Below are 72089 nucleotides of genomic sequence, written 5' to 3' on the forward strand. Positions count from 1 at the left end.
GCACTGACACCTATTGGACATCCAACCCACAGGCTGCCACACAGATGCACATGTAGGGGGATAGGGTAAAAAAAGAAAAAAATGAAAACACTTCCAATGGCTGCCTACATGTTCATCTCTCCAGCTGACCATCATCCATGGTGATGGGGGAAAGACTGAACCAATGTGTTGGGAAGGGGTTGATGATCGGTAGGAAGTGGGGCAAAGACAGTTAAAAATATCATTCTTTTTTCACTGCTCTGTTAATGAGAATACGCTTCTTCAGGTCCGGGTTGAACTGAATCCCCTTCAGTTGAAGGCCATGACCTCTTCTCTCTACCCTGTTCTTTTTATCTACTTCTCTAAGCAAGCATTCTACCATCAACTCCTGGTGAACTCAAAGGATGTCTTGTATTTCTCTCCTTGTGTCCAGGTAGAACATGCTTAATTTGCTAAATCTTTTTAGAATTGGAAAAAACACAAACTAGACTCAAAAAATGAAGAATGGAAGGCAGAAGTCGGCAAATCCACTCGATTATTTTATTAGTGCTTTTGTCTGTCCAAACTAAACAAACTTCTTCAGATAAATTTTTAAGAGGATGTTACATCCATTAAATAGGAAAAGTCATTTGACATCACTTCCTGATTCCTTTAAAAAAATACTTCAAAGTGTTTAAAGTAATAGTTCAAATCTTTGCTTTAAATGTTCAAATAAAAACAATATATAAATATACATATAAATAATTATGAAAGTGTCACTTTGCTTGTCCAGCCTGTTAAAGGATTTAGAAAGATGACACTTTTTTTAAAACAATGTCCTTTATATATATATATATATATATATATATATATATATATATATATATATATATATAATTTGAACATTTAAACATTTATCTGAAGAAGTTTGTTTAATTTGGACAGCCGAAAGCGCTAATAAAATAATCGAGTGGATTTGCTGACTCCTGCCTTCCATTCTTCATTTTTTTAGTCTAATTTGCTAAATCTGTCCCACCTTCCCATCTTCTTAACCCTTTGCTGCTTTTATCTGTAGTCTTCTATAAGTTATGTGTCCTTCTCACTTTAGAGACTCAGTAAAAGGAGGCACAAAGACACACATGCGCACGCGCGTGCGTGCACGCACACACACACACACACACACACACACACACACACACACACACACACACACACACACACACACAAACACATGCATGTGCACACGCAGGCACACACACACACACACAAACACATGCATGTGCACACACAGGCACACACACACACACACACACACACACACACACACACACACACACACACACACACACACACACACACAAACACATGCATGTGCACACGCAGGCACACACACACACACACACACACACACACACACACACACACACACACACACACACACACACACGTGTGTACACATACATACATACACAGATCCTGTCTATGTTGCAGTGTTTTCTATCACAGAACCAGTACCGCATTTCTACTTTTTGTTAATAAAATCCTGCAGCTTAATCATATCCTGCCTACAAGTCACATACTTCCTATCATATAGTCAACACAGCTAATTTTAGCTATCCAGACTACTTTGTTAAGTTTTATACACATAAAGAAAGGGCCAAAAAGAAGAAGACGTACTGATTTTGATGTACTACGTCTGAAAAGATATCAGAAAGTCAATGTGTTCTACTTTTTAAACGTTCTTGAACTCACTGTGTAATATGACTATTTAATTCAATGGTTATGTAAACTATTGACATTTGCAGGAATACTACTGAATGCCTTGGCTACATCCAAATTCATTGCATCAGCAAGGATGCCTTTAGTCAAAGCCAATGGAATCTACTCAAAAGGCAACTAAAATCAGTAAGCATGACTTTTCCCTGACAAAGCCATATGAACCTATAAATATTGACAAGGGATATACCCCAATGTCTTCCTCTCTATCAGTTCAGCCAGTACTCTGTATATAACCTTACAGAGGATACTGATCTAACTGACAGACTTCTAAGGGAAGATGGAACACTCATCTATAAAGATGTGAACAATGGCCATTTTCCATTACTGTTCAGAATGTACATTCTTTAAATTATTAAAGGTGACATGGTTATAGACTAAGAAAGTTATGAAACTAAACTCCAGGAGTTTTATCTAGCCCTATAGATAAGATTTTCAAGGGTATAATTCCTCAGTAAACTGTAAAAGCAGGAAATGTTTCTGAAACATAACATTGGTCAATGCAATAATTTTCTGAAATCATAAATTGTTCACAGAACTGCTTCAGAATAGTCTTGCCATCTAACTTTAAAAGTAACATCTCTACAATTATCTACCAACAGAGAAGAAGTAGAATTATTACCCTAATTCTGTAAACATAATTAAAGAAAAAACACTTTCATCTGATGCCTCATTTTTAAGAGACCTCTCAATCTTTTTACTGTATGACTGGAACATTTAAATGCATTTTCAGATTATAAGAAAAACATTTCTGTTCCTAGTAGAAAGGAATCCCTTACAGGTTTGGTAGTGCATTTCCTTTATGTTATACAGCCTGATTAAAACTGAGTCTTAGCAAACAGGCCTCTTACAGATGTTAGCCTAGACATATTTGTTCCTCCAAGTAATACAATATTAATTTAGTTTAGTTTAAAGGCTGACAAATAAATCTTGAACAGAAAAGTACTCATGCAATGACCCGAACTAATGTCACTAAGAGTTTTCTCCATGCCAGGGAAAATCCTTTTCTTAAAATCCCAGAAATTAGATGCATTAACGCCAGTGGGACAGATTCTTGAAGTCTCAAGAAGAGATCAAATTATTGAGAGTAATATATGAAACTGATGCCGGTATCTGGGTATTTGATAGTATTAAAACCAGAGTGTTTTGGTTCTCGTAGAAATATGAACAATCTGTTTCAGATTGCCAGAGTATATGAAGTATAAGTCATACCAGAGTTTATGAAGTATAACTCATACTGATTCGGTGAACCATGCAAGTCAAAGTCATTGGATCTGTAATTAAAATTATTTTTTTTAATGTTAAATGAACAAAAACTGTTACAGAAAAAAGTAGTGTGGTCATCAGGACTTGAAGTGCATGCTTTTTAAACAACTGTGCACTGTTTTAGATTTATTATGGAATATTACACAAACAGATATATTTTCGTTTCACCATGTATAATCATAAGGCTGGACTCCAAGTAGTAATTTACAAAGATAGAAAGCCCACCACCATTGCCAAAGTTCCAGTTTTTGAAGTAAGCGCAGTGTATAGCTAGTATGGAAGAAGGTATTGCCTAAAATTATGCCTTGTGACCACACAGATACCCAGATTTTCTAGAAACAAAAAGAACATGAATCAGCCATTTTTTTCTTCAGTATTCCAGCACTGAAGTCCTGTTGAATTATTTACGTATTGTTATCATTATTATTTTTTTTTTTTTGAGAGATGTTACCTTTGACCAGCCTTTGTGGTTTGATGGGCCAAAATGGACGAAAATGACCAACTGAGTGTCACAGATGCAAAGCGTCCATCTGTGCAGAAGTTGACCTATGTTCATCAACAATCTGAGATCACCAGTTGGGTCAGCTGGGGGCTCTGCACACATGAAGGTTCTTGGTGCTATGTTCTTTATTTACAAATAGGATCCCTTGATCCTGAGCCGCTACTAATAAGTACTGCAAGGTCGACTCCATGAGAAGTCAGGAAGGCCTGTCTGGCAGTAGGACTGTATTATGGGTAGCCTGTAAAGGAAAAGCTGGGGGCTGCAGAGTGTGCTTAAGCAACAACTGGGAGAACAGAAAAGCGACTAAGTAGGTTGGGTAGAGAGAAGCAATTAGAAATAAAAGACATAGACTGAAAACCATGTTTGTTGATTTACAATTTAACTTCCTGTCTCATAGATGGGCACCATTTTCTTTGAAAATTGAGTAATCTGAGCTCATCACTTCCAAGTAAGGGAGAGTTTCTTGGGCACTAGTGTATAAGATGGTTGTTAAATGACAGAATTGTCTTCAAGCAGAAGGTAGTGTAAAAGATGGCCAGATCTCACTGAAGATTCCCGTAATACATCAAATAAAATAACAAGCTGTACTTTCATTCTGTGTAGCGAATGTTTTCTGACATTAAATAAATACATGTATGAAAAACATAGTGTGAAAAAACTGACAGATGCCTAACTCTTGAAGATACATCACCTACTGTGGATCCAGAAAGGATGTAACACTCAGTCCACAGCAGTCAGCTCTTGTCAGAGCATGAAATAATTTTCAGTCTATGGAAATGCCAACTACCAGCGTGTTAATCTATTACAACAATGTACATAGAGTAGCTGAAATGAACTCCTCTATCTTTGGGGAGTCAAGTATATTCTGGCAGGAATAGTGGAGATGGATCAGGAGGAATACATTTTGCTGTGCTGACAGTCACACTCAAAGAGGGGATGAGCAATAATACACATAAAAAGAAAAATGGGAAGGCTGAACTACTGCTTGCATAGGGAGTGGACTTCAATAACTGATCTATGAGCAACAGGTTGCTGGATCACAGCATCTTAATCAGTAGACAGTAAACCCAGCTTAATTTCTAAAGTCATAATATAAAGCATCTTACACAAAGCTTCTCCTTCATGACAATATGAGTTTGATGGGTATTTTGACTAAAGGGTTTAAGCATAACATTTGTATGAGATATGTAGGTATATTAACACAGCTATATAATATACACTTTGCATTACTAGTACATCTCCATGCTTCACAGCATTTGATGGTGTCAGAAGGGTGTACCATGTATTTTAATTTACGCTGGTTGATGCATTTTGGGTTTAATAAAGTGAAAGAGGCAGTATACAGTACAGTGAAGATGCAAAAATGTAACTGCCTTCAAAACAAGCCTTTATTTGTTTATTTATTTATTTATTGAGCAAGAAAGGCTGACTGATTTCAGAAAGAGACTTCTTTTCAGTGGTGGCCAGGGGAGAAAAGCTTCTCAAATAACAACATTCCAAACATAATAGTGACTGCAGGTACTTGGTATGAAACAATAACAAAGTACTTCTAAGAAAAAGACTGTCACCTCCAACACAACTAAATAAACAAAACTAAGAACTGAATCAGTAAATTATTAAAGAAAAAATAACCATAGGCCAGAAGTGTTGGCCTTAAGGCCTGAGAAATAAATGCCTAACAGGAGAAAGTCCAACACTGAACCCTGTAGTACACCACCGGTAACTTTTTTGCTTTCAGAAGTGGTACCTATGGCCACATGAGTTCTGTCAGACAACCAGTCAGACTTACACCACATAACATAAGGATTTATATTCACATGTAAAAGTCTATTAATAATCCATGCAAGGGGAATAGTGTCAAATGCCTTGGCCAGGTCCAGATATGTTGCATGTACTGCGTAACCACTATCTACTGCTTTGGTTTCTTTATTAAGAAATTAATAAGGTTAAAGGCAGGGCCTTCCTTTGACAAAGCCAAATTAATGAGGGTTCAGTGTTAAGAGCTTTTCAATGTCCGGATTAATGAGGTGTGAGACAATACTCTTTATTGGTCTGTAGTTACTAGTATCCATGGTTGGGCCACCCTTGTATTACAGCATTACACTGGCTATTTTCTCCATCTTTGTAACCAGTGAAGAGACTTAGGTTAAAGAGGTTAAGCAGAGGTTTAGATAAGCCATATTTGGCTCTGATAATCAGGCAACCTGTTATATTATCTGGGCAAGTGGATATAGTCTTAGCTTTTGAGAGGGCTGAAATAATTTGTTTGATAGTAATTAAATGGGGTGGCTGAGACTGATGAATCCATGGGATAGTTATAACTGTAGGTGGGGTAAAATTTCCACTAAATCTGTCAGATGGGATATAAGCTATTTCCTTTGGATCAGAGTGCACAGTGGTATTGTGGAATAGTTCTAGCATTGATGGGTGCTAGTTTTTAAATTGCTGACATAGTTAAAGAAAGATTTGAGATTCCTATTGGTTCTCCTAAGGTCCTTACTAATTTGTTTAAGTGAGCTATTAAGGTTGGTAGCATGAGACCTCTTATAAGCATTAAGCAATTTCTTTATCTTATTATATGATTTATTTATATGGGTATTCCACCACTGGCGTTTGTTTTTAAATGTCTCAATATATTTGATGCAGATAGGGAATACCTTATCAATACAACTATTTAAGAGTGATTAGAAGTCAGAGGCACATTCAGCAGCTTTACCAATGGGATCCATTAGAGGAAAATAACTGAAGAAGGCTTGCTTTTGGCATGGGGGTATTTACAAGAGAAGTACCATCAGTTTTATAGGAAAAGACCCCTAATTCATGGTCTGGTATAACAAGATGGGATGATAGATATGGAAATGTACAAGAAGTAGCCATATTTATGAGGACTAGATCAAGGATAATAGGGCTCTTAGCAGGGTGGTTAACTATTTGTAAAACAGAGTTAGCATTTAGAATGTCAAGGAAGTGCTGGGTATGCTGACAATTGGCAGTGTAGGTCATCCAGTTTATTGATAGATAGTTAAAGTCCCCTAGAGAATGGTGTTGGTTTACTGAGGTTTTCAGTTAATGTGTTAAGATAGCTCGTGTGCTCTGGAGGACACACAGAGAGTGTTCTATAACTAGTTTTAAAGTGGTAATTAGTCTTGTCTTGCTAAGTCTGGGTCACTTATTATATGTGGACATAAACCTGAATTCTAGATTTTGTTAGTGTAAGATGTCAGTCTAAAATGTTTTGTTTTCCACTAGAGTTGCCTGTTTTTGGTTAGCTGTTTCATCAGCTGGGATAGTCAAAGATATTCATACTTGTAGAAATATTATTTGTTGCTGTGTGTTGCTCTGTCTTCTGCAATCTATGTTTGTGTCTCTTAGTATGACTATGTCATTTTTCATATTTAAGGTTAGCCAGGACAGTGCATTCTCTAGAATATTACGTTTTGGACTGCGAAATTTGGAAGGACATACATCATTCCAATTGGCAGAGATGTTGCTTGTTCAGGTGTAATTATGTGAACACAACAATTTTGAATTTGCCAAACCGAGGAATAGTCAAGCAGGGGTGTAGCCAGGATTTTCAAATTTGTGCTCACAGCTCCCAGACTGCTGCCCCCTCTACAAGCCACACCCACATTAACACTGCTGGCCAAGTCATGCCCCCTTCATATTGCTTATCTCTGAACAGATCACTGGCAATTATATGCCAAGGTAGTAATTACTTACATAATGAAGCATCATGAGCATTTAATTCCAAAAGTGCATCTTCCTTAAGTCAAAAAACAAAATACCTTTCCATTTACACTAGGGTAGATCAATTAGTTTGCCCCCCAAAATTACTCTTCTTCCCCTTGCAGCTCCTAACTACTGTAATGGCTCATTAGAGCTCCAGTAGTGCTGCTGATTAAAGGACGTGCAGGCTCTAGGCAGCACATGCTGCACAGTGTTGTGGTCTGTAGGTACAACATATAGAGCTCTCCCCTAGGTAACACCCAAGCTATGAGCCACAACTACCTCTGTTCCACCTGCATGGGTCACCTAGTAATGGCTGTTCACTCCTACGGCCTACACTCACACTAAGCCTTTTGGAATAGTAAACCTTACATTCCTAACAACAAATACATTTTAGCTGAGCTCAGTCATACTGCCACTGACAATAAATGAAGATGTGTACCCATGAGAGTCAATCAAGCAAAACTAAAGCTGTTAAAAGTAACATCCTTACTACCCTACATGTGAATCTCAAGCCTTTGCTGAAAGGAAATTGGGTAAAGCAAGAAAATTACCCTAGGCCCTAGAATCAATGGAACTGTACATGCTCCAAGGCACTTTTTTTGAGTTTTTCTAGTCTTTTGATCCAGTGATAGTCTGAACTACATTACTGGAAAGAAATGAAAATAAATTCAAGAAAGAAATAAAAAGAAATTCAATAAAGAAATAAGTTCAAAGTTGATCCAGTAGAAATGAAAAGAAATTCAAGAAAGAAATAAGTTTTACCCAAAGCTTAATGTTCTAAGCTGACCTGATCCCACCAAATATGCTAAGAAGACAGCAGCTTCTAAAGAAAAAAAATCATATCTGCAAATGCAGACTTCCTCCCTACCCTCCCACAAAATGAAAACATAGTCACTTTATCTATAGCTCTATGCTGTTACATGCTGAAAGAACAAATGAAGACACTCAGGTTTGATTGTGAAAATGTTAAAGAAACAATTACCACGCCATTCTCAGCCCCTTGTAAGCTAGTGTAAGTGATCTGGTATGCACATATCTGAGTAGTGCTTGTTTCTGACTATGCTGGGTACAGGGCATTAGTTGGGAATGGGGTCCCTCTACTAAGCCTGTTTCAAACTTCCACAGTACAGAATAATTTACTGCCAAGCTCTATGCATATTTAAATAGTTGCATAGACACATCTTCCCCCCTCAGAAATAAATACAACACTAAATGCAAAAATAAAGCCCTATGGGCAGCATAACAAAAGAAAAAAAAATACATGCAAAAATAAATGTAACTCTCATAAAGCCAAAAACATTCTTGCTAAACTAAACAAGGAACTCAGAACTGTGATTAAATCAAACAAAGCCTAATATGAGGTAAAATATAAACTCAGGTGAAAGATAACCACAAAGTATTTTTAACTGTGCTAGAAATCTCAAACAGTGACTGGCACTACAGTGAGCTAATAACAAATGATATCACATACTTGGACCAGAGGATATAGCCAATCCACAGGCCAACTAATTCAGATTGAACTTAACCCCCCCCCCCAATATTCTCACATCAAATACCCCCATCTATAACCCCATCAAATCTCTCAACAATTTCTGAAGTTACTACCTAAGGCCAAGAACATAATGTCTATTAGAACTGGATGAAATACTAGGTTGCCTACTGGTTAGTTTGAACCTGATTATGTTGAACCTCCTACAATACCAATCTCAAAATAGGTTTCATGCTGGATGAATGAAACACTGCAACAGATATTCCCTTGCATGAAGGTGGGACTTCAATGGGCCCAGGCAATTATATGTACATAAGCCTAACCAGACTCATCTGGGAACCTATGTCAACAATGGACTGTCCCTTGATCATCACATATTCACTATTGTAAGGAAATCCTTTTTCATTGTACAGCTTATATCTAAAGGTATATCATTCAGATCCAGGTACATAATTGTTCCCCTCTGCTTGGCACTCATTAGGCCAATTACCGAGTATAATGCCTCTTTTGTTATGTACCTGTCCAAACACTTGTCACAACTGGATGCTATCTAACCCTCGAACATTTAGGAATTCTTCCAAAGCAAACCTCCTACTAATGACTTATACCATGGTGAAATTTGTATCCTCCCAAACCATGTGAACTCTGCTACCAGTATGAAATTGTTTACAGAAACCCTACACCATCATGTAAACAGCTGCATTTAGGTAGCTGTACCCACAGGAAATAAGCAGAGAACTAACTCAAATAACAAGCTATCCTGGTGGAATCCCAATATCAACAAGTTGTGCAACAAAAGGATGAAAACCATGACCAAAACTAGAAAGTGCAATACCCAGCAAGGTGAGAAACCCCTCAAACTAAATAAGCAACTCAGAAATCTTATCAAGTCCACCAAAGCCAAATCTGAGGCAAAAATATCCTCAAAGACAAAGGATAACCACAAGAACTTCATCAACTTTGTCTGCAACCTCAAAGGTAACACAACAGTGTGCTGAACAAAATGTAAATGGAATCACCTAAAAGGAATGAGAGGATGTAGCAAACCTGCTGGTTGATAAATTTAATCCCAATTTCACCCCTTCTTCCCCTCAATGCCTCTCAGGAGACACCCCCAACCATAGCTCTTCCGGCTATCACTAGCAAACAAGTCTTCAATGCACTCTTCAAGGCAAAGAATGCTATGTCAGTGGGACCTGATAATGTCCTGGGTTACCTCTTGGATAGCATGAAATATGAGCTATCAAACACGCTAAAATCACTGTTCAACATTAGCCTCCTAACTGGCTTCATGCTTAGTGAATGGAGGACTGCAACAGTTAATCCTCAGCACAAGGTTTGGCTTTTTATTGACCTGGATAACTACAGACCATAAGTTTAACTAATCTTGTATGTAAAGCCATGGAAAGAATTATCATGGATATTTTAAATAAAGACACAAGGAACCTGTTTTCTTATTTACTTCTAAATGATTGCAGCTATTGAAATAAAATAGCACAAACACTGATAGCCATTTGCTAAACAAACAATACAGTCTCACAATGAAAACAGACTTAGCATGAGCAGTAAACTTCTCTGCCTTTGGAACTCACATTCTTAAAAAAGGCATGGAAACCCACATTAAAAGAAAATGCATCTGGCCAGTGGAGGATTAAATTGACCTTTGAGCTGTTTTCAAACCATAGGCTCCTTGCACACATTTATAGGGCCATGCACACGTGTTCTTTGATTCAACTTCCTGATTTATTAAATTATATTCCTTGTATAATACAGCACCATTTGTTAGAATGGTGTTTTAAATCTGTAGTTATGAACATTCTTCTAAGCAATGAAACAAGAAATATGAACCAATAATGACAAAACTACCCATTTCAGAAAATTTCAACCATAAAAGGCCACTCAAACTTCTGCCATTACAATCCACCAATATTACTCGATAAGTACAATCTCTACAAAAGTAAAAATCATCCGCATAATTCCACATTAAAGAGATCTGTAACTAATAAAGATGTTGCTACTGTCAAACAACTTTACATGTCAGTGTTTCATCTACAAATTCAGTGCCCACTGCCCTTTAAGAATTAATTGCTATGTAACATTTAAAAAGAAATTGGTAAGGTGGTAATATTGCAATAGGGAATGACTGATAAATTGACAAGTTCATAGATACTAGCCATCTCATATAAAGGAGGACGCACCCAGGAGTGAAGAACTCCTATCCCCCTTAAAATGCACCAAGTAATCAGCAATCAAAATGGCACTGCAATATCAGCACTCCATCCACATGATGTGGAAGTAGAATCCATAGCCTTCTGCACCAAAGGCAATTAGGCTACTAACATTGCTTTCAAATTCTACAACACAAACAGTGACTGCCATTTGATAAACAACAGTTAGTTGCACATTGATAAACAACAGCTAGTTGTACGTTGAAAACAGACTTAGCATGAACAACAGCAAACTATTCTTCCCTTGAAACTCATAATTCCTTGAAAATGAAATGAAATTCAGTCCCCTGAAAATGCACTGAAACTCATTTCTCTGAAAATGTACTGAAACTCAAACTCACAATTCCATCGGCAGTCTGGTAGTTTGTATAGATGCTTCAGTCTCTTGTCTCCTGTAACCAAGTTACAGGGTCAAGCCTGATCAAGTTAATTGACTAACCTACCCTACTCTTAACTAGAACATTACACACCATACCTCCATACCTCTCACCTCTTAGCATAAGAAATCTGGGCAAACCCTAAAATAATGGGGGGACAAAGCCCCAAAATAGGGATAGATTTTAAATATTGCTCTTACAGAAAGTTGCTAAAATAACAACATTTGTCTTAGCATGCATGTTCTAAAGGAAATGAAGTCTAAAACTCAAATGTATGACATTTAGTTATTTCAATCCTTAGTGATTTGCCAGAAAACCACAAATATTGAGAGACAGGCCAAAAATATGAAGCAAAAATCAGGGTATTCTGGAGAAATCTGGATGGTTGAGACTTGAGAGGTAAGCATATGTCTCAATCTCTCAGTGCAAGAAATCTGGACAAAGCCTGAAATAATGGAGATATAATGGCCCAAAATAGGATCATGCCTCTCAACCACTTCAAGAAAGAAATCTGAACAAATCCAGTAGTAATGGAGAAACAAAGGCCCCAAATTAGGGAAACTTTTTAAATATTGCCCTTACAGACTTAGTAAGTTGATATAATTACAGTTTTTGCATTAGCATGAATTTTCTGAAGGATATGGAATTTGAAACTCAAAAGCCTGCCATTATTTTCTCACTTCAGTCCTCAATGATTAGCCAGTAATTTGCAAAACCACCAATTTTATGAGAAATGGAACAAACATATGAAGCAATATCTGGACATTCTGCAAAAATCTGGACAGCTGAAAGGTATGATAGGGATAGATTTTAAATATTGTTTTTTTTAGCTTAGAAAGTTGCTAGAATAGCAGAATTTGGGCTAGAATATATTTTCTGAAGGATATGAATATATATGTCCAATAGTGACTTAAGTCCTCTTCGTGATTTGCCAAAAAACACACATTTTATGAGAAACAGACCAAAACTATGAGGGTAAATCTGAACAGTTGAAAGTTATGTTAAATACACACACACACACACACACACACACACACACACACACACACACACACACACACACACACACACACACACACACACACACACACACACACACACACACACCCCTTCCTACCTTGTCACACATACAACACACTCACCCTCTACTTCATACATTAACAAATGGCTAGTTTACATTCCATACACACACCTACTCTCTCACATAGCAACACACACACACACACACACACACACACACACACACACACACACACACACACACACACACACACACACACATATGCACTTTATCTCTCATCCAAACAGAACAGCTAGTTCAAATTACATACACATACATACATACACACACACACATTTTGTCTCTCATACTGAAACAAATGCAACCACTAGTGTAAATTATATACATTCACATACACAATTTATTTACTTAGCTTTTCTCTCAATGGAACAGCTATTTTAAATTGCAAGTGAGAGTATGAAATAAGTTTACATCCACATTAGCACGCTTGCCATGCACGCATGGCTTTCCTTAAAGGAGAAAATGCTTCTTTAGCTTTTTCCTCTGGATCCTAGTGCTTGCCTTGTGCTATCCCTACCACACAAACACTGTACTGAAGTGTGCGCAGTGAGTATGCCTCCCAACATCCCTATAATCAGGTTATGAATAGTTAGTTTGAATTGATTATGGTAGAGGAATGCAATACCTCCAGCTCTTTTAGTGATTCAGAACAAATTTTATTATAGTCTAAGCCATCTCAACTATTTTTTTAAATATCTTTATTGAGTTATCACTTGTGCTTTAGGTAAAGTTATATTTCTATAAAAGAAAACAAACCATATTCATGTTCATGGGTACAAACATCATACATAACATATATTCTTCTGTACAATATAATCAATCCAGCATTACATAAGTTGGTTAATTCCTGTCTTTCCATAAGTCTCTTTTCTCCTTCAAAATTATTTTGCATATATTACTCCCAAAATTTCCATTTTTCTCTATGTAATTTGCTCCTACTCTTTAATAAAGATCCTATTTACAGTTCTTTTATCTCTGTTACAGTTTCTACTACTTCATATATGGTTGGTTTAGACTTTGATTTCATAGTAATTGCTTTTTTGGCAGCCACCAAAATTAAACTTAACAAGGCCTTAATATGTCTAGGCAATTCAGATCCTGTATCCTAGCTCAAAAAATCAGTTCCTTAGTTACACCCATTTGCTCACCCAATATTTCTGACAACACTCTGTATGGAATTTTTAGTCTGCCAACTCATCACACTCTAAAACATATGTTTCCAGTTACTTCTTTCTTCCCCATCACACTTACAATATGTGCTATATACCTGAGGAAAAAAATTTTGAAGTCTACCTATACAAACTCTTCCAAGCAAAAATCCTAAAACTTCTAGGCTTTGTTGCATATTTGGGAGACCTTCATATATCATCCCATTGTTTCTTTGTGAATTGTTTATCCAATCTCTCTTCCCAACCTTTTCTTACCTCCTCTGATTGATTCCTGTAGATATCATGCAATATTTTATATACCCTGTTAATTATCCTTTTTTAACAAGAGTTTCTGTTCTAGATTCAACTAAAAACTCTACCAGTGCAGGTCTTTCACTTAGGATTCCCCAATCTTTTTCTCTTTGTCTATACTCTGACATCAATTCCTTAATGGAAAGGTAGTCTCTAGCCTGCAATCCAAATGTCTTTTTGGCATCTTCCCATTCTATGACCTTTCCCTGTCTAATTATTTACTCCCAATACCTTGGTTCCTTTGGCAGTTTCTTCCAGTAAATTCTGTAGCCAGATCTCTGTAACTGCTATTATATCAGGTTTATGGTGGACTATGGGGCCATGTAGTTCAGTAACTTTACTGTGCATGTTTCAAGCACTTATAGGAGTTATAAGTAGCTCATGCTTGAGCGTGTTTATAACATGTTGATGAGTCCTAGACAGTGTCTGGATCTTCAGAAGGTTAGCAAGTTGTGGATTTTGTTTTAATTTATCTAGGTATATCAGTAGGTCTATGTTCTTAGAGAGGTTAGGTACTTTACATACTAATATACTGGGCTGGTATTCTCTACAGGGAATAGATCTGAAAACATTTCTGAGTGGATTGGTGAGATATTTGCTGGGTATCAGTGGTTTTATGGTTTTGGTATGGGTGAGGTAGAGGGTGGTGATAATGGTATTAGGATAGTTAGGAATATTATTATTGTTTACTACATATTCAGCAAAAAAATAGAAAAGAACATGCTGTTTGATATTGTGAACGTGTTAGTATGTATGGTGGGTCCAAAATTACTTTGTTTGTTGTTGTGAGCTTGTTAGTATTTAGGGTGCTGTTTTTGCATGTTATAGCAAGCTGTAGTGGCTGAAGTTACAGCTGAGTTTTATACATGTTTTTTATCAGGCTGTTGCTGTTATATCTAGTTGCTATGAGAAAGGTATTTTAGTGTGTATTTTGCTGCTTACTATTTTGGTTTGTTGACTGAAACCATGACTTTTAATTATTTGGATGGCTGTTGTCATTTGTTAAAGTTCTTTTGGTAGTAAGTTAGCTACAGTACATCAGGATAAGATCTGGAAAAGTGTCACTTTTAGGGGAAGGAGAGTATGATGGGTAAATGTTTGTGGAGAAGCATAAGTATAAAACTAGCAAGTCGAGGGGGGTGGAGATAGGGGCAGGCACACATCAGCTTCCCAGATCAATTAAGTGAAGAAGGCAAACAAGAAACTGTGATTAAAACAATTCAAATTATTAAACACTAATGGCAATGAAAGGGATAATTCTCTATTACCTTACAATGAATGGCAGATAACTCGGCAAATACACTTGGAGAAACACTGTTGTACATTTGAGTTTCTTAATGGTGTTAAAAATAAAACATTATCTATTACTACCACTAGGATGACAAGTGACAGGCAGGTTACATTATTAGAGTGAAATAGAGCTTGTATCTGTAGGGGAACCCATAGATCACCTGAGCTAGGCTGATGACAGTCTATGCACTGTATAACAATTCATCTCATTTGTACTGCTACTCACTGATACCTGCTGCAAAGGTAATTGATGTGCTTTAATTGCTTGCAACAACTAGTCCTGCTTAGCTCTTTGTCAACTACCTTGGGGCGTGTTACTGGGGATGGGTTGGCTTGTCACCAAGGGAAGCCATTATGCAAGGCACACTTCTGTAAAAGGAAAATGAAAACAGCAATTACAAAGTGGTGGAAAAGACAGGTGTTAGAAGATAAACACAGATATATAGTATATCACATCAGTCACACGTGAGAGAAAAGCCAATAAGGAGGCATAGGTCTGATACCTCAGTCAATGACTAATAATGGAATGGTCCTGAATCACTTGACATCCAATATGACAATACATCACGTCTTTCATTCATTGTGCTTTTATCAATATACAGCAACACACATTGGTTATATCTAATATACTACATAGCTTCAACACCTGTTGCACTATTTCACCTGTACGCAGTATTTTAACATCATGTACTACATTACTTTTTATTTTAGACCCAACAGGTGCATCAGTTCAGAAACAATTAACAGACTAATCATGTATATAATTTTAACTGCATGATCTACAGCACTGGACTACATCTGCTTAATGCAGAGTCCATAGAATGCTCTACATAAACTTATGAAAATTAGAAGCAAGTGACAATAAACCACTGATTGACTAGACATAAGGTAGTACGTATTGCAATGATGTAACACATTTTGAACAGACTGTGGAGATACTAAAAGAAAATGATTTTGTATGGAGCAATACAGTGTCTACCCTGAAAATGAAACATTGAATCATAATGGAACAGAAATCAGTTGATATCACTTGCTTTGCAGGGTCTACACTAAGCACCATACCATTTTCAGTGTCCGATGAGTGTAATTTTACATGTCATTTTCAGCATAACATATATGAGTAACAAGGATAAGCATTCCTCATCATTGGTACTATATAGCTACCCCACATAGGTCATAGGTTGGTACTAGGCTATCGGCTCTAGGGCATATACAAGCCTAGCCGTAACAATTCCCTGGCTATTTCTTCCCACACTATTTACTTCCCTGGACCCCTGTCTAGCAGGGCAACTGACACGATCCCCAGGGTGAATTTCCTTTTTCCCATCCAATCATCAAGGTTCCTTTTGTGGAGGGCCAAAGAGGCGCTCTGCTTGACATGTATGGGCAGTCTATTCCAGAGTCTGGGGAGTCTCTGGGTCAAGAACCTATCCCTCCAGCATGTTTTGTTTATTGTGATGACAAGATTTAGATCCCTGGAGCATGTGGCTCTGAGGGATTGGGATTTCTTTAAGTGTAGCATGTCCAACAGCTCTGGATTTGACATGGCCTTGTATGTTAAGCAGAGATTGTCTCAGAGTAGACAATATGCGACAGAATATAGCTGGTGTTTTTTAAGGTGGTCAGCATAGGGCATCTGCTTTAGGCCTGTGATTCTTTTAGTGAGGTATTTCTGTGGCCTTTCCAGTTGTTGCAGATGTCTTGAGAGGTACATACCAAATGAGGCGTTGTATTCTATAACGGGTCTAATGAAGGATGAGTACAGTGGGACAATGACCTCCTTTTTTCTGGATGAAAAGCCCTTAGTGATGAGGTGTGCCACATAGAAGGATTTCCTGACTGTTGTGGCAATGTGGTTATTGGAGGTGAGACTACTGTCCACCTGTGTCCCTAAGTCTCTTATCACACTTTTGGTGTTTAGTGTACTGCCACCTATGTGATAATTCATGGGTACATGTTTTTTCCCAAAGGGAATAACTATACATTTCTTGGCATTGAGCTTGAGCCCATGGCTCTGGCACCAAGCATCTGTTTCTGTAAGGCACTTTTGTAGAGTACCCACATAATTTGGGGATTCAATAATGGCTCCCAGTTTGCAGTCATCTTCAAACTTTGTCAGCCAGAGTCCCTTAGTGTTGACCTGTACAGTAATGCTTTACTTCAAATTTTGAAGCAAAATGCACTATTAATTTATGATAAACAAAACTAAGTGTCATAGGAGAACAAGATTTTTTTTTATCAACTTTTGATTCCTCCATAGCCGGCCATCAGCTGCTCCCAGAACCTCTCCATAACCTCCTACCTGTCACAGAATTATTCTGACCACGTTCAGGGTCAGTGAGGAGACTGAGGTATCCTGGGACAGTATAACACTGTTACCAAGGGAGTGTTTTTCTTTTCTTCCCCTCTCCCTTGCAAGCATTCAGTAACACTCTGTGAGTGGGATGTGCAATTGGAGTGAATACTACTTCGCCCCTCACTTTTTCAAAGGACTGACATAAGTAGGACTGTCCAGCCCACACAGAGTCAGCACGACATACTATATCCCTGGACTCCACCAGAGAAAATGAACCACTCAAGTGTGCTCCAAGTGTGTGCACCTCCTTCACAAGAGTATGCTCCAAGTGTGGGCACCTCCTTCACAAGAGTGTGCTCCAAGTGTGTGCACCTCCTTTCTCCCCTCCCAGGACAAACACATCCATCCTCCCTTTCTGTGCAGTCAAGCACCCCAGAAGTGTGCTCCAAGTGTGTGCACCTCCTTCACAAGAGTGTGCTTCAAGTGTGGGCACCTCCTTCACAAGAGTGTGCTCCAAGTGTGGGCACCTCCTTTCTCCCCTCCCAGGACGAACACACCCATCCTCCCTTTCTGTGCAGTCAAGCACCCAAGATCCTATTCAAAGTCAGGTCACTGAGACATAGTCAGGGCTATATTCCTGAGGTTACAAATCAGAACATGAATATTAATGGACAGTGCTACCTATAGGTTATGTGCTGACTGCAGGATGCAAAATCCAGTGATGTATAAGTAGCATTTTGTATTACTGCACTCACAAAAGAATATTCACAACACATGGAATACTGAACAGTAATTGCTTGTTCTCACCTGCTTACAAAATAAATGAAATGAGATAGCCATTCTCTCAGATAGCATGCGCATACTCCAAGAGCAGGTACTGGGGCAGATAAAATGTACCTTACTTTCTGAATGAGTATGTTATCCTGGCCTCAGTGTGGCCCTTTACTTTTCTAATTTTCCTGATTTATTCTGATTTAACAGGCAGTGTTGTCTGTTTTGCTCCTTTTGTTTCTATATATCTTCACTGTTGTGTTTCTAAGTCTGATGCCACCACGTTTGAGAACAGCAGTGTTTTCTCTCCTGTGATGAGCTGATTATTGGTTTCACCCATTTGTTTGTTGCTTCTGCAATAACATTTCTGATGTATCTCCACAGTTCTATACCACCTTCATTTCTATTTGCTGGAGTATTTTTGATGCACTGCCAGCTTTAACAAGTTCTTCCCACTTGACATTTATAACTCTGACTTTTGATTGGATTGATTTTATGATGACTGTGAACCATAATATCAGGTGATTATTCATTCCCAAATGAGTATCTGCACATCCATATCTGAGATGGTCCATTAATTAATACTTGAAAACACCAGTTCTAAAACCTCTGTCTGTCTCACTAGAACATTCCATTGTTGTCTGCAGCTTACCTCATAGAGCGCACAGTGTTCTTGCTCTAGCATATAGGTTATGTATGGCATATTCACATAACCATGACAGCCCTTTTATTTGTCAAACATTCTAAGTCAAGGCAAGAACCAGGGTAAATTAATTGCTAGGGAGGTGTATTAATGCACTTAAATCAAGTCTTTGATAGGTAACTATTTTAAATGTCAGAATCTATTTTAGTGAATCCTGTGATGCTGAGACTGAATGGCCAAAAAAGACTTATATATGTTAAGTCTGAGATGGCCATTTCTTAGACTATTCCCTTTTTTCTGAGGTATGATGATCTCAGGGAGTGGGGGATGAGAGGCTCGCCACCCACATTGGAGGAACGGGGAGGGGGGAATAGAAGTTTAAAGGAGAAGGGCAATGTTCAGTGCATACTCTGCATATTTGGTGTTTGTTTTTTTGGCTCTTGGTATTATGAGTGCCAACATTTCAATAGGGAGCCTTTTGATATTGTAAACCATGCCCTACTCCTTAACATCATTTCCAGTACTGGCTTTGTTGAATGGCCATACATCTGGATGACCATTTATCTCATAATGAGTCACTTCAGGGTGAACGTAGCTGACATTTTATGAATACAAACTGCTATTGTGGATATATAGGACATGCCGTCATGGCATATTGTGTTAAATAGACACTATAGATACAGGGCATGCAGTCATGACATACTGTATCAGATGGAAAGTTAAACTGAAAATAAAAAAACAATCAAATGTACAAAAAAATAATTATAGACAGGAGCTGTGCACATCATGCCCCAGAATTCTCAGGCAACTATACCTTTGGGTAATGAGCCATATCCCATAAAAGCAAATCTGTCCTATTGCATGACTGATTGATCAAATCTCTGAAAGCCACAGTTTCACCAAACATCCATAAGTTGAATTATTTACTGTCGCCTATGCATACTGGTGTGCTATAGGGCTCCCTTCTAGACACCTTCTCTCAGTAATTCTAACATATTCCCAACCATCAAACCTAGCATAAACACCCTGTTTTATGTCAGCAGTTCTGTGTTTTAGAACACTGTATGCTCAGAAGGCAAATCTGAACCTATCCTGGAATATAAGGTGTCTGACTTTCTGATGTTTACACAAGAAACTTAAAATGAATACCAGTAAAACAAAGCATATGCTTTTTGGTGCACAAAATATATTAAGCAAAAGCTCTGTGACAAAAGGAGTGATGTGTCCTGATGGGGGCTGCCTGGGATCTGTCACTTCCTTTAAGTACCCCAGTATTCAGCTCACAGTTGAGCCTCACCAGACTCACTGAAGATGAAAATAAGCAAACAATTGGACATCTTTTCTAAAGTATTCAGTCATATATTCCAAAGCGCACCTGCCTATATGTAAAGCAATCAGAATTCCTCAAAGACAGCACAGCCTAACACTCATCTCAGATACCTCCAGCCCCGACATCAATGATCTGCTGGTACTTCTAAACAAAACATGCCATTTTATGGTGCAGGCACCTGACAGGGAATAGTATAGCCTGATTTTACAAAAAAAACAAGATGACTATCATTCAAAGAAAGGGCAGATTTACTCCTCTGTTTCTTCCTGATCAGGCTATAGTAGTTGTACTACTGTTATCTCAGCTAGTTAAGGATCACATTCAGGAAGACGCTTACAGCCTCAGATTCTTTTAATGTGGATTAAACAAGCTCCTTGCATTTAGGAACAGTGTAAAACTGGGTGACATTACTTTCATTGGCACAGCATCTAGAAAAGGCATCTTGTAATTACAGTTTACACCCATCATGGATGCCTTACTTTCACCTCCTTTTTTTTTTCAAACAGCTTTATTGAATTATCACTTGTGACACAGGGAAATTTGCATTCATATAAAATTAATCAAACTATATTAACATAATAAACATTATACATGTAATTATACATATAAACATATATTGTAAGATATCATATAATCTAAGCACTATTACATAAATTATCCAATTCCTGCATTTTTTTTAAAACAAGAAACATCTTCATTAGACCTTCACTTCAGATCAGAAATAGCCTTCTGTGCCAATTGTACATGTGTATTAACTAAAACTCTTAGAAATAAACACAGATTGCTCAATAGTGAAGTGGAGTGATGCATTGGGTTACACCATGCCAGACCTAAATACTAATGTCGTTTTTGGTGACAGCTCTACATTAGTGATGTGTTTAAGCACACTTTTTATTTTATAAATATCTCTGAAATGTGTAATATGTATCTGTTGAATTTTTGGTTTATGGTAGTTGACCTGTTGGTTATAGGCCTAGTGTACAGACGATCATGTACTGCTGAACTGGTAGTTTTTTTTAACACATGTATTTCTGACATGTCAAGAAATGTAATCTATGGGTATTTAATGAAATATCTTGTCTTCCTTAGTTAACTCATAAAGCATCAAAACATAATAGTACTTTTATCACAAGATGTAAACAAAACTGCTTTATTTTTAGCACTGATAATCATTTACAGTAAAATGTATGTTAAAAAGATGTTGGGTGCAAAACCAACCAAAACCTAGGTGGGATCTAAATAACCAAGCTGTTCTTTCTTGTGGTGCTCAGTTATGTGCTGCTAACAAGTACTTTGTCCATTTACTTCTGGATTCTGTACACCTTCTACACTCTGTGTTGCACCATAAGCCTGAGCTGGTTTATGCAAAGGTAGCTATCTTTGCTGCAGAATATCAATGAAGGATACACTGCTGTTTACTCTAATAGCTTCAAATGGTGGGACTTTACCCAGCAACATTCTCAAATTCAGTTGATATTTGCTCAAAGTCCTATATACTCCACCAGAGTGCAAAAAATGTGTACTTCTGGACAAACGGTACAGATCTCCACATCAATGAATATCATGCATGAGAAATTGTCTGTTAATGCCTGGTCAGTAAGGGCTGTTATTATGTGGTCGGTTCAGGAAGAATAGATATTAGTGTTCGTGAAGGAGGGGATTTGTAATTAGAACTTAAATGATATATATAAGCTTAGGTGAGAATAAATATGGTCAGGTGATGGAAAAATGACAAAGGAGGTGGGATATGGTAGAGGGTGTACTTATATCTGAAGAGGATGGAATGATGTATTGAGAAGGTACAATTAAATTAAAATCTATGCCTGTTATATGGAATCAGTATATGAAATGGCTGCATAGGTGGTTCAGAACTCACCTTCAGCAACAGAGATGTTGAAAGGTGGGGAAGGGGAAATGTTGGACATGTGGAGAGCATCTGCATATGTTTTGGGAGTCCCAGGCAGCTAACCATTTACGGAATATAGAGAGGAATTAAGAAACAGCGAGTCCCAAAATGTTAGACATGTATACTTTTGCGATTAGATGGTGGGAAAGATGGATGGAGAGAGCAGTAGAAAGTGCAGTTGTTGTACCTGAGATGATAGGTAAGGAGTCTCCAGTTAGCTTTCTTTTGCACAGGTACTCCTTAGCCTTTCTTACTGTATGCTATTTAATTATTTACTTATTCATTCATTCATTCATTCATTCATTCATTCATTCATTCATTTCTTTCTATTTAGACAATGGGCTAAATGTATATTGTCCACCCAAATGCTTTACCTGTATATTAACATTCTTTTCTCCACAGGAATTTATATATATATATATATATATATATATATATATATATATATATATATATATATATATATATATATATATATATATATATATATATATATATATATATATATATATATATATATATATATATATATATATATATATATATCAATGCAGGAAGAGAGTAAATAAAATGCAAATAGCCTGTATATTTTATGCTTGCTATGCTGGACAATAATAAAAATAAACAAATGTCTTCAAAACTATCATTCAGTGTGTCTATACATCTGCTCTTGTTTGCTTCTGTAATCAACTATCCATCCATTTCTTACACATTGTGTATTTATTTCATGATATCTGTTCAGGTAAAGAAAAAAAAAAACATTCAGCGATACAAGAACTTGCCGTTTTACTTTCATCTTCTTAAGAGTGGTTTAAAAAAGCAAATGCAAGTGTGTGTGTGTGTGTGTGTGTGTGTGTGTGTGTGTGTGTGTGTGTGTGTGTGTGAGAGAGAGACAGTGAGCAAACAAGGGGGGAGGGGGAGCGCATACCTCTCAACTTCTTTGTTCAAGAATTCAGATCCAAAAAGCTTTTTGTCAACACTAATTATCTGAACAATAAGAAGTATGAGACTGTAATGTCTAGTTTTGTTGACTAATTGTAATCCTCAGAGATTTACTGCAAAATAAAGGAGACAAATCTGAGATGTTCTGCAAAATCTGGGACTAATTACTTTGATGTTCTGGTGAACAAGGTCACAGTTACCTTACTTTTCAATGAAGCCCTTCCCCAGCTAGTTTAAATGCCGAATAATAAAACATTTAAACAAATACAACTAGGATCTTTGTTCCCTTTCTTGGCTATCATACCTTCAACTGGAGACTATTACCTAGGCAAGCAAACTCCTTTGCTCAGACCATTTTAATGCCATGAAGTCACAATCCTTTACTCACTCATCTTATCGGTAGGCAGCATCCAGTCTGAGAGTATTAATGGCATAACTTCACCATTTACCAAAGGTTCCTCCTCAGTTCTTTAAACTCCACCTCAAGCATTCTGATCCTCTTCCAAGCCTGGGCATTTTGTCTTTAAATGGACAAGGTCATGCAACTTCCTAACCTGTGGAACTATCCCCATTAATACTGATAGGTGTCCTCCTACCTGATCCTGTCAGTCACTGTACAATGTAGGTGCCTTACCCCCCTGTCCCCTGTATCCATCCATCCATAACCCCTTTTTCCCATTTTTACACATGAGGCTGGGGTGTCACCTCAACAGTGAAAATAATCTATAGCCAAGGTTCACACCGCAGGGTGGCTACCCCTGCTGTGGTTATTCTTCCATACCACACACTTGCACACACACACTGTCACACCTATGGCTAATTTAGAGTGTCCGGTGTACTTACTGCATGTCTTTAGACTGTGGGAGGAAACAGAAGCACCCAGAAGAAACCCGTACGAACACAGGCAGGACATGCAGACTCTACACAGAAGACACCTCAGACGGGAATTGAACTGGGGAACCTCTTGCTGTGAGTTAACACAGCTATCAACTGTGCCATCTGCCCTCTTAACAATGATGTTATTTTCTTTTAGCACCCATTTGACCATCATGTGTGTCTCCAGTGCAACGGATCCCAGCTATCTTTTTGGCTTCCATTGTCAGTGATTTTATACACTTGCAAAACTGATTCAAAACAGCAAAGGAACTATGGGAAGGCACTGCTGGAGGAATGCATCACTTTTCCGCCACTCTTACCTTCCTAAAGCCTACTGTGAGAAAAGTGTGCTAATAATCCTTGTGCCTTCTAAGAAGAAGCAGAAGTCCCCTGGATCAGCATTATATGTATGCTTCCTGCATATTAATTCCTGTTGAGTTTCTAGGTAAGATGAGTCAATAAATAACTGGTGTAAAATCAGACTGGCAATAATGTCAACATGCCTTTATGTGCAGTATATAGGCTGATGTGAGCCACTACCTGCATATCATCTCCATGAAACAACATGTTTTCAGTTTTTGTCTGAGTTTTTGGAAGTACATATTACGCAACAATGTTAGTATTTATTCATTTTAGGAGAAAACATGGAATCTTGGCAATACAGTCTTGTAACTTTAGTAATGTGTAACATTTTAAACTAGGCTGCTGTTTTCAGCAGTTTGAAAGTATATTTTGCAATCTACATATCGTGTCTATTTTAGCTCAGGAATCTGCACATATGTTTTATCCACTGTAATGAACCATTTCAAAAAGGCACTGGTCAAAAAGAGGTTTCAAAATATAGTATTAAAGAAATATGTGTTGCATTTTATGAACACAGGTCTCTCCTTTTAGTAAAATTTAGTATTTTGCCAAATGTCAACCCATTCAACCCTTTTGGCTTGTCTCAGTGTGTGATTATGTTTGTGAGTCACACAGATGGGAAGAAAAATAAAACAGCTATCTGTGAGCAGATGAGCAAAGACAAAAACACTGTGATCAGGGACCATGGAATAAACAGGTCAGCTTTGCTTCAGTACAAATATCTTGAGACTACTATAATGTGAAGCATAACAGGAAACCAGAGGAAAATTGTATCCATGTGTCAACCAGGTTCTTTGGCTCCATGAAATTGCCACATCTACAGTTTTGTGCATTCCTGCCACAGTCATTTTCATTCAACAAAGAAGTATAGAAGAAAAGCACATCTGATAGTTAAGAGTATTTCATCAACTAATGCTGCTACAGAAGTATATCTAACAAAGTAAAGGTACTGTGAGCAAGAGAAGGTTTTTACTATCATGAAAAAAATGTGTGTTTAGAAAAAAAATAAGCCCACAACAAAAAATGCCTAAAACATATAACCAGTGTGTGAAGCAATGATAATATAAAGCATATAACTAGCACATAATATAAGGAAGCAAGCACATGAACAAGTAAGTCCAACCATATCTATGGCATGTAATACTATGCAAACCAACTATAAAGAAAAATGCTACACATGCACATAACATTAAAGGTTATCTGCTTGGTGTTTATAACACTGCTCTTTACACAGTATGCATGTGTGTGTGTGTGTGTGTGTGTATATGTATATAATGCATCTGCACATATATATATATATATATATATATACGTGTGTGTGTGTGTGTGTGTGTGTGTGTGTATGTGCATGAGCGAGTGTTTTTGTATGCATATGTGTGTGTGTATGTATGCACCTGTGTGGGGGTCATCAACAATTGTAAAACCTAGAGTTCCTTGTTTCAGGATAGGTAAATTAATCTTTATAGTCACCATGTTTAGTGACCTATTTACCTCCAGGACAGAGATGCAACAGACTAGAATGTTACTGCACAATCATGGATTGTGGGAATACACAATATAACCCATGCCAAGTCCTTTTGTCACACCAATCCCATGTTAATTGCATATTCAGTATAATTAAAAGTTTTCAAAACTCTACCCCAAAACTTTAGCCAACAGTAAAATAATAACTGGACATATAGCCAAGCCCTATCAAGTAGAGCAGAGTTATGACAGCTATCTAAAATGGATTTGTACTGTTACCACACCAGGATACCATGCATAGGAGAGTGATGCAAATGTTTGCAGCAAGGTCTCAGCCTTGTTTAACTTGTGTCCTCTGACTATATTTGCGGTTTATTCAGTGAATCAAGGTACAGGAGCATACTAGGAACCAGTGCAGCAAACCTGATTGAGTAGCAGTGGATTTTTTGCTCTTACAGCTTAAGCAGAAGCTGAGAATGCTGCTGGTATCTGCTACACTGACCCACTGGGGCACCCTTGCTGGGTTATCCACATATCCAAAGCATACAATGCACGAGTCCCGCAATGGCACATTTTAATATACCCATTGAGATTATTTCCACTATACAGCTGTATCAAGCAGTTTATGTCCTTGTGAATTTTGCTTTTAAAATACTGCTCATATTTTGCTTCTGAACTCACTCATAAAATTGACACAACGTATAATGAATGCAGCTAAACTGCATGTATATTGCCTTCTGTGCCTTTAAATTCAGCCAGAAAATAAAGCAAGAAACATTCAGCAGAGCTACTGACTCTGTGTGTGCATTTTATGCTAATGTATGACATCTTAACAAGGGCAAATACACATCATACTGGTGACAAGGCCAGCTCGGGTGTGCAGAGTCACCTTTGACAGCACAAATTGGCATTTCCTGACTATAACTGAATATAAAAGAAACTGGTAGAGCAGGCAAGAGGCAAAATTGTGCAGACCAAGTAGTGCTTGTAGACTGCTTGAGTAAAGTTTCACTTTGAAAACAAGGAAAATAATGAGCATATTAGTGGCTACAAGACCAAATGTCATTTCTGGGGCAGAATGAATCTTGTAAAACTGAAGTTCATATAGCAGTGATTTCAAAATGATAAAGAGCAAATAAAGCAAGGGTGCCATTAAGCCTTTAAACATTTATGCTACTAAAATTAATATAAACAAATGGAATAAATCGGTGAGTTTACTTAACAAAAGATTAGTCAAATACATTTTGCAAGTACAGATAATGAATGTATTAAAAATGGAAAAGCACTGGAAGGAAACACAGAGTGATTAACTGCATAGTATTTCAAATGACAATGTTAAGGTACTATTTTTCTCTTTGTATGTAAGGAAATAGACTAAGAAGTGAGCAAAGGTTTTAAAATATAATGTGTGCAGTGCAATTCACACAAAGAAAAAAGAAAATGTGAATTGCATGTATGGGAAATACATGTACTACATTTTGTGTGTGACAGCTGAAGTTAAATGCAATATGCAGGTTCTTTCAGGACTAACACAGACCTGCTATACAGGTGGCATAACATGAATGCACATGTGACAGTCTGGGTGCATGGGTGCATGCGTGCATACATTCTGTTTACTATCATGACACCAACTGCTGAAACAGGAAGATCAACATTGCATCTTGCATGCAAGTGAGCCTTAGAGGTTGTTGTTTATCTTTTCGGCTTTTCCCATTTAGGGGTCACCACAGTGGAACTCTGGTCCGCTAATGATCGGCAGTAGATTTTTTTTTTTTATGGTGCCGAGTTGCCAGCCCGACACCCAACCTTCAGCGAAGGCACGACCATTCACGCATGTCTTTTGAAGGCCACTTGACCATGGGGAGGACATGCAGACTACACACAGAAGGCACTCCAGCCGAGAATTGAACAGGTGAGCCTTAGAGGTATTCTCTTAAAATGCTAATCTCACTTTATACATTATGTCCCTCCCTTAGGCTAGAAATCTTTATAGAAAATAAAAGTAGCATTTTTTTGCAAATAACAAATAGAACTGACTGCTGTATGTTATAGTTTACTAAGTTTGTCTCATAAAATACAGTTAACATACTGTCAAGGTCAGTGCTAGCATTCTGGGCCCCCCTGGACCCTTCCACTCTAAGTATCACCCTATCACTGCCACTCCTCCTGAATAATATTTTAATTTATGCTGGAGAGTTTTAGGGTAGTATGCACAGACTTGGTCTATATTAAATCAGAGAATTCTTAAAAAAGCGAACGCTGATTTATCGACCCCATGTAAGCGAAAGCTTACAATCCCGAACACTTAGAAGAGAGATTTTTTCCCAAGGGAAAAAAATCGCTGTTCCAAAAAAGAAAAAAAAAACTTTAAAACATTACATAAAGTGGGGGGCTTTGCCCCCCCCCTACTTAAATATACCAACTCTGAGATCTCACTACAGTGACGGAAACAGCAAAATAATGAAGGCGGTCAAGCGATTTCTTTCCCAGGGAAAGAATTCACTTATATGCCATTTCAGTATTTTGCTGTTTCACGCTTTCAAGTTCGATCAAGGCGCATTCAAAAGAATGCATCTTCGATCATATAATAGGGAACCCACAGACTGAACTGTAGTTACAATGCTCCTACAAACTGACAGGCCTTTGTACCAAATTATGCTGTCCCATCTTATAGAAGGGCATTCACAGTTATGGGCATTTAGGTGCAAAACTGAGGTATTGCACTGCCTACTGTTTCAGCCCCCTCCCCCCATGCACATCATCCAGTGCTCCTGTTTTGATTTCCCCACATCCTGGGTTCCTCACACCATGTACATTACTTTTCTTTTTCTTCCCTTTTTTTTTTGCATTTTGCCTCACTCTTCAGCTTTTTCAAGAAGACACAACTTTGTATTTGCCCTGAAGTGCATTTTATTTTATTTTATTTTTACACAACCTTTTCATCCAATGATGGCATGAACAGAAATTATGATTAAAGAGAGAAATTCAGTGCTGCTATTCAACTCTAGCTTTCCTTACATCCTTTTAACACACCTTTCCTGACCAAGACAGCATAGTAGTAACTGTTTAAGAGATAATCAATTAAGCCAGGGCCCCTAGAAGCCACAGGGTTATATATGCTCTGGAAAGCATTTTACAGTGTTTTACCAACCTTTTAGTCCAATGGTGGCCTGAACAAAAATCATAAATAGGAAAAGAATTTCAGTCTTCTTTCTTTCTTTCATTCTTTCTTTCTTTCTTTCTTTCTTTCTTTCTTTCTTTCTTTCACTTTCAAGGAAGACATAAGTTGTGTCCAAGGTTTAATATTCACAGCTGACAAAATAGTAGCTCTCAAAATAAACTAAAAAAGTGGTTATAAGGATATAGAAATCCATCTAGGAATACTGCCTTCCTACCCTACACCCCCCCCCCCAAAAAAGGCATTTCCTGTGGGTCTCTCTGGTGTTAGATTGATGTGAAAGCAGAGGCTGAAATAGCCTCAGTCCTGTATTTCAAGTAACTGCTGTCATGCATGTACATAGCATACCTCCTCACTCTTCACCTTTACCTCCACCAAAGGCAGCCATCTGTGCCTGATGTGTGTTTGTAGGGAAAGCAAAAAAAAAGTAATTATTTCAGTAATGTATTGTACTCTGTTGCTCCAGGGCAGTACATTGCAACTACAAAAGCTATAGTAACCTTCTTTGTGGGCTTCTGAGATCTGAGAGAAATGTAAAGGAAACCATGACCACACTGTTCCCAGACCCAAAACAAGCTATAATGACCTCCTGTGCACACCTCTAAAGTTTGATTGTGATAAAAATTAAAGATGTAATGACCTCACCATCCCCAGCCCCCCCCCACAGGCACACACTCACACACAATCTTAAAACAACCTTCTGTACGAATCTCTGAGAGGGGCTGGTTTTAGAATGTGTGCAGTTGAGGGCAGAGGCCATCATGTCAAAATTCATTTTTACAGTCTGGGGGTGGGGTCCACTTGATTCAAAGAAGCTCTAAGTGTCTGAATGTTCTGTGGTATATTTTATACCTTATTTTTCAAATATAATTATTGTGTTTGTATACAAATAAAAATCAATATTTTTTTAAATACACACACACACACACACACACACACACACACACAAACAAACACACACACACACACACACACACACACACACACACACACACACACACACACACACACACACACACACACACACACACACACACAGTCATTGTGTGAGTTCACCTTCAGGAAACTGGAGGAATTCCATTTTATTTGTTGCATGTTTTTGAGGTGGTGGGGTTAACCAGGGAACATGGATAGATGCACACACAGAAAAGGAAAGCATGCAGACTCCAAAAAAAAAATAGCCAAATAGCCAACTCAACCAGAGCAAAGCCCTGTGACATGGTAATGCTACTCATTGCAACACAGTGGCAATGAACAGTTGTTTGCTCACACATTCTCTTCCCCTAAACCACTAAATATAGCCACCCACAATGTACAAGGACTATGTTTGTCATAGTAAAAGAAAGAAAATACGGCAAGCTTGTTACTTTTAAATATAATGCAACCACATCTTCCCACACACAAGCATAATGACAGTGCTAGTGATGCTTGTGCTAGAAAGTAAAACGAATTATGTCCAGCTTGTTACTCTTACAATTCGCACACGCAGACATACACACACATACACACAAGCACATGCAATAGCAATACTAGTTTTGCACTGATTTCAGCAAATAACAATACATTGTGCAACACTAGAACTGCCACACCAGATTAAAAAACTGTTGTTTAACTGTCATCAAATAACAGTGGGGGTAAGCCGCTTTTATTTACCTCATTGAGGAGTAATGCATACCTGTCAGTCTCTGATTTTACAGAATGTCCCCTAATTTGCCTCATAATTTTGCTCTGTTTGATTTGATGGTAAATCATTCAGGATTACAAAAAGTCAACAAATCCATACATCAGAGTTTTATACTTCTTATTGTCCAAAAACTGCACGTTGATACTAAATGTGTTATTCTATTAACTTAAAAGGTAATTAGAGAAATATTTAAAAAGTGCTCCTGGTTTTGAGCCTTTATTCTGCTATTACTTTTGGCTTTGTCCAGATTTCTTGAGTGAAGAAGTTGAGAGTATTTGGTGTTCTGCCAATATTTATAAAACTCCCTGAAAGAGAAAACCATACCTGAAGATCTGAAGCATCAGATTTTCTTAAAATCCTCGGTGAGCACTGAGATCGGGCACTGTGGGCTGCTGATCTCTAGTGTTTACCTCGCTCATGTTCAGTCACTGATTACCAGCTTTATCCTAACACAGTCACATCACAGCCCTGATTTTGATAAAGTACATAATTGGAAAATGAATGTTCTTTTTTTGTCTTCATTTCCCCAGTCATCAGCAGCAGCTTTTGTGGGGCCACCACATAGTCAAGAATAATTGGGGAGGGGGTCTTACAGCCAAGGCTAATAAAATTGTGAGCCCTGTCATTTGATAAAAGACTGTTACTATAACCAGATATATCTTTTAATGTTAAAGGAGATATAAATAAGAGTTATTTACCCACCTGGTTTATTAAGTACACAAGATTGATGTACTAGCCTTTATTTGTTTTACAAACATGTTGCTAAACATCAAAATAAGATAACTTGCTGTGGTTGGGGAGCCCCTCAGGAATTTGAGTAATGAATAAATACACAGGTATAAATAGCAGCTGTAATTATCACTCTTTGCTCTTATATCAAGTAGGATAGTTCACCCCCTTACAAGGAGTCAGTAGGCCTTCCAAATCTAAAAGTTTTACAGTCATTATTGGTAGAAATAGTCACAACTGGTAATGCAGTGATGCCATGTAATACAACTTCACAATTTGGAAGTTCTGAAAGATAACAATACTCATAAATTGGAACAATGTCACACTCAGAACAGTTCTATAGTTCGTGGTCAGTGTTTCTCAGTAAAGAGGAAGAACATGATGAACACCTTTTAGGGCCCTTGATGTTCTTAGGTCGAAGTCTAGCAAAAAACTTCAACCACCCACTTAGTTGGGTTGCCACAGTCCAAAACCCAAAGTAAAGGAAAAATCAGAATAGCAAAGCCCCTGTGTGTTTTGGACTAAACCAAAATAATCCTGGCTAGCTTCAGTTGCACCAGCCTATGAAAAAATTCTAATGATCCAAAAAACAAAATGCATCCACAGTTGAATAAGTCAAGCATTTATCGTCCTAAAACAGGATGGGTGTCTTAGGATCAAAACTCAAAAAACTCAGTGGAAAGCTCCTTATTAAATACATTGGATACTGTAGTTTTACATAAAGTATAATGGCAGATGAGCTCTGATGTTCAGTGTTGTGAAAACATACATGCTCAGTTAAAATTCTTATTAATAGAATAAACTTACTAACTAAGAATGTGGGCGTGTGGAGGGAGTAGTTTAAACTTGTGTCAACTATTGGTCATGGTTGTTTAAAAATAGCCAATGGTTCTCTCCCTTAAAATATTCAAAGTGGACGCCTAGAAGCATTCTAAAAATCAACTACAGTCCAGAGTCTCAAGCTGACATTAATAAATCAGTAACATTTAATTTAGATGCTATAGAAAGTAAATACATCAAATGTTGGAAACATGATAAAATGCATGCCAATCTTATATATATCTGGATCTCCAAATAGTTGGACATAAAGCTGCCCTGCCTTAAAATTAAGTAATGAATGTGAATCCATCACTTGGAGGAGATTCATAAAATTAAAAGCATGCAGAACAAGGTTTTAATTTGTAAAGTGCTACAGCGCTTTCACCAGGAGCATCTTCAGATCTGCCTTAACCAAATAATAGCTTGAGTAGTCAGCTGTGAGTCTCTGTCTCATCTGGAAGGGTGGAATTCTGCACTTCATAGGCTTCAGTCACTGTAGTTATGCAAAAATCATGTGGCAATACTGTGTAGGGATTAGATCCTAAGACACCTATCCTATTTTAGGGTAATAATGCTTGACTTTTTCAAGTGTGGGTGCATTTTGTTTTTCAGATCATTGGATTTTTTCTTAGGCTTGTGCAAATGAAGCTAACAAGGATTGTTTTGTTGTAGTCCTGAATACACAGGGCTTTACTATCCTGATTTTTCCTTTACAATAGTCTTTTGTAAGTGCATGTGTAAATTCTTGGTGCAGAGTCTCCACATCATGTAGTCTCTTGGGTACTTCACATTTCTGAAAAGGAAGCAATTCCATTTTACACTAACATATTTTATTATACCTTAGCAGCTGCCCATCTTTGGTGTCAGCTTTGAATAATCTCAGGGTAGCAGGCTTATTTACTATCAGTAACTTCCTTTTGCACTTTTCCTGTTTGAAATGCAGAACGTGCTTTGGCTGTCCTGTCATAGCACTCTTGCCACTCTTATTTGACATTTTCTATGTACTCTGGTTGCACCAACACAGATGAATTAGGAAACTTTGTCTGCATTCTCCTACCTTTCAACAGTTGTGAAGATGATAATCCAACAGGTTGATGTGCAATATTTCTACATTCAGGCAAAGTTACTAGTACTATATGTTAGCATGTTTGATTTCTTTTGCTCCCTGAAGTTGACCATTAGCTGCCACCATCAGTTCCTCTTTTCATCGGGTCTACTGGCCCCACCTTAGCCTCCCCTGGACTCTATCCAATTCATATCCAGGGCTGGTGCAGAGATTGTGGACTTTGTTGCAGCATTGTACTTCTGCCAGGGAGTGTTTTCTGTTTATGTCACAGTTCATCCCCACGGCAGCCTTGCAAGTTCCACTATAGTTGTCTTCAGAATGTGGAAGCACACTTTCATGTATGTGTAACATCCTGCTCAAGTGGTAAACCATTTACAGTGTGGGGTCTGCCAGGCTCTTTAATAGTGCAAGTGTAGTTACACCTTATCATGTTTCTAATTTCCTGTATGACACACACTCTGTCTCCACCTCTCTACTTGCCCATATGATTATGGATATCCCTGGATTGGGCATTATGTGTCTGATTTCCCATTCATATGAAAAATAAATTAAATTCCTGAGTTGCAAACTATAGTCCTTTGTCATATATACATATGTCTCAAATCCAGTGATATAAAAATTGCTTTAAAAGCCATAGTGACTGAACGTGATACGTAGAATGTAGCTTTATAACCTCAGGATATTTCAACTATTTGTCACCACAAACAAAATAATGAGCTTTTTCTCCTTGTATAATGAAAAACCTCTATTATGTTACTTATGTATGTATTTTGTAATGTTCTTTGTACTTGTATGTGTATTAACTGTGGAGCTTTTCTCCCTGGGCCTCTGCTGAAAATGGGATCAATCTCAATCAGAGTTTCCATGTAAACAAATATAAATAAATAATAACAACCTTTGAAATGAAATAAATGTGTGGTTACTTTACTCCATGGCTTTTCTGATATTTCTCACATGGAATCATTTGTTCTTTGGTACTGCTTTTATAAAACATGTTACAGATCTGACAAATTTTCACCATTATTTTGATTTAATGTGACATACCAGGCCAAAACATTAAGCCATATGCTCTCTTTTGCATATAGCTATACCCAAACGTAATTCATATTTTCTGTCTAGCTTTAACATCTTATTACATAATGGATATTGGTAGTATTATTTTCCTTGCTTGAAATAGCAGACCATATGAAACAAAAAAATAATCTCTGAATGTGTAGCATACCTCTTAGCCTCTTAGCACAAAAATCTGGACAAAGCCAAAAACAATGGGGTAGACAAATGCCCAAAAATAGGGACAGAGTTTAAATATTGTTCTTATAAACTTAGAAAGTTGGTAGAATAAGAATTTTTGTGTTAGCATGCATTTTCCCAAAGATATGAAGTATTAAACTCAAATGACTCCCATTATTTAGTGATTTCAGTCCTTGATGATATACCAGAAAACCACAAATTTTATGAAGAACAGACTAAAAATATTAAGGCAAAAATCGAAGAACTGAATAAAAATATTAAGGCAAAAATCTGGACATTCTGCAAAAATCTGGACAATTGAGAGGTATGATGTGTAGCTCATTTGGATGGGAAGTGGAACTTTTTTATCTTCTTATTTGGCCTTCCTAACAGAACCATATTTTTCAGCATATGTCATAGAATGCTGTTAGGTCCTGTCCTGTGAATGTCAGCATATTGTCCAAAGTATTAAATGAAACATCAGAATTTATATTTTTAATTACATTAGGATTTTTGAAATGACTGTACACTAGATGGTGATTCTTTGGTTTGAAGGACTATAGAACTAGTATATGTTAGAGTTGCATTTAATCTGTCCTCTAAACTGAAGACATTTTGCTATAGCCTTTTACCGTAAGCATGCACACTACTGCCCCCCATCATTTTTCCTCTTCCTATTGTACTCCTAGGTCAATTACTTAAAACTACTTTCTTTTTCTTGGAAAAGGTTTACCTACATACCTGCAGCCAATACTTGTATCGTTCTTCCCTATAGAAATGGTGGTCCTTTTCACCACACTGCACAAGATTTCTAGTTATTAGGAGGATACTGTGATACACTGACCTGGAATTGACTAAGCTTGGATTTACTGAATGTTTTTTTTTTTTTGGAAGCTGGCCTGGTCTGTTTTTTCTGGCTCATCCCGCTTCATTCCTATACCCTACCCCCATTCCCACACACACCCAACATAATTTCCTTTATAGCTAAACCTGCTTTGCCCCACCTCCACACTAGCCAATAAACACTCACCCTCCTCTACTCATGCCCCACATCACCATTAACTGTAATACCCACTCCCCATCCCTCCTAAGCCTTACCTGCTTTTAACTCTTTCAGTCACTCACTTTATAAAACTCCTTCAGTCAATCCTGATTTCTTCTACTAACCTTAAGTAAATCGTTACCCTTTAAATAGTTCTGAGCTGAAACTAAATCATGGCTATACCTTTCAAATCACATTACCCACCATACAAATAACTACTCCACTCCTATTGCCCCTCTCTCTTTAACCATGCCACTATATCATTTCACAAGTTCAAAGTATTGTACATACCAAATGCCCAACCTCTCATCAAAACCAAACATCAGTTCCTTTGCAAATATTTCTTCATACAAATACTTCAAACCACAATACTACTATTATCTGGTGATACTCACCCCCAACCCAGGCCCTTGCCAACCGCACTCTAACCATACTTACACAGCATCTCCCCTTTCCAACGGCCTCACAAATAACTCATTAAGATCACAAACCTCCAAAAAAATATATCTTTTTTGTCAATGATTATACAAAACTTTGTCAATTAAAATACCCTCCTTCATGCCTGGATTTCTCAATATAACCCAGATATACTTGCCCTATCTGAGACATGGCTAAAACCTCATATTACAAACTGTGAAATTCTTCCCCCGATTATAATATTGTTCGACTGAATAGAAGTAAAAAAAAACTCTGACCAGTTCTCTCTCTACTCCCTCTCAATAGCTATCCCTGATTTCTGCCCTGCCAAAATACATATAGCAACCTGTAACCTAAATCAACACAAAAAATTGCCATTGCAGCAATCTACATATCCCCAGGTAAAAACATTCCCATACTCGAGCAGTTTCTTTCTTGGATTACTATATCCATTCCCTATGAAACCATCATCCTTGGGGATATGACTATTGACTCAAACCTTGTTAATACTGCATCCCCTAGCTACTCTATAAACCTTTATGGGTTTACCCAGCTGATCACCTTGTTCACGCACCAGCAAAAAAATTCCCAGAATGGCTTGGTCATTAACTGGATATTAGTATCCAACCCCCAGTGCTATCATAACCCTTCCACCCTACCTAGCTCCCTTAGTGACCACCTCTCTACCTCAGTAGTAAAACACTCTCCCAGTCTTAACAAGAGCCACCAATACAAAGAGTCTCATAACCTTAAAAACTACAATCCTGTCACCCTAAACAAATTACTGTCCACTGTAAACTGGTCATTCCTACACACATTACCCCTTAATGAGGCTGTCCAAAGCTTTTACAATATATTATCAGAAACCCTTAACACCCTGACTCCAAGTAGAAAAATTAGGCTAAACTGTAATTATCCACCATTGCTAAACCAGGCAATTTGATCACTTATGAACAAGAGAGACAGTGCCTGGACAGCATGGAAAGAAATAACTCAACTTTCTCCCTGAACTTATATAAACAGCTTCGCAACCAAACAAAAAAGCAGGTCCTACTAGACATTAAAAATTTTTATCAAAAATCTCTGAGCAACCCACATTCCAATCCAATGAAATTCTGGCACTCAATAAACAAATTACTATCTCCAGGGAACTCCACTTCACCAGACCCCTATCCCTAACAAACCTTCTAATGAAACTGCAACCCTACTTAACAACTTTTTCATTGATACAATAGAAGAGCTTACTAAACCAGGAACTCTTGATATTAAGATTCCACCTCCCACCTCATCTCTTCCTTCGCTCTCCCTAGCACCCGAGTAACTTCCTTCGTCAGATCACTTCTTAACAAACTCAAATCCTGTTCCCCATCAGCTGACAAACTCCCTCCATTTTTTCTCAAACATGCAACTTATCAATATATCCATCCAAGAAAATACAGTACCAGATATCTGGAAAAAATTCTTCATAATACCCCTCCACAAGGGAGGAAATTCTGCTGAACCTTCAAATTACAGGCCTATTGCCATATTATCCCCCTTATCCAAGATACTGGAAAAATGTATACATAGACAAATACTAAACCACTTCTTACAGGCAAACCTAATTACACCCACACAGCATGCTTTCTGACCCTCACACATTATTATCACTGCCCTCCTATCTTTCACACACAACATTTCCCAAGCCAGAGATAATAATAAACTCATATTAGCTCTATTCCTTGACCTATCCAAAACATTTGATACCGTTTCCCATCCCATCCTCCTAAACAAATTTTCCAACCTACAACTCTCTACCACCACTATCTCCTGGTTTAACAGCTATCTCTCAAACAGATATTCATTCATCAGATGGCAAACATCCTTCTCCCCTTTCTGTCTTAAGACCGGGGTTCCCCAGGGTTCTAGCCTGGGCCTCTTACTTTTTAATATATTTACAAATAACCTCCATGTCTCCTGCCCCCACTCTACCTTAATACAGTATGCAGATGATTCTACAATTATTAACACCTCCAACAATATACAAAATCTCCACACTGTCACTCAATCTCTGTACCTAGTAGTCCAATGGTTAACTGAAGACAACCTGCTTCTCAACCCCAGCAAGACCAAGCTGTGAAGATAGGTGAAGGCTGCCAGCCTAGCCAGATAGAATTTTGTATATAATTCTGTCATTTGTAAATATTACTATAAGCCACAGGCTTGTTCTCTTAAATGGAAGAAAATGCTGTTAAATGTGGAACTGCAAAAAATGTAACAGCAGTGCACTCTGCTGTAGGAAGGCTGATAAGTCAAGCATTGTGTAACTGTCTGATGTCAAAACTTGGAGCAGAGATATCTGAATGAAGGAATTCTTCCTATTGTTTTGAGGCCAGAGTTAATGGCTAGAATTTACATGTATAATTATTTTATTGCACTGGCTTCCTGACCAGCTACAAGATCAAAAGGGCTATTAACATCTGAGTTTCTGTTAGCCTGGGAAAACAGAAAATTGTTAAGAATTATGTAATGTGAAGCAGCACTGTATCATCAATTTAAAGAGAGAGAATCAGAGAGCATTTTGCATTTGTCTTGAAAACATCCAACTCACCAGCACTGCCTATGCTCTATAGGTAAGTTTATTTTAGAACTGTGTTTTCTCTTAGATGGGCGGCCACAGTGGTGCAGCTGTTAGTGCTGTTGCCTCACAGCAAGAGGTTCTCCGGTTTGATCCTCGGCTTGGGTGCCTTCTGTGCGGAGTCTGCATGTCCTCCCTGTGGTCGCATGGGTTTCCTCTGGGTGCTCCAGTTTCCTCCCACACCCCAAAGACATGCTGTAGGTGGATTGGACACTCTAAATTGGCCCTAGGTGTGAGTGTGTGCATGTGTGTGCCTTCTGTGGAAGGTTGGGTGCCAGCTGGCAACTCGACACCGTAAAACACCACTGCCAATCATGAGCAGACATGTGATCCACTGTGGTGACCCCTAACCAGGAAAAGCCGAAAGAAGAAGTGTTCTCTTAGATATAGCTAGGAAATAGGAAGATTAGATTAGCCTTTTTTCTGTATTGATGGCAGAACTTATCTACTGTATTATTTTAAGCATTTTCCTGTGATCTCTGAACTCTTGACTAGCACTGTGTAGTAAGAAGTATTGTCTTGTGTTTTTATTACTTATTGTTAAATATTTTTAAACCTTTCAACTGTGTCTGTTTTGTGTAGAGATAATTTAAGCTCTAGAGTACATTGCATGTATATAGTGATACTGTCCAAGCCACTTCAAATAAGCATTGACTGTTCAGTTGCACTTACCATTTGGATAATAATATTGCACAGTAGAATTGGACACCCTTTGATAAGGGCCTTTTTAGTAGCTGATAAATATTAGTAGGTGGTGGCAGTGATTTCTACCTTATAGTCTGGGTGAAAGGGGCACAGCTGGAGAACCTGTGCCAGCCTTCCCCAGGAGTGCCTGAGTGGTTGTATATAACTCTTATCTCAAATTGTGTGTGTGTGTGTGTGTGTGTGTCAGCTACTTGGGCAGGGACACAAAGCACTGGTTGGACAGAGAGGGTGCTGGAGGTTATATCTTGACCACTAGGCTGAGATCTGGACCCTATAGCTGTGTCAGTGGGGGGTCATATTGGGGATCTGGAGATAAAGGGAGAAGCCAGCCCCAGACATACTTTGATCTCTGTGTGCTCTTAAGGGAACTTGTACTTTACTGTGTGTGTATTTGTTATACTTCCCTATGTGGACGCCTCTCACTGGAGTTAGTGGTGAGGATTGAGGCTCCTTGATTGCTGGGCCAGTGCACGGGCATCACACAAGCTTCTCCTTTTCCTTCCAAAAAACCTCAATCCAGCTAAAAACAACTTCACCATCTCATCCTTAGATAATACAATTATCACCACCGACTCAAACACCAAATTGCTTGACGTTACTATAGATGACCAATTAAAATTCGACCTACATATCTTAAACTGTATCAAAAAGTCCAATCAAAATCTAGGTTTTCTACACTGTAACAACAAATATATACCTAACAAATCTAGGGCTATACTGGCTCAAACATTTATTCTACCATCCCTGCTGTATGCTGCTCCCATACTTACTAACCTCCAAAATAATCTCTTAACCAAACTAGAAACCACCTATAGCAAGATAGCCAGATTCACAGCCAGTAATAGCTACAAATCCCATCATTGTATATCCTTGAAAAGCTTAAGATGGCCTGGGCTCCACCACATGCTTCAAATATCACAACTACAAATTGCACACAGCATCCTAAATAGCTTCAACTCTTGCCCTGCCCTTACATCCATAATTACACCCTACACACTCATTTATTTCTTGCATGTGTAAATGGTTGCTTAGAGAGATTGCATATTTCTCTCTAGTGCACTCTGATTGTAACTGCACACTTTGCATACATTTATTCATGTTCAACAGCTCCTAAACCATTCTTCTTCAAATATTCAGTTGCTGTTTTGACATAATTTGGAAAAAAAAAGATTGTAGGGTCTGCCTTTGTAAACACAAAATAGCTCATGCTGACCAAACAGGAGCATAACTAGTAACCGTTTCAGTGTCCTTCACACCCCCACGTCTAAATGTACTCTCAGAGAGTTCTACTCAAAACTAGTATCAAGCCTAACAGTAATATTTTTGTAATTAACAGCCAGTCTTTTAGATCAGGGAAATTTACAAATGTCAAAACTGTTGTGTTTCTGTCCTTTTGAAGAAACAGTATACAGAGCATACACACATCTACTGCATTTACAAAGAGTTCCTTGTGTTCCTTACATTTATGACAGTCAGCACCTAAGCAGTATACAATTTTATCTTTATCGGTCACTTGCAAAACTTTCATCTGACCTTACCTCCTCCTTTTATTTTTGCACATTTAAGAAAAATAATTAAACAGACAACCATTTCTGCATTCTTTATTTAGGCCCTTTTACGGCTAAATAGTTTGAAGCATTCTTCACATTACATTATGGTGCAAGATATTTTTTTCTGTTCATTGTGATAGACTTTTGCAACATTTTAATTTTATGCAGATCCAGATTATCAGCAAGCTCCTTCACTCACATGCTAGTTAATTCTACTACTGTTCACACATTTACAGCTTTCTCAATATATAAATCTAACAAAAGTTTGCTTCTGGCAGTATCATTCCACAGAGATTTTGATCTCACTTCAGTTAGTCCTGCAGGCCTCATCTCACTTTAGTCACATAGGCATTAACACCTTCCTGCAGTTCTTGATTTCTTCTAAATACTAAATGAAGAATACATGACAAGTTATTTTTTTAGGATCAAAACATTGCTTAAATCTGTCCTTAATAACAGCCAGATCTGTCTGTGTCACATTTGTAAGACTACATTAATTAAATATTTACATAATATCAACAGCAGAGTGAAGAAATGTTGCAATGTTTACCTCCTTACTTTTTTCTGTATCAAATGCAATGCTGAAATATTAAATTTCTGCAACCACTGTTTCTAGTTTTCTGCCAAAATGGCTTTATAGAACTAAGACTAGTGGTGGAATAAGTGAAAGAACAGATGCGCCGATGAAAGTATAGCTGTACACAAAAGAAAAATAGTGGCAGAAATTGACTAAATGCACTAACTTTTGTTTTGAATTCAAAATATAAGTGACCAGTTTATCTGAGAGAATTTGTTTATGTGTTGTTTTGCTGTATTGTGGCATGCTTCATTGGCTTGTTACTTTTTTATGAAGGATTGTCTTCATTTTGTCATTCTGCATGCTTCCATTCTTCTAGCACAAATTTCAGTTCTATTATTCATCATTTTTAATTGTTTTTGTCTTTTATTTTTATTTGTTTCATCAAGGCATTCACTCAGTTCAGCTTTCAAATTTCACCTGCAGTCAACTGGTCACTCTTTTATTAGCTGCACCATTTCTATTCATCGGTTTAACTGTTGGTGGCAGCACAAATTAACTGGATACACCTTAGTTTTGAGTATGTTTTCAACTCCATTATGGTAGACAGTAAAAGTCAAACCCACAAGTGTTACTTAATGATGAGCATTCATTGTGAATGAGTGTAAATTTGTATAGAATCTCCCTATAGAAATTTGTAAATGTATTCATATCCACTAGATGTTACAGATGCAGTCATTTGAGACCTGAGTTCTTATCTGAACAACTCTCTCTCATCTGATCATGTTTTCACAATAGTCAGGAAATTTGTCTATCTGACCCAGTTAATTTCCAAGTGAATATTTTCAAGATCCAAAGCAGTCATCCAACCCCTGCATTCTTCCCTTATCACACTAATCTGTGGATATAATGCCCCCTATGGTGTATACAAATCCAAGAGCATTGCTCAAATGGATTGCCCCCAAATATTTCTAAACAAGAATAAGTGCCTTAAATCCTTCAGCTGTCTTGATACTGTCATTGCTAGTAGGTCACAAACTGATTCAAGGTGATGTATCTTAATTTTGAACCAAAAAAGACAAAGTTCTATTTGAATGCATGTTTCTTTTCAAAACTAGTGGCTCTACAAATACTTGTACTGGAGATCTAAATTTATACAACAAATAAGACTTGCTAGAGGGCTAGGTTCCTAATACAATAAGTTATGAGCTTATGGAATAGGTTGCACTACAGGTTAAACAAATTACTGCTTCAACTACCTTTAAAACTAGTCTTCATAACTGGGTAGGTGGACACAAATATACACTTCAGTTATTATGCATGACACTGTTTAATTTGAGAAGTAATCACTATTAAGTGCTTGAAAATGATGGCAATAACTTCTAAGTGTATCTACTTAAAGGTGTATATGGCCAGGCATATATATATATATATATATATATATATATATATATATATATATATATAAACTTATTGTTTTTGTGTTCCTATTATACTATGCTGTAGTCTGGCTTCTTTTTTAGCATTTACTGTATGCGTTGTTGTACTATGTACTGTATGTATGTATGCATGTATAAAATGTTCATAATACTTCTGTTTAACAGTTATGTGTAATTGTTTCTACCTTTGACTCAGGCTGTGACTGAAAGTGATCATTGGGCCACCTTATTCACCCAGTGACTAGATAGACAGATAGATAGATAGATAGATAGATAGATAGATAGATAGATAGATAGATAGATAGATAGACAGACAGGATACTTGATCCTACTTTGACACCATGTGATATATAGGCTCTTTAAAGACTACCATAGACCAACTAAATGTGCTGCAACACAGACACACATGCTCCAGACTGGATATATTCTTTAAGTTTACAATCATGTAAGTAAGAACCATATAACATTCTACTTGTATGTTAACCCTATGGGTACTCTTATACAGTGGTAATGTCAGTTTAAATGTTACAATGAAGACAGCAATAACAGTTTCAGTAATTAATGGTTGGTCATGTGGGGCCTTTGAATGTGTAAGACAATACTGATAAGCAGAAATGGGGTACCTCTGTTGAAAGAATACAACATTACACAGTTAATGATAAGACAGACTGAGTAAAAATGTCAGTATTGTTTAACTTAATAGGTGTTAAAGACTGGCAAACTGCTGTATTGCATAATAGTTACCAATATGATCATATAAAAAGTCTTAAATCCACTGCCTTCTAAATTGCAGTAAAGTTTCCTGGATTCATATTTTCATTAAAAGAAGGATAATTGCAGAATTTCAGAACACACACCTGAGAATATATTCATCTGCTCAGTTACCAAGACATAGTTTAAAGCAGCAGAGAGTACCCTGGCAGTGCAAGGTTTCAGTGCCTTCCGCACGTTTAGACCAGTAGCTACACAGACAAGAGCTAAAGGTGTAGGTGTCTCGATATACATCAATAACAAGCATACAGGATGACATGCTGGCATTGCTTCATGTACAGATCACCAAAGACAAAATCACGTACAATATCCTAGCAAGCTATACGTCACCCTGTATGTCCCAAGAAGCTTGCAATGCATACTTCGACCTTCTGGAGACACTTGCCATCCAACCTAACATCTTACTCGTGGGAGACTTTAATTATCTCTCTATAGACCAGGAATCCTACAAGGCCTCAAATCTATAGGTACAGAGATTCCTGGACTTTGTAAATACAAACAGTCTTGACAAAATAGTGAATGTGCCTACTAGGGACTCCAACATATTGGACCACAAATATGGGAGAATACTGCATCCCCAAATGTCTCATCCTCCATGGTAAGGCTGGCATCCTTCAAAATCAAAATCAACTCCATAACCCAGTAAAACCAGTAACAGTTAGGAACTATTCCAAGGCAAACTACCTTTTATTAGGTGATGGTTTGTCAAAATTCAATGCTCCTCCAAACCCCAAGAACACAACATCCTATTATGAGTTGCTGTCAGAAACTCTGTACAACTGTGTCAATGGCTGCATAAAGGCTACTGTACCTACTAGAAGTAAGCCCAGAATCAGCCCTGGTGGCATCCTAAATTAAACAGGATATACAATAGAAAGAAAAAAATATGGCAAAAATCAGGAAGAGTAATTCCCATAAAGATAAAAATTGTCTCATTAAACTAAATAGAAAACTAAGAGGGCTAATTAGGTCAAACAAATCACAAACTTTAAGGTTAAGATAGCCTACCAGGTGAAAGATAACCATAAGGCCTTCTTTGGCTATGTCAGAAACTTCAAGACCAGCACACAATGTGAGTCAAATCCAACCTAGCCGTCTTGGTTTCCTAGAAGAACCAAAAAACTGAAGAAACTAAAGGGCAAAGCCTGGAATACTTGGACCAGTAATAGAACCCAGTCAAATGTCTAACACTACAGACAACACAGGAGCTGTACCACATCCCTGGAAAGATTAGAAAAAATATTATTCAGATATCAATGACAAAACTGTGATGACCTGAAATATTTCTGGTCTTCTATAAATCAATTTCTACACCCTGGCCATTCAACTCAACAATGTTCTATCTGTCTAAATCTATCAAATAATCCTACATTCCACTACTCTGGAAACAATCCTTTACTCTACCCCCTCCTAAAGGTGGAACCTCAACTGACTTTACTATTGTTCCATTACTATCATATCTCCCATACCCAAAGTACTAGATCACCATATTACTAAACATACTTCTCTCCCCATCCCAACCTGATTCTTGACCACACCACAGTATGACCACTATCCTACTCAATTTCATTAATGCAGTAAATGTGTATAGCAATTTGGGCTACATAGTTTCTAATCTCTTTCTGAATATATCAAAAGCTTTTGATAATGTCTCTCACGTTATTTATTTGCCTTTTCATGTGACTGTATTGAACAAGTGCACTTTGCTTCTCATTGTCGTTCTACTGATTTACTTGATCTGACTTCATTTTCTAGCTAGCTATTGGATAAAATAGTTTACTCTTACACTCTACCAAGCACTTCTTTTACATCAAGAGGTCAGTGGATTTTGCATCTAGTACACTGGGAGGTAGCCTGGTCTGTTTAGGTTGGGAAAACACTTGAGATTTCTGCATCAAGAAAATAAGTATATTTTGTGTCTCTATTGCACTTTTTCAATTGCACTGTATCTGATTACTGCATTTTTTCTTTTTTACTGTTGTGACTGCATATTTTCGCTACTTGGTTTCAATTGTATTTTCAGCCTAACTAGCATAGTCTAGATTCAGACCTGCTGAATCTAGTCAGTTTTTGTTGTTACAGTCAAGCACTAAACCAGTCATCTTACATTAAGAAAGGCTCCCCTGCACCTTGTGGCAAAAAAGTATTGATCCAATCTTGTCTGATCTGTGGATTGCTGGAGAAAGGTTCATTGTGTACTTTCCTGTTGGTATATTAGCTTAAAACTGCTTAATTTTGCCTGTATTTAAGCCTCTCATTTACTCATCTGAGCGCATTGCGCAACAGGGGTTAGCATTGTTCTGTATATATGCAAATGCCTTGAAACACAATTTTTCCCTAGACAACAATCAGAGGAGCCATCACAAGCTTCTCTGTTGCACTAAATATAACATAGTTCAGCACTGAGCAGCATTGTCTCACCTATCATCCACAACCCTCAGTTTAACAACCTTTGATAATCCTAGCACAACTGATCAAACTAGCCCAATCCTTTCCCTCTTTCCCTAATAGTTCATACGATAAAAACCTGCTATAATGGACAGACAGTTTCTCATGATTTCTCTGGCCAATGTAGTAATTGCCTCATGTATACTGGCAACCATTTACTCCTACAGCAAACAAATACCCTATGTGAGAGATATAAGCACACTATGAAATTGGAATCACATCTCTCATGTAACAACAAACTGAATACCAAACATGTTTTCAGTACACTCTTCACCTTTCATACAAACTAAAGACACAACACATAGACTCATATACACAGAGGTACTCACTTGAAGTCTACCAAAAGTTCAGAGACCTCCCAAATGTAAACAAAGTGCACACACAGTTACACAAATAGAAATCACTACACATAATAACACATACAGATGCATCTCAAGAAATCAGCTCCTAAAGCAAAACACCTCTAAACCAAATGTCCTGATCAAAGACAACTCCATAGTGAGACACACAGATGTTTCCCTCACCAGGCTGGACAAGGAAAAGGTCACAGTCAGCTGCCTGCAGGTGCCAGGATCCGTTGGATCACGCATGCACTCAAGTCACTCAACAAGTACTGTTATGACTTGGTCATAGTCCATATTCGGGTGAATGACTTGAGATGTACCTCTCTGGACTATATGAACAGAGACATGACTGAACTCTCAGATTATGTGTCTCAAGCAGGTATGACCCTAGCCCTAAGCAGCACTAAGACCTTCTCTTAGGATGATGACACAGTATAAACAAAAAATGATCAACTTCAACAATTGGCTTAGCTTCTGGTGTTAGCCCAGGGGGATTCAGTATCTATTAGCCTGGAATGACATGGTTGACAGGCCATGCTGTTTTGCCAGAAACAGTCCACACCTATCTCTACAAGGCTTTTGGATACTAGCAAAGGCATTTGCCTCCCTCATGCCTTTTTTAGGCAATGTCAAAACAAGAAAATTTCAGACATAACAAAATCTACCAGAGGCAAACTCAAGGTTCTGCTGCTTAATGCTAGACATCTAAACATGAGCTTTACTACCTGGAAGCACTCTTCACCTTGGAAGATGCTGATATCTGTGCAGTCTCTGAGACATGGGCCTAGACCGCGGAGATCACCCCAGCCATGCAAGGCTACAATGCCTTCCACACATTCAGACCTCAAAATGAGCATGAAAGAACCATAGGTGGAGGGGTATCCATCTTCATTAAAGCAAAGTACACCTGTAGACTGGTCAAACATTATGACTGTCTCAAACTACTCAATGTCCAATTAATACTAGGCAAAATACCCTACCACATTATTGTTAGCTGTAGGTCTCCAACCATGAACCAAGAAAAACACACAGTCTACCTAGACTTACTGGAATCACTCTCCATACAGCTTAACACCTTAGTCCTGGGTGATTTCAACTATCCTTCCATCAACTGGATGACATATATGAGTGTAAACATGCTCACCAATGGGTTCCTGGACTTTGTTAATTCAAATGTCCTGGAACTGATAATCTGCACCGCCACAAGGTTCTTAAATGTCCTAGACACTACACCCCCCCCCATGTGATGCCTTCCCTGGTAAATTCAGACCATAAAACTGTCTTATTCAAAGTAACTGTTGGACCTGAGACCTCCACAGTAGCAAAAAAACTGAAGAACTTTTCCATAGCTAACTTCAGACTATTAAGCAATGGTATAAAATTGTTTTCTACCCCCTGCATTCACAGACAACAGTGATTCCTATGCAGAGGTGTACTCATATGCCCTGTACAAACACTTGAGCAGCTGTATAGACTCAGCTGTACTTGACAGGATCATAACTGGGTCCTCCTGAAAAAACAAGCCACCCCGGTGACCTCAAGGATAAACAGGTTATATAACAAGAGGAAGAAATTGATGTCTAAGAATAAGAGGGAACTGATTCAGCAGAGGAAGAACTCCCTCCTCAGCTTGAGCAAGAAAATTAGAAATCTCATGAAATCCTCTAAAACTAAGTATGAATCTAAAATAGCATCCCTAGCTAAGGATACTCATAAGTCATTCTTTAATTACATCCAAAACCTAAAACGGAATGCCCAGGTTTGTGCAGAACTTGTAATAGATTTACCAAAACAAACTTCAGGCTAAAGAAATGTCAACTGCTAAAATTATAACAACTTTTATTCAACAAAAATGGCAAGCAAAAAAACAGCAAAACTTTCAGGCATAGCCCTTCCTCAGTGCAACTCAAATAAACCATTAGCAGCATTACATTTAAATAGGAATCATTAAAAGTTCATGCGACACAACCCCTCCAATCATAAAACTGCAACAGTTAAATATTTGACCATAACTTATTCACATTCATAATAAATAATCAACCATGACTTAATCACATTCATACAGTACATAACAAATACAAATATATAAATACATATGAAACAGAATTTCATATACACAAGAAATAAAATAAAACATAACATCTTATATAAAACATCTTAATTATTTATACTGCATCTGTTTTTTCACTAAAATTGGCTTCAAACTAACAGTTGTATTAACTCCTGGATATTTATCAGCTTCAAACCTTAAAATCCAGTTGTATTCCCTAACCGCTAAGGTATTATTTAAATTTCCTCCCTCTCAGGCTTCTAGTAACAATATCAATAACCCTAAATTTAAAATCAATGGCTATATTCATATATATGGGCAGTTAAAGTGTTTGTTAAAGCATTTCTTCGTATTGCCGATCGATGTTCAATAATTCGTTTTTTCAGTTTTCTATAAAATTTTCCTACATAAAATACTGGACACTTTGTGCACGTCACAAGATAAATAATATTCCTGGTATTGCATGTTGCATAACAATAAAAAGTATATTCTCTCATTGATTTTGGATGGAGAGACTTACTTTCACCAACAAATATATGTCTGCAACAATTGCAGTTATAACATGGAAAATTGCCTAATTTTCTAGACACTTGTTCTTTTATATTACAACCCTGTCTCATCTCTCTGTAACACAGTTTCTGCTTAAGCTTATTACAATTTCTATAGACAAATCTTCATCTATCATCAATAATATGTTCAAGTTCAAGCATAGGCCTCAAAATATGTCATTTTTTTGCTATAATATTTCTAACATCAATGTTTCTAGTATTACATGTAGCAACATATGAGTTTATTATTTTGTGTTGCCATTCCTGTAGTATTTTCATTAGATGTTCTTTTCTTACTAAAATATGTCCGAGCCTCACCTTCCCTATCTTGAATTACCCTGTCTCTAGCCTCATGTAGTTTAAATTCATCATACCCTGTATCTATAAATTCTTGGATCATTTCTAACATTTGTTTGCTACATTCGTCCTGTTTGGTATTCAATCTACTCCCTCTTAATAATTGACTATTGACTATTCCCCCAAAAATTGGGGTGCATGCATGCTACTCCTATGGGTATAGGGATTAACATGTACATTTTTCTTATAAATGCTAGTATTAATCTTTCGTGTATCCTTCACTGTTATTCTTACATCCAAAAATTCAATCTGGTCTGATGAAAAATTCAGTTTAAACTTTAAGAATCTAGTAGATTCATTTAGGTATTCCACAGACTTGGTCAATTAATTTTCCCTATCCTTCCATATTAGGAAACATGATCATCCACAAAACAGGTATAAAAAAAGCAGTTTCGAATGATGTTCAACAGAATTATCATAAATAAACTGCTTTTCCCATTGCTCTAATACTATATTCGCATAGCAGTTAGCTATTGCAGTTCCCATCCGTACTCCTAATTTTTGGTAGTATAGTTGACCATCAGAAATAAAAATATTATCCGTCAATACTGTTTCTAACAATTGAATTGTGTTATTTATACTTCTACTATCCATATCAGAACCTTGTCGCAAGAAACTGTGTGTAGCATCCAATCCATAATCATTAGGAATAACTGTAAATAAGGAGTTTATGTCAAGGGTTACCATTAAAAAAAATCAAGCTCAGTATTCTGCTCATACCATTCATAAAGTTTAATCAAAAAGTCACCTGTGTCCTTGATATAACTCTCAATGTTATTTACCATACTTCCTAATAATGTTTGCAGATAAAGGGACATGGGTTCAGTTACCCACCCTTTCCCAGAGACTATGGGTCTCATGAGGGGGTGTACCAAACTTTTATGCACTTTTGGTAACCCATATAAAATCAGGATGGTTGGACAGGGTACAGTTAGGTAATTAAAAGCATCAATCAATATATCATTGCTTAACTGCATTTCATAAATTACCATATTGATTGCAGAGATATATTTTTTTGCATCCGTCATCTCCATTTTTATAAATGCACTTTCATCAGAGAGGAATACATGCACTAATGCTAAATAATCTCTAGTATTCAAAACAACTACTGCATCACTTTATCAGTTTGATTTATGACAATGTCAGCATTGTATTCTAGATGTCTTAACACTTCATTTTCCTTAAATGTCAAGTTATAAAATTTCTTCTGCATTTTACTATCATACAACTGCCATAGCTCCCATTCACATATGCTCTCAAAAGCCGCTACAACAGGAAAGCTACTAGGTATAATTAATTTCCTATGACCCTTATCATTAGTCTCAGTAGTGGTATTAAAAATTAATTTTAAATTAATACCCCTCATAAAAAGCTTCAAATCAGTTAGAGCCTCAATGATGGTATCCATGCTCAAAGGTATAAACTGTAAACCTTAATTAGTACAGAAACATCATCAGTGGTTAATTTCAAGTCCAATAAATTAATTACATTCACTGTGCCCATCCTATCCATCAATTTGGATGAGTCTGCTTGCTTCTGCTCTGCGGCCCACTCTATTTCCTCTTAGTCGCATTCCCATCCCCTACTATCCAGGGAACGCCTCCTCGACATATCTCTTTGGCGCGGTTCTTTTTCAGTAGATTGAGCTTGTGAAAAGTGGGAGGACTCTGAAAAACCTCCTTAGTATTAGCTGTTGTTTATTGACAGGTGGGCTGTTCCCCCAAATGTAAATCACTATTGGTAACTGATACAGGGGTTAATCCCTGAGACTGTACTGAGGTCTTAATATTTAAATGTTAATTCAAAGACACCTTATTAACAGAGTTTGTTAAAGATATATCATCCAATTCATACATGGAACCTTTGGCCAGATCACTTCTTTTCTCTGACCTACATTCCTTTGGACATGAAAAGATATGTCCACTTTAAAGTCATTGATCTCTCACTATAATTTATATCTTTTTATTGTCCCTAACTTCTTATCTTGAGCCACCAATCTATCTAACATCTGCTGGTAAATATGCACACAGTCTCTAAACATTGGCATAACAGTAATTTCATTTTCAAGTGGGGTGACCTGTTCTTGCAGATCAACTTCAACTTTTGTAAAAAAGACTGATTCATTAAAATCATATAATCAGCCCTGAGCTTCAGATTTAATTGTTGCCATTTTCTCAACAGCTTGGGGTATGTGTTGGCATATGCAGGCATCTTTAATATTCTTAGCCCATGGAGTACTGCACCAAGCACCAAATAAGCTGCAAAGCTTAGCTGTTGCCATTGGAACTTCTTAAACAATTGCACCTTCTTCTCCAAATTGTCAACACTATTCAAAAAAATCATTGTAAGACTGAGCAATGGCTCCCAGGTCTTCAATCTCAACATTATTTGAACCAGTTAATAATTGATTATTAGGCACAGACAATATCTCCTGGATAGAGCAGTTCCTCTCACTGGAATTCATTGTAGACTTCAAATCCATAATTGGTTATGTCATATTCAAAAACATTAACTCGCGCTACAAGTCCAACAATAAAAAAACTCCAACAAACAAAGAAGGACAATAGGATCGGCAAACCAGCCATGATGACACAATAGTAGCTCCAAAACAATCTTCAGGCTGAAGAAATGTCAACTGCTAAAATTATAACTTTTAGTCAACAAAACATGGCAAACAAAAAACAGCATTTATTGTATGAATGTGATTAAGCCATGGTCAATTATTTAATATGAATGCGATTAAGTTATGGTCAAATATTTAATTGTTGCAGTTTTATGATTGGAGGGTTGTGTCACATGAATTTTTAATGATTCCTATTTAAATGTAAGGCTGCTAATGTTTTATTTCAGTTGCATTGAGGAAGGGCTATGCCTGAAAGCTTTGCTGTTTTTTATTTGCCGTTTTTTGTTGAATAAAGGTTATAATTTTAGCAGTTGACGTTTCTTCAACCTGAAGTTTATTTTGGATCTGCTATTGTGTCTTCACAGCTGGTTTACCGCTACTATCATCCTTCTTTGTTTGTTAATTTATGTATTTATTTTACATGTGTTTACCGGGAAAATATGACTGGACATACATATTTTTTCAGTGGAGGCCTGGGGAGAAAAGCTCCACATAATATACAATATAGAACATTTACAGGACAATTATAAAACACAGGGTAGATACATTTGGAAAGCATCAGCGAAGTACATTCTGGTAAAAATACATTTGGATAATCACAGCATATCTCCACATAATATACAACATAGAACAATTACAGGACAATTAAAACACAGGCTAGATACATTTGGAAAGCATCAGCAAAGTACAGTGTGGTAAAAATACATTTGGATAATCACAGCAAAGTTACAGTTGGTAAAAGAATTACAAGTCAATCATAAAAAACAGGGTAGATACATTTGGAAAACATCAGCAAAGTACAGTCTGGCAAAATACATCTGGAAAATTTAAGCAAGGTACAGTCTGGTAGGGAAGGGATGCTTAAAGACTAGTATATTCAAGGAAGTTACAAATTTTGCAGTTATTTTGAGATAGATCAATATAGGTAAAGCTGGGTAGTTCATGTAAAGCCTTTACATTTTTAATATGCTTAGCCAGGAGCAGAACAGCGACACAGCCATTTATTAGTTAGGTGAGCTTTTAGTGTTTTCTTAAATTGGTTTAAGGTGGGGGTGGATATTATATACTGTGGTAATTCATTCCAGTATTTGCCTATGCAATTTGAGAAGAGGCATTCACCAGATATTGGTTTTGTTGGTCCTAATAAGGGGTTTGTTGGTGGATTGTAGGGTTCTGGTAGTGGAATAAGGAAGTATTAGTTGGCTCAGAGCAGGGGTTTTATCAGGATTGTAGAAGAGTTTGTGGTCTATGGTTAGTTGGTTCAATAGAAGGAGTTGAGGGAGTTCCAGCCAGTTACATTTTTTTGAGTGCTGTACAATGGTGTGATCTAGATGCTGAGTTTGTAGCATATCTGGCGATTTTATTGTAGCAGGTTTCTAATTTTGCCAATTTCCTAGGTTTTTCAGTACGGGGATACATAGAGGAATGTAGAGATTAGATGTGTCTGGGCAATAATGCCTTTAGTGTTGTCTGTGAAGAATTGTTTATTTTTGTATAAAGTTCCAAGTTTTTGTGTACTTTTTTGACTGTCTGTGATATATAGACATCAAATCTCATGTTACAGTCTATCTCAACTTCCAGAACTTTAGTGTGGTGGGAGGGGGTGATGATGGTATTAGTTAATGAAGCAACAGAGTGTACCACTCATACTGCACTGGAGGAAATTGCAAACCTGATAACTGAAAGATTTAATACAAACTTCACCCCGATGCCCCCACCGGCCATACATCAAAGCATACCCAACACCAGTCCTCTGCCTAGTATCTGTAGAGATCAGGTCTTATCTGTGCTCTTCAAGGCCAAAAACATGACCTCAATGGGACCAGATAACATCTCAGGATGCTTATTAAGAAATCTAAAACAGGACCTAGGAGACCCACTTAGCACTCTCTTTAAACATAGCCTGAGAACTGGCATTGTTCTAGTGGAGTGAAGAACAGCAACAGTAATCCCATTGCACAAAGGGTGGCCATCAACAGATCCTGGGAACTATAGACCCATAAGTCTAACCAGTCTCATCTGCAAGGCCATGGAAAGAATCATCATGAACCTTATCAACAAGGACATAGGCGACCTTCAAACTCTAGACCCAACCTAATTTGGCTTCATTAAAGGTATATCATGCTTATCAAGCCTGGTGGGTTTCTTCGAGAAAGTCACCAAAGCCCAGGTTGAAGGTAAGACAATGCATACTCCCTATCTTGACCTGGCCAAGGCTTTTGACAAAATCCCCCACCCAGGTTATCATTGAAAAAACTCTCTAAGCTAGGGATTAACCCTTACATCAATAGATGGGTAGCCAATTGGCTCACCGACAGAACACATACGCTCAAAGTTGGTGATTCCACCTCTGCCAGTAGACCCATCACCAGTGGCATACCACAAGGTTCTGTGCTGGGTCCTTTTCTGTTCAGAATCTACTTCTTGGAAGTCCAGCCTCAGTTAGGTGGCCTTTAGCTTACCAAATTTGCTAATGATTGTAAATTGGATGCAATTATTGAGTCCCCAAATGATGTTAACATACTACAGGAAGGGCTACCACAGACAAATAACTGGTGCCAAAGCCACAGTCTAAAACTAAATGCAAAAAAGTACATTATTATTCCCTTTGGTAAAGTAGAATTCCCCACTAACTACAGTATTAACAACACCTTCCTAAGCTCAAACCCAGTGGTGCGAGACCTAGGAACACAGGTAGATAGCAATCTGAACTTTGACCATCAAGTTTCCTCTGTGGTAAGGAAAGCATTCTATGTTGTGCACCTCATCAGTAAGGGCATCAGATCCAGGTCTATGGATGTTATAGCCCCACTGTACTTGGCCCTCATCAGACCACTAATAGAGTACAATGCTCCCTTTTGCACATACCTCAACAGACACCTGCAGCAACTGTAGAGACCACAGAGGTTCCTTACCAAGAAAATACAGGACCTCCAAACCATGATGTACATGGATAGACTAAAAGCCCTATCACTGTACTCTGTATCGTATGTGCTGCTGAGAGGAGACTTGTGTCTGGCCTACAGGGCAATCTCTGACCTTGCCCTGATGGATATACTTCACATACACAAATCTAATGACACAAGAGTCACTCACTCTAGGGGTGTTAACCTAGCCTGTCACATTAACAGAACATGCTGGGGAGACAAATATGTCTTCCAAAGACTCCTCCTCCTCTGGAACAAACCTCCAATTCATGTGAAGCAGAGATCCTCACTGACCCTATTCAAGTGCAACCTGGAAAAATGGATGGGAGACTGCAAATTCACACCAGGGGTGGCACCCATGTCCTCACAGCAGGGAAAGTTTATGTTGACCATAGACTATATGTCCACTTAATAAGGATGGATGGGGCAACTTAGGATGAACATGACTAGGCTTGTAAGGGTTCTAGGACCATTAGCCTAGTAACCTCCTATGAACCTATGAACATTCTCCTTCAAAATTCTCTAACCTAGGAGTCACAAACCCATTTCTGGCCCTGTTCCACAGCTATCCCAACAGATCACAATTTGCTAAATGGAAAAATGAGTACTTATATTTTCTCCCTGTACCAGCTGGTGTCCCCTAAGGATCAATTCTTGGACCCATACTCTTCAACATCCTCATAAATGACTTTTCCACAGCCAGCAAAAGTGCCTCTATTACTCAGTATGCCAATGATTCCACCTTTATCTGCTCTGCCCAAACTCGTAACTCTTTATATATAAAAAAAAATGGTCAGGAATCCTCATCAGCAGAAACATGGCTGTCTAACTCACAGCTGCTCCTCCATCCTAAAAATCTAAATTAATTCTCTTCACTTCTAGCAATATGAAACCCAAAAATCTTTGTTTTCTATAACCTACTCAAGACCATACATAAACTGAACTTGTACAACATAAGAACCTCCTGGATGTCTATATGGATGAAAACCTGACATTTGATTACCATACTCTACAAACATCAAAGAAATCTGACAAAAAACAAGTTTTCTTTATAGAATCAAATATTTCCTGGCCAACACTGTCTAGAAATTCACTTCATCCTCCTTCTCCCACCTTCTGTTCTCCCCTCCTCTACTCTACACCCATATTTACTAACATATCTCATCCAACCCAACACTCCTTCCAAATGTCTACCCACTACTAATGAACTCTTATTACTAATACCAAAGTTTAAAAACTCTAAATTTGGAATACTATCCCACTTAAACAGGATCGCTCTTTAAAATCCTTCAACATGCATCTAAAGTCACTTCTACTTGACTCTTGGGTCTGTCTTTGTTCATCTCTTATTTAAGTCCCATACTCTTTACCTATTCACCCCTAACCACCCTCCTCATCTCCTATAGCCTCCTTTCTTTTCCTCCTTCTCTCACCCCCCCCACCACCACCATTTGTCTCTGCTGCTTGGTCTCCTTCTCTTAATTCCTTATTCTCCATCCCAAACCCACTGTTTTTTTTAATCCTTTTCCAATCATTTCCAATCATTCCTGTGCTGTATAAATTAATACATTGTATTTTCTATAACTGTATTTTCCATTAATAGCATATTTTATTGCAACTTACCAGGGATTGCATGTTATTTCTTGCCCAAGTTATTTTTGTCTGTTTTAACTTATGTACATGCCTATTTCAATGTAATTGTAATTGTGGTACCTGTTCGATAATGTGATTTTATTGTGGTTCTATTGTACCTTCGTGTTTTTTTTTTGTTTTTTTTTTTTAATCACAGTTGTACTTATTTGTATATGCTGTATATCTAGAGCTATTTTCCCAGGGCAATCACTGAAAAGGGACATTGTGCCCAACTGGACTTTCCCAGTAAAGAAAACCAGTCAAGTTAATCAATCAATCAATCGACAAATGAAGGTATACCCAAGAAATGTTGTATTACAGATTGGATCAGTGTGGATATGGACAGAATTTTCTGATAGGGTCTTCGGGATGACAAAGGACATGAGCATGTCAGTTGATATACTGATAAAATGTAACTTGAGTCCATAATGTCAGCATGTAATTATTTACCTTTTGGAAACAGTGACATTTTATTGTGTAGAATGGTGGAATAATACCATCAGCATGTGAACTAGCAAAATAGTGTGAATGAGCAAACTAACACAAAGCTGAATACCAGTATATTATGCTTTCTGCACCATGCACACAAGCTGAGTAACACAACCACATCCATTCCTGCACACACCAAGCTACCACCAGTCAAAGATCCAAAATCAACAGATCAGTGCATGTTAACACACACACACACACACACACACACACACATATATATATATATATATATATATATATATATATATATATATATATATATATATATATTATTTTATATAGATAGATAGATAGATAAAGATATATAAACCATCTCTGTTCTGCAAGCATGGCAGTAAGGCTGAAAACTTTACAAATTATGTCTGGTGAATCCTCCAGAATGGCAGCCCCTAGGAAAGTAATCATGACCCACCACTGGTCAGTCATATATTATATTATAAATGGAATTATGGTCCACCAGTACTCTGCTGTACATTCTATTACATAGTGGGCACAGTGTTAGCAATATATGCTTTACAATGCAATGCTCTACACATTTCTTAATCACAGCTCTCTGAAGTAGAAGTAAAATGATTACAGCAATAGGAAACATTACTTTACACTTCATACTCTGCCTCCCCAACAAAAGAAAGTGAATCCATGATTACTTAAACAATAGGCCTGCTAGCCTGGAAGATGAATTAACTAACACTGTTGGTCCCAGTAATTCTACGGAAACTGGAGCAAAACCCAAAGTTTTTGAAGTTCAGAAAAGGAAGGGAAGGCCCAAGGACCAGAATGACCAGAAAAAAGGAAAGGATTCCTTCCGATTCATCCATGGACAATTAGCTGAATGTAAGATGTACAAAAATAATGTTATAAACTTGTCTAAACTTGACCTCACTTCTGAGCATTATAAAGTGTTGAATTTGGGTTTAAATTTTGTTCCAACTAGTAGAGCTGAAATTTCCAGCACTGTTCTAGAATTTAAAAAATACACAAGAGTGTTGAACTTAAATTACATTATAAAAGATGTTGAAAAGAGTGAAAGTAAATATGTTAAACCATCCTGCTTTAACCCACCTTTGGTACACACTTTAAAAGTGTTTGAGAATATTTGTGAAAAAGGGGTTGGGAGGGTGGCCTAATAGTTAAGGTGTTCGCCTTACAAACACAAAGTCCAGGGTTTGAGTCTCACAAGAGATAATTGGCTAGGCTTACAATGGCTCACAAGGGCAGTTAGCCTAGTACTAACCTATGAACAAATGAGTAGTTTGTTAGACAATAATAAAACAAGGTGTTAGCCTAGTACTAACCTATGAACAAATGAGTAGTTTGTTAGACAATAATAAAACAAGGTGTTAATATTACAACTTAACTAAGAGTGAAAAATCTGCTCTGAATGAATTAAAATCAAACAGCATGGTTAGAATTATGAAAAGTAACAAAGGTAGTGCTTTGGCTGTGATGGATCCAAACAAGTATATTCATAGTATTAAAGCCATGTTAAGTAATACCTTAAAATATGAGGCAGCCAATGCAAGTGATGTATTAAAATGTTATCGGAGAATTTATTCTTTCTTGACAGTTTTTTGAGTGGTAATTTAGACAAAATTTCTTATGATTTTTGTAACACTGAAATCCCACGTTAGGGGTTTTGTTTGGAATACCAAAGGTCCATAAAGACCTCAACCACCCTCTATTTAGGCCCATTGTTTCAGTGCCTGATTACATCACAAAAGGAATTTTCCCTATGGGTGAGTCCTTTTTAAACCCCTTAGCCAGTACAACGAGTTCTTTTTTACAGGACTCTTGGGATTTTTTGGAACAGTTCAGGAAATTTAATGACACCTTTTCATTTGACCCACAAAACATATTTTGTTCACCATTGATGTGGTATCACTTTTCATGTGTATTCTACATGAAACAGGAGTAGAATATGTTAGACAATATGTCGGGAGATTTTCCAACTTCTCTAATGACAAGTGCAACTTTTGCTCTGATTTGATAGATGTTCTGTTGAAAAACAATTTTTTTATGTTTAATAAAGTGTATAAACAGAACAGGGGGGTTGCTATGGGCTCTCTAGTTGCCCCTTTGTTTGCAAATATTGTTGTTGGATGGTGGGAACACACATTTTTGGAGCCTATTATGGGTAGATATAATGTTTTGTTTTTTAAAAGATTTGTTGATGACTTGTTTTTCATCTTAGAAGGTCAGCCAACCAGGTGAAAGAGTTTATAGATTGTTTAAATTCTGATTCTGAGTTTCTAAAATTCACTTCAGAAACATAAGCACCACGAAATTCAAAGGAATGATCATTGAGTATCATACTTTATTCCCTAATGGAATGAATTTGGAAATTTAAAATGAAATTTAACTTATATTTGTGATGTAATACATGTTTAGAATAAAGTTTTGTAATATTGATAAATTAAAATGAGTAATAGGTTGTTACATTCATACACAATGTTTAAATGTTAAGAATTAATTGTTTAAGGAAATTTATCTAATTAAATTTGGAGTGTTTAGTTTATTTATATTTATATATTGTGTAACTAATATTTAGAAATTTTTGTAAGTGAAGAAAAAAAGAAAAAAATGAATTTTAAATTGTCAAATAATGGAAATGTTTCTTTCCTTGGAATAGGTTTCAGTGGTGAATGAGTTAAATGTTTGACATTATGTTGTTTAATTAATTTAATTATGCCTAATTAACCAATTAATGCATATATAAAAGAACTCTGAAAATGTTAAAGTATGTCCCATTGAAGTACCAGGATGGAAAGAATAAAGATGGATGTCAGCTACTTCTGTGTCTTCCTTTGAATTTCGTGGTGCTTATGTTTCTGAAGAAATTTGAGGTTTGCTTTTTGGAGGTGTATTGTTTCTAAAATTCACCTTAGGTGATGTGGGTTTAAGGGTTAACTTTTTGGTTGTCACTTTAGAGTGGGTAAAGGTACTGAAGTGATTTGTAAGCAGGATTCATCGTAAACTTTTACCAACAGTTACCTACACTATAAAAGCTTTCATCCGCAATTTATGAAAGACAACATACTCAAAGGCCAATACGTTGGGGCCAGTCGAATGACTAGTGAAGATAGTGATTTTATTAATGAAATAGATTTTATTTGTTCACTTTTTTGGAAAGAGGTTACCATGAAGACAAATTAAGAAGTGCAGCTAAGTATGTCATGGACAATCTAGTGACACTCTACCTGCCTATATTACGAGTTCCTTATAGTGGGTCCAAAGTTTTGAGCAAGTCCAACAAAGAAATATTTTGCAATTTGAACATGAATTTGGACAGTGGATTGATAACAGGCATTATACAATTGGAAAATTTTAGAGGGTAATCAAGACCTTTTTGCAATGATCAGCACCCACCCCAATTTTGTACATAAAATCAGTATAATTTAAAATTAATATTTGAGAGGTTGAAAAAACAGAGAAAAGGACTATTTTACACACAAACATACCATTTGGCATGCACAAATGTGGAAGTTGTACCGTTTGTAGGTACATATTAGAGGGACCTTTTGTAAATTTGCCACATTTGCCACACACTATTCCAATGTCAGTTTATTTTAACTGCAAAACCATAGGTGTGGCGTGCATTGGGTTATGTTCTCATTGTACTGCATTTTATATTGGGATGACCACCCGGGTTCTCTGTGCCAGGATTAAAGAGCACTACTATAGCATAAAAAAGGATGGTAGAAACGTATTTTAAACACACTTTGAAGTGTCCTAATTATAATAAGTTCCTGTTTTGAGTTCTGGAGCAGGGAACACATCACATAAGGGGTGGGGATTTTAAGACAGAACAAAAAGAAGCACAGTGGCAGGTCAGGTTAGACTCTGACAAAGCACCAGGTTCAATGATGTAGTCAACATCGAGTGTTTCTTAAAAAAACGCAGGGTTCACTTGAACAAATAAAGACATATACTTCTGTTAAAAACTTAACAGTTGAGTTTGTGATGTCACTTAATTGTAGGATGAAGATGTACTTTCTATTGGCTTACAGATATTTTTAAACTCAAAGTTTTTTACAGTTGAATGTATTGTTTTCTGATGAAGTCTAATGACGAAAGCAGAAAATAAATTGTTTACACTAACATTTGTGCCTCTTCTTCTCAGTCTAAGCTCCAGCTTTTGTGTCTTGTTGTGATATTCTGGAAGTTTCAGTCTGTTTTTGTGGTATAGTGGGCATAGTATTAACAATATACATAGGACTATGTTTGCATTACAATGCAATGCTCTACACACTTCTTAATCTCAGCTCTCTGAAGTAGAAGTAAGATGATTACAGCAATAGGAAACATTACTTTACACTTTATACTCTGCCTCCACAACAAAAGAAAGTGAATCCACGATTACTTAAACAACAGGCCTGCTAGCTTGGAAGATGAATGAAACAGGTGACATTTATTCAGATGTGTGAAATACTAATGTGTATTAAGCTGCAATATTTACATATGAAGGGCTTGCTGTTACATTACTACTATTAAGAAAATCACTGACTGGCAGGTTAATACCTAACCTGTTTCCCTTCTACCAAGAAATGTTGGAATGTATGCAGCGCTAGGATGATACATACTGGGATGCAACAGAAGTTACTCCATTTGCAGTTTCAATAGTAGCCATAAATCTATGCCTTCCGTTACATTCGCCACTGTTCTGCAATGGAGGTAACACTTTATATGCTGTCCTGGAGTGCTGCTCAACAAAAGAATAAAAAATGTGTCCTTGCGCATGTTATTGGATTAGCAGGATTCACTTGACCTGCACATATGATGTACCCACACACAAAATTGCTTCAGCACACAGAGGTAGAGAGAGAGTGAGAGAGAATGCTGCCACGCAGAATGTTTATTAATCACTCTGCCCAGCTCTTCTTTGAAACACGATGGTATTTGCATGCACTCATTTTGCCAAAGTGTAATACTGACATTGTTATATCGATGACCTGGGTTATGCTGTTGCCATTTTTGACAACTTCATGCAGATCCAGTTATATAATATAGTTCCAGAATGGCACTTTGCGCAAATGAATATATCAATAAAACTCGCTGACTTTTCAAAACTTTTACTAGCCACTCAGTAAGGAGAAATAACAGAGTCACCTGATCAGTTTAAACCAAAGACCAGCATAATCATTTCATTAGAAATGTTCATCATGGGTTTTATCAGGATATAAAATTAATGAAGTTAAAACAAAGGTTATAGCCGTAAACATAGCCGACTCTTGGCCCCAGCAAACCCTGCAGTCACTGGGGTCTCCCAACCATAGCAAGTTATCTTATTTTGATATTTAGCAACATGTTTGTCAAACCAATAAAAGCTACTACAGCAATCTTGTGTACTTAATAAATCAGGTGGGTAATAATAACATATTATATCTCCTTTAACATTAAAAGATATCTCTGGTTATAGTAACAATCTTTGGTCAAGTAACAGCCTTCATAATTTCATTATCCTTGGCTGTAAGCCCCCCCCCCAAATTATCCTTGACTATGTGGGGGCCCCACAAAAGCTGGTGCTGATTGGGGTAATGGCAAAAAAAAAAAGATCATAATTTTCCAAGTACATACTTTATCAAAACCAAGGCTGTAATATGACCCTATTAGGATAAAGCTGGTAATCAGAGACTGAACATGAGCGAGGTAAACACTAGAGATGAGCAGCCCACAGAGTTCAATCTCAGTGCTCTCTCTGGATTTTAAGAGGAGCTGATGCTTCTGATCTTCAAGAATGGTTTTCTCTGTCAGGGAGTTTTATAAATAGTGGCAGAATACCATATACTCTCAACTACTTCACTCAAGAAGTCTGGGCAAAGCCAAAAATAATAGCAGAATAAAGGCTCAAAAGCAGGAACATTTTATACATATTACTGTAATTCACTCGTAAATTAATAGAATAACACATTTAGCATCAACGCGCATTTTTTGGACAATAAGAAATATGAAACTATAATGTATGGATTTGTTGACTGTCTGTAATCCTGAATGATTTACCATCAAATCAACAGAACAAAATGTTGAGGCAAATTAGGGACATTTTGTGAAATCAAAGTGACAGGTATGCATTACTTCTCGATGAGGTAAATGAAAGTGACTTTCCCTGCTGTTATTTGATGACTGCTAAACAGTCAGTGATCTGGTGTGGCAGTACCAGTGTTGCACAATATTGCTATAGCTTTTGTGTGTGTGTGTGTGTGTGTGTGTGTGTGTGTGTGTGTGTGTGTGTGTGTGTGTGTGTGTGTGTGTGTGTGAATTGTAACAGTAACAAGCTGGACATAATTCATTTCACTTTCTAGCACAAGCATCATTAGCCCTGCCATTATGCTCGTGTGTGGGAAGATGTGGTTGCATTATATTTAAGAATAATAAGCTCACCATATTTTCTTTATTTTACTATTACAAATGTAGTCCTTACACATTGTGTGTGGCTATACTTAGTGGTTTGGGGAAAGAGGATGTGTGAGCAAGCAACTGTTCATTGCCACTGTGTTGCAATGAGTAGCATTACCATGTCACAGGGCTTTGCTCTGGTTGAGCTGGCTTTTTTTTTTTTTTTTGAGTCTGCATGCTCTCCTTGTCTATTTGTGCATCTATCCATGTGCTGTGATGAACCCCAGCACCTCAAAAACATAATGTAATATGGGATTCCTCCATTTTCCCTGAGGGTGAACATACAGAGTGTGTAAAATATCACTGATTTTATTTCAGTACAAATATAGTAATGTTGGGCATATACATACCTGGGTAGCAGCAAAAAATGGATATTTTAAAAGAAGGTAATAAAATATATCACAGAGCATTCAGACACTTGGAGCTTCTTGGAGTCTGGTGTGCCCCAACCCCCAGTCTGTAAAAATGAATTTTGACATTGATGCTTCTGCGCTCAACTAAACCCATTCTAAAATCAACCACGCTCAGAAGTGTGTGCAGAAGGTTGCTTTAGGTTGTGTGGGGGGCTGAGGATGTTGAGGTCATTACTTCTTTAATTTTCTTTAATTTTCATCACAATCAAACCTTAGAGGTATGTACAGGAGGTCATTATAGCTTGTTTTGGGCCTGGGAACAGTGTGGTCATTGTTTCCTTTACTTTTCTCACAGACCTCAGAGGTGTACATATATGGCTTTTGTAGGAGCAGTGTACTGTCTAGGAGCAGCAAAGTAGAATACATTACTGTAATCAGTACTTTTTTTTACTTCACCTACAATCACAAATCAGGCATAGATGGCTGTCTTTGGGGGCGTAAGGGTGAATAGTGAGGAGGTATGCTATGTACATGCCTGACAGCAGTTACTTGAAATATAGGACTGAGGCCATTTCAACCTCTGCTTTCACCCCAGTCTAGCACCACAAGCGGTGGGGGGGGGGTAGGCAGGCAGTATTCCCATACATGATTAGTGTATCCTCACAACTGTCTTGTTAGTTTATTGTGAGCTATTATTTTGTCAGCTGTAAATATTAATCCTTGGACACAACTTATGTCTTCCTTGAAAGAAAAAGAAAGAAAGAAAGAAAGAAAGAAAGAAAGAAAGAAAGAAAGAAAGAAAGAAAAGACAAAGTCTTTTCCTACGTATGATTTTTGTTCAGGCCAGCATTGCACTAAAAGGGTAGGAAAATGCTCCTAAATGTTTTCCAGAGAATCTATAACTCTATGCCTTCTGGTGGCCCTGGATTTCATAAACAGTTACCACTATGCTGTTTTGGTCAGAAAAGATGTGTTAAAAGGATACAAAAAAAAGCTAAAGTTGAATAGCAACACTTCATTTCTTTCTTTCTTTAATCATAATTTATTTTTAAGCTATCATTGCATGAAAAGGTTGTGTAAAAATAAATTAAAATGCACTTCAGAGCAAATAGAAAGTCATGTCTTCTTGAAAAGGCTGAAGAGTAAGGGAAAATGTGAAAAAATGGGGAAAAAAGTAATGCACATGGTGTGGGAGCCTGGGATGTAGGGAAATAAAAGGGGAGCAATGGAGGATATGTTTGTGTGTGTGTGTGTGTGTGTGTGTGTGTGTGTGTGTGTGTGTGTGTGTGTGTGTGTGTGTGTGTGTGTGTGTGTGTGTGTGGTGGGGGGCCCAGGGCAGCATCCAACCCTATACATAGAGTTGTTACAATGTTTCACTGTTGCACCTAAATGTCAGTAACTGTGCATGCCCCTCTGTGAAATGAGACAACATAATGTGGCACACAGGCCTGTCATTTTGTAGGAGTCATTGTAGCTACAGTTCAGTCTGTGCATACTATTCCTAAAACTCTACAGTATGAGCTAAGATATTGTTTAGGAGGAGTGGCAGTGACAGGGTGATAATTAAAGTGGAAGTGTCCAAGGGGGCCCCCAAGTTGACATTTGCTGGGGGCCTCCAAAATGCTATCACCAACCCTAGCTATAAACTATGTACCCACACATAAATTGGTTCAAAATACCCATATTTATAGGAACATGATAAAATTAAGTATTTAGGAGTATGGGTTAAAAAGGACACTGTTATGGTGACTAAGGGTATGTGGAAAGAGACTAAACAAAAGATAATACAAAAACTGATAACCTGGATGTTCTTGCTTATTGGTATGAATAGCAAGATACAAGCATTAAAAGTGTTTTAGCCCTTTTAGTTTTATACACAGGTCAGGCATATTTTATCAACCAAAGGAGAAGTTGTGGATAGTAATTAATAAACAGTTGAACAATTTTGTCTGTGCGGGGAAGAGGGCGAGAGTCAAGTAGGATAAACTGATCCTTCCAATAGAACAAGGACATTTAGGATTAAATGATTTGAAAAGATATTTTAGACCTACACAGTTGTCTCTTAACACAAGCAGAAAGCTGCAATTCAAAGTGGAGAGGGATGATGATAAAGTATGGAGAATTCAAAAAATAAGGAAAGACTGGGATTTTGAATGCAGATCCTAAAGGAGAATAACAGCAGTCATACATAAGGAACAGGAAAAACAACGCTCCTACATAAGAGTGAACTTACAAGCTACCCTAAAAAGTATAGACCGATAACCTGACTTACAATATATAAACTATTTGATGCCAACAGAGTTTATAGTCATTTACAAGAAAATTCAATTATGGCAGTAGAACAAAAGGGCAATAAAAGAAAGTCATATGGAACAAAGGATCATTTGTTGTTAAATAAAGTCATAGTGGAGAACTGTAAAAAGGGGAAGAATCTAAGCATGGCGTGGATTGACTACAAAAAGCATTTGATAGTATCCCACATTCATGGATAAAAGAGTGCTTAAACTGTATAAGATACATCTACTACATTACAGTGACCATGAAACAGTGGCAGACCACTTTGCAATTAAGCCATGATAAAGGACAAATTATTATCCCAGGGATAAAATTCAAAGGGGGATATTCCAGGGTGACTGTCACTGCTGCTATTCTGCCTTGCCCTTAACTCATTAAGCTGTCTACTTAACAGCTTAGGCCATGGCTATAATTTGGCTCCTAGAAAACAACAAAGTGTAAAGACTTCTCATCTTCTTTTTGTCAATGATTTAAAACTGTATAGCTCATCAGATGAGGAACTGACAAAGTACAAATGCAAGTTGTCAAAACTTTTTCAGATGATATGAGAATGTCATTTGGTCTTGATAAATGTGCAAAAGCAACCTTTAAAGCAGGAAAATTGCAGTGCCAGGAAAACATCAGTTTGGGACAAGAATGTGATATAAAAGAACTTGAGCAAGAGGGAGTATATAAATATTTGGGAACTGGTGAGCGATCAACAATTAAACATGAACAAATGCGAATAAAACTTAGTAAGGAATACTTTAGAAGACTTAAATTAATCCTGAAAACAGCATTGACATCTAGGAACAAAATCCAAACTATAAACCAATTTGCTGTTCCTGTCCTAACTTACAGTTTTGGAGTGACTGACTGGCCCCAAAATGTATTGGATAGATTAAATAGGAAAACAAGAAGGATGCTTCATGCTCACCAAATGGTTTATAAAAATCAGTACATACCAAGATTATATATTCCCCATTCTGAAGGAGGGATGGGGCTTCTTGAAAGTAATTACATGTATAGATCTACAACCGTGCTACTCCACACACATCTGTTGACCTCACAAGATCCAAACTTAGTGAAAGTTTTGAAACATGAGGAGAATAATTCTAAGATGATTTCTCTGCTTAATCCAGCAGAAGCATATTGAAAAAATTACATGGCTCTTCTTACTTGCTGCTTGGTGTGCTGTGGGATGGATTTGAAGTGTTCTTAAGACACTCAGTCTTGCTGGCTGGATTCTGCTAAAATTCAAAGTCTGGTTATATTTGCATTCACAGTCTGTTGCATACAGAAACTTGCAGAATATACACTGATGAAAGAATATACTTTGCAGAATCAACTTTAGAGAGCAGTAACAAATAACTTTTTATAATAAACCAAATGGAACCACGTTGCAGCTTAAAAGTACTGTTCCAACTTTACTTCTCATATAGTACAGATGATGTGAGAGATATAACATTTACCTTAGGACACATGAGTCCCTACCATACCTCTAACATAACTGGATATACAGCTCTTTATATACAGTTTTAGTCCTCTATTTTGGAGAATTGCTTATCCTGTAGAAACAATACTAAGCTTCCTTGTTTAACAATGTCTTGTAAGAGACCAGCTTTTCTGACAGTGTGAATATCCTGTAACAGTGTCCTGATGTCCATGTAGAAAAACATATTTTTGAGGAAACACATTGTTCTGTATTCTATTTGGATCTGTGTATAAAACATATGTTCTTGTGCCAATGCTGATAAGCATATCCTGTTTTCCATGCAGAAAAACATATTTTTGAGAAAACACATTGTCAGAGATCAGCTTTTCTGACAGTGTGAACATCCTGTATTTTATTTGGATCTTTGTATAAAAACATCTGTTCTTGTGCCATATCCTGTTTTTCATGCAGAAAAACATATTTTTGAGAAAACACATTGTCACAGTGTCATTGTCCATTCTTTAAAAGCAGATTTAGCATTTTGTGCTCTTGCATACATCCTGTTTTTGAGTCTGTAAGGGAAAAATGTCCATTCAGCAGATTCCTTTTCCAAGCCATGGTCATTTAGTATGACTGCTGATCACATATTACTAAACTCTGTTTCTGCATTTAAGCAAGCCTTTTCTTTCAGCATATTTACAACATAATTAATTTCAGACTTATATTCATAAAATCTAACAATTCCCTCTGTTTTTAAACATACTCAAAACATTTTATATAGAAAACACATTAAGAAACAAACCTATAGTCTTCTATTGATACAAGTCAAAATGCAATTTTACATAGTTAATACAATGATATTAAGTATTACTACCAAAACTGAATGTATTTAACAACTTTTTCTTTTGCAGACCATTCTGTGAAAATATTTTATCAGTTATGAGCTGTGTCTGCTTTAGTTTAACTGTTTGGTGTTACTATAACAATGTCTTGTAAGAGACCAGCTTTTCTGACAGTGTGAATATCCTGTAACAGTGTCCTGATGTCCATATAGAAAAACATATTTTTGAGGAAACACATTGTTCTGTATTCTATTTGGATCTGTGTATAAAAACATATGTTCTTGTGCCAATGCTGATAAGCATATCCTGTTTTCCATGCAGAAAAACATATTTTTGAGAAAACACATTGTCAGAGATCAGCTTTTCTGACAGTGTGAACATCCTGTATTTTATTTGGATCTTTGTATAAAAACATCTGTTCTTGTGCCATATCCTGTTTTTCATGCAGAAAAACATATTTTTGAGAAAACACATTGTCACAGTGTCATTGTCCATTCTTTAAAAGCAGATTTAGCATTTTGTGCTCTTGCATACATCCTGTTTTTGAGTCTGTAAGGGAAAAATGTCCATTCAGCAGATTCCTTTTCCAAGCCATGGTCATTTAGTATGACTGCTGATCACATATTACTAAACTCTGTTTCTGCATTTAAGCAAGCCTTTTCTTTCAGCATATTTACAACATAATTAATTTCAGACTTATATTCATAAAAATCTAACACATATCGGCGTCAAGCAGGAATTGAAATCAAACCAGAAGTAGATAATAGTCAGGCAGCAAGTGAATGTGCCAGAAAACAAAAGAAAGAATATAAGGTGAAGGACCAGCTGTGAAGGCAAAGGGTGAAGAGAGACTCAGATAAGAAAAAGCCACATAAGATATAAAAGAAGATAGAATGGTGGGTATAAGCAGAAAAAGACATAGAGTAGCAAAGACAAAACTGAGATTAGCTAGGAGTGAGAGATGATGGGGTTTGCCACATCTCACAACACATGTCATGGTTTTCAATATAATACGATTGATTAGAAGTTGGGAGGGGAAGGTAGGTATCAAACAAAGACAGAGTGGGAAGAAAAAGGGATGGAATAATTTCTGTGAGGGAAATATGAAGTCATTATATAGACATGAATAATGAGATGTGAAAAAGAGAAAAGGGAAGAACTATGACAGGAAATGGATGAGAGAATAGCATACTGCAAAACATCTGGAAATAATGTAGTATCATGACAGATTAAGAATTCATAAAAAGGAATCAGGAAGCACATTTTAACTAACAATACTGACTACCTAGACTGGAGTGGCAGAACCACATGGTCCTAAGACAGAAAGGCCTAAGAGGAGATTGAAGGAGAGAAAGGGAGGCTTAACAAGGAAAGGAAGGAAGATCAGAAAACCACTGGGAAAAAGTGGAGGAAATGCAAGAAACATAGGAGAACAGAAAAATAAAGGATCAAATAAAACAAAAGCTGACAAAGAATGGACAGTGATAGGAGCTACAGGAAAACTAGAAGACATTTTAAAAAACATGGGAAAAAATATGGAAGTGGTTGCAGGGACAAAAGAGCAAAATAGGACATGGGACTGACCACTATCCATTCTACATAGGGTATCTTGACCCAAACAGAATGGAAGACGAAGGCAAGAAATGAACAGTGCATATTGAAGATGACGAAAGTTGGAAACAGACATGATAAATATTCTCTGGGAATGTCAGTAGGCCACAAACGTTTGGGGGAAGACAATAGGAATATGGAAGAGATAATATCACAAAAGGGGGGAAATGTATAGGATTTATGCACTTGTGAAGGTGAAAGAAGAAGAAGAATGCCCAGAATGGACAGAGAGGAACTCATGGTGCTAAAGGTAATGGTAACAAAGGCCAAAAGCATAATCATAAGGAAATGGGAACGTTGGCAAAGGGTGGCAGACAGTAATCTACACCACAAATTCTGAATTTTTGCTAAAAGGGCCATATCAGCAGCAAAAGTGAAAGTGAGGTGAAGAAAATTAGGAAAAGAGGAAACAGCTGCTAACATACAACAGGATAAGTGCTGAGCAAACAGAAGGAAAGAACATGAGGGTTGGAGGAAGAAAGGGTTGGACCTTTCTCTCTGTCATTCTCAGGAATATGGCTATAGAAAGCAAAAAAAAAAAAAGTAGATGCAAAATGTCTGACCATTGATGAATTGTTGGGAGGACCACATTAAAATAAAATTAAAAATTAAAACATATAAATAAATATAAATAAATAAAATAAATAAAACTGCATGTGAATGTATACATTTGCATTATGTCAGAATAAAAAAAAAAAACTCTTCATTGTGATTCCAGAGATGAATCTATCCCTCGGTGCTTCATCCAAAGTCACATCACAGTCATAGTTCACTGACAGATGAATCTGTCACTCGATGCTTCATCCAAAGTCACATCATATTCACAGTTCACTCACACTGTTTTGATTCGGCAATGTACGGTATTACAATCTCATTGATCTTCTGGTATGAAGATTAAAACAAAATCTTTTTTTTTTTTTTTTTTGCAGTTATTAACAATTTAAGATCAAAATGCTCCTTTAATATTTCAACCATTTATTCACAGAATTTATATATATTTTTTTTGGCTGAACAAGGTTCCAAAGTAGACTGTTTGTAATCACACCAATAACTCTAAGTAATCTTACCACATTTATTTTTGGAATGTTATTCAACAGAAAAATTGTTCATTTCTTTCCATAAATGCAGACGATAATTCCATGGTTGGTTTACATTCTTTAAATAGGGCCATTCTTTAACAGAAGTACTACTTTTTTAAAGTTGATAAACTCCTTGCCACTTTTTTCATTTACTATAATACAGTGTACTCAGAAAGAACACAGAGAGTTCAGTGCAGAGTATGAAGGTACTTAATTACAGAATACTGTCAACATGTGAATGCACCTTATATAGTCACCATTAGCTCACTTTAAATGAAGTCTCCAGCTGTGATGCATTGTTCACACAGTACCAGTATGACTGATTATACAATGCTGCAATACATTGAATGTCACAAAAATAGCATAATTCCTCCCTAATGTGCCATCAGTCTACATCTCCACAGTATGTAACTAAATTGGCTACAATATCACAGAAACATGAAGCCTATGAATCAACCCCCATAGTCTTCCTACATTTTTTATTTAAAAAAAAAATTCCATCAGCACTTTCTCTTGCAAAATCTCAAGCATTAGTACAACACAAAAGAAAAGTCACTACACAGTTATTCCCATACTTACCAGAACTTAGGTAAATTGTAATTTGGTAACATTAACATTTATCTAAATGCTACTATGCAAATTACACCAGAATAAATGTAGTTCAGTCAACTATATCACCTATAATTTGATCAACTGTAGTGACTGCAGTAGTTTTAATTTAGCAGGAGTTTGTCCTATGTAAGTGCATTTTACAATATCCCACTTGCAGTTTTCTACAGATACAGTTAAGCATTTTCTTTATTTGTTTGTTCATTCATTCATTCATTCATTCGTTCGTCTGTTTATTTACATTTGCTGACTGACAGTGAATTTCCTGATGTGAAGTCTCAATTTTCAGTGCAGACTTATGGAGAAAAGCTCTGAAAATCTAAAGTATGTAAAGTCAGTGCATAATATTACAAGAACATATTTGAGGCAAATATATATATATATATATATATATATATATATATATATATATATATAAAACTAACTCAAAAACTGTCTAAAATATTAGAAGACTTCAAATACATAAATCCAAATAAACTTAACGAACAAAAGACGAAGGAGCCGTGATAATTAGCTTTCGTCCTTTTATTGTAGCAAGAACTTCTTCAGACAATTAGTAAT

This window comes from Protopterus annectens, chromosome 8.part1 (assembly GCF_019279795.1).
Source record: "Protopterus annectens isolate FY-2018-M chromosome 8.part1, PAN1.0, whole genome shotgun sequence".
Lineage (NCBI taxonomy): Eukaryota > Metazoa > Chordata > Ceratodontiformes > Protopteridae > Protopterus > Protopterus annectens.